General features: G+C 36.9%; 2 protein-coding genes across 2 annotated transcripts; one reads left to right on the forward strand and one right to left on the reverse strand.

Annotated features, from left to right (window-relative positions):
• Positions 1-17,914: 17,914 nt before the first annotated feature.
• itga11b (integrin, alpha 11b) lies at positions 17,915-57,191 on the forward strand. The gene is given in 31 exon segments (XM_046859963.1): positions 17,915-18,046; positions 19,661-19,772; positions 21,946-22,055; positions 22,145-22,236; positions 23,218-23,332; positions 23,454-23,581; positions 25,149-25,297; positions 25,523-25,667; positions 28,463-28,625; positions 28,800-28,870; positions 32,610-32,754; positions 34,114-34,262; positions 35,632-35,775; positions 35,892-36,095; positions 36,211-36,341; positions 36,733-36,899; positions 39,754-39,893; positions 40,041-40,151; positions 40,256-40,341; positions 41,551-41,755; positions 42,035-42,139; positions 43,880-43,956; positions 44,378-44,430; positions 44,433-44,460; positions 46,015-46,105; positions 47,579-47,692; positions 47,948-48,031; positions 48,191-48,301; positions 50,191-50,286; positions 55,056-55,169; positions 55,484-57,191. Coding segments are annotated over 31 exon segments (3,594 nt in total). The 5' UTR covers positions 17,915-17,955; the 3' UTR covers positions 55,547-57,191.
• Positions 57,192-57,267: 76 nt separating this feature from the next.
• Positions 57,268-60,669, reverse strand: fem1b (fem-1 homolog b). Its single transcript, XM_046859964.1, has 2 exons — positions 59,860-60,669; positions 57,268-59,782 (listed from the first exon to the last, which is right to left on the reverse strand). Exons 1-2 carry the CDS (start codon positions 60,105-60,107, stop codon positions 58,147-58,149), a joined length of 1,884 nt encoding a protein of 627 aa, XP_046715920.1. The 5' UTR covers positions 60,108-60,669; the 3' UTR covers positions 57,268-58,146.
• Positions 60,670-60,948: the final 279 nt, after the last annotated feature.

The following is a 60,948-nucleotide window of genomic DNA, read 5'->3' on the forward strand; positions in this document are numbered from 1 at the left end:
AATTCAATAAACCTTTCCATTAAATAAATGAATATACTCAAGCATCTTGCTGAATATTTTGAAGAAGTTTTCTTTCACCATTCTCTGAATATGTTATGATATCAAATTGATCATCTAACAGACGTAGCGTGGATCAGCTTAACCTAAGGCTCCAAGTAAAGACAAGTGAATTATAAAAACATTATAATAAAAGCTGTAAAAATATTTCAGGGCCCTAAAGACAGCTGTAGCTATTCAGTCTTACTGTAAATGGGTTTTAGCTAGAGTAAGTTTATCTCTCCATTCCATAGTAATATGTGGTACAGGTGAAGTCTTAAGTGGGGAAGTGGTTAAGGCTTTGGGTTACTGATTAGAAGGTCAGGATTCAAGCCTCAGTATTGCCAAGCAACTTCCCTTTGGCCCATAAACAAGGCCCTTAATCCTCTGTGCTCCAGGGGAGCAGTATCAAGCCTGACCCCAGCTGTCTTAAGCTTCCAGCAACATCAATGGGATATGCAAATAAATAAGTTTGTGTGCTGTACTGTGCTGTAATGTACATGTAACAAGTACAGTAAAAAAAAGCTTTATTTTAAAGTGTGGAACATCACTAGCTTATTATTTAATTTGGATGGAAGCTGGAAGTTAATTTGTTTTTAAATCCTGAATGAACAACAAAGTGCGAAAATGAATCAAATATGTATATTTTGATAATTATGTTTTAAGTGCTCAATTGCACTATTAAGATGCATGTGTATATTTATCTGCAACTGCAAAACACATTTTGTGGTATCAAAAGTTTTAATCACTTGTGATCAGGATCAAAAAGCAAGCTGAACCCAAAAAGCATGAAGTTGGAAAAATGACATATGCTTTGTACAAATCAAGTTGGTGACCAACAGAGGTGGGAAGTACTGTACTTAAATACATTTTTCTGGTATCAGAAATTTTTACTTTCACTCATTACATTTTTATCTGTACTTTCAACTTCTTACATTTTTAATCCAGCCTCATTATCTTTTCTCTGCTTGTGTCCAATATGGTGGATGTTCAGCCTGATTGCATTTATTAGGTAACACCATTTTCTATTTGTTTTGTAAAAGGGCTGTCAAGATTCATTGCAGATCCATTTTAACGGCATTAATTTTTATTAACGCATTTCTGTTTGACCATTTAAAAAATATATATAAATAAAGAAATCTGTATTGAAGAGGCGAAATTAAAACCTTCAACGCAATGCATTTTTTTCACAACGTCCTTTCTTTACTCAAATAAATAATACAATTAAATAACTCCACCGATATAAAAAAAAAAATCTAATTAGTAAACATTAGTTTTACTGATGCAGCAAGTCTCAATCAGCATCAAAATCCTTAATGATGCACAAAATTGACCCTCTGGGGTCGACAAACGTGCCGGCGCGGTTTTTTGGCCTTTTTTTCTCATAACGTCGAAACAAACTTAAATTACTCTGAATCTTTTGATCGTACAGATAAGAGCAATACATCATTTGAATCTGTAAAGGGTCTATTTTAATTTGTTTACACTCATAATAACAACAAAACGCGGTGCTTTCGTAAAAAAAAAATTAGAAATCAGACAGCTATCTCTGCCATCTCTGTCATCTTTCTTCACACACACATAAATAAAACCTGAATCTCAGTGAATACTTGCCTCCCAGACATAATAAATATATGAATAGAAAGCTCATTAGAATTAGATGTATAGTTTCTGTGGTATCACCTCATTAACCGCTCGTGTGGCCCGTTGTTGTCCCTAATATTTACCTAATTTAAAACACCATAATTACTATAAAACATTTACAAGAATATTTTGTCTTCATGTTCTATGTTGAGTTTGGTTTCACCTATAACAAACATGCATTTGCACAAAGCATCCATTTTGGTCCATGCCCTTGTTGATTAGAGCATCAAAAACTTGAAATGTATTAATTTAAGGTACAATAACAGTAGAAAAGATTAAAATTCTGGGTTAATTTATATTAATTTGCTATTATTCGTGAGTTAACTCACAACAATCAGGCAATTAATCACGATTAAATATTTTAATCGATTGACAGCCCTAAAAGTTGGATGTGAGGTCCAGTTTCCAGTGTGACACTAAAACAGGTAGAAGTAATGGCTACTTTTTACTTAAGTACACATCAGAGCCCAAACTTCTTTACTTTAACTTAAAAAAGTATAGTCAGTACTTTAACTTTTACCAGAGTATTGAAGGATGTGAAGGATGTGTGTACTTTTGCCACCTCTGTTTACCAAATGTAGGTGGTATCAATTTTGGGCAAAAACCAAAGACATCAACAAGTTTGGCAAAGTAAACTTATGCATAACACTGAAAGTCATGCGGTTTTCCTACTCTTTGTTGTTAAAGTTTGGCAAGCAAAAATACACAAAAATGTGAGCTTAATATGGAGGTCTTAAGAGACAAAGGTAAGATCCTATACTAAGCTCTGGGGAGAATCTTTTTCCAGAGTTAATAATCACAGATTACCATCGGTTCAGTGAACTGAAATGTGTCCCAGGCACAGCTGCAAACATAAGAAATATACAGAATCAGCTAAAGGTTTAAGCCACACCTGAACATCTGATTTGGCTCACACAGAGGACTTTGCTGCCTGAGTATGAGAAATGGCTTGCTCGTGGCATGAAGGCAAACTTTTGTACAGTGAAACCCAGCCAACCACAAGACTTTACGGCAAGAATGTAAAACACTTGAATGCAGTAGAATGTAGCGACCCATCAGTCTTTAGATGGCAGAGGATATTAAAAAAAAAGTACTAGAAAAATAAGTTACCAGAGGAAACTCAAATTCAGGTTTAGTGTTGTAATTAAACCTACATAGTAGTCTAGATTTAAGTTTAACCGTAAGTTTAACCATAGGTCCTCCCAGCTACATGACCAGGTCATGGGAAAATTGAGAAGTGATGTCATGGGTGCATCATTTTCTGACTAATGTAGAGAGTTAAGCAGCTGCAGTGGCAATATTTTGAGGGATCCCACATAATCTACATTAGCACAAAGGTCACAGACTGTGGAGACTGTGGGGACTGTGGGAATGAGGCAAAGCACTGAGGGCATCAGAAACTGTTTAACTCTGCTATCTCAGTGGCGTAAAGTGCGGTATGGTCATGAAGGACCAATCAAATAGGTCAGTAGGTTACCAGTGGAAAGTAACAGACCACAACTTAAAACACTAAGGGAAATATGTACGATTAAAGAAGTAGTCATTACATTTTTGAAGTGGAACAGCAGATAATGAGGCTTATAATCACAGGATCCGGATTGCCTATGTGTTGTTTTGCACATTGTCATGATTGTTTTTCTGTTCTAGCTATGATTGCTGTGCTGTTGTGCGTTTTATAATATTTGACCTTGATGATGTATGCGGGCAGTGCAGCCGTGGCTACAGTGAAAGGAGACTTGTTGAATTGTGTTCTTTGGTTTTCTCATGAGATACCTGTCTGTAATGCAATGCTCTGTTATACTGCGTTTTTGTAAAAAATTGATGGTTTTTTAGTTTGTTTTATTAATATGGATTTTTATAAACATTGTATCATAATAATGGTATTAAGAAGTGGATTAAAAGTGGCACTCAACCTCTGGCTGTTTTGTCACAGATTAGCCTTTTGAACTAAATTGAAGATGTTTTTAGTTATTTTCTGTTGTTTGGTCACCATAGCATTACTAATGGTCTAGTGGTGAGCTTGTGCCTATTATGGGACATAGAAGTTAATACATTCTTTCCCAGCATCCTAAAGGGAATAAGGTTTGGAATTTCAGCAGTTTTTATAATTTTCTATTTCCTTTCTTTTTTTTTTTTTTCACTCAATTCAATTGCAAAATGTTTATTATATATTTATATTTAACTTTTACCAACAGATGGATTAATTGATTTATTGTTCTGCAGACTGGAATTATTTTATGTAAGTTAATATTCTAGTTATTTTAGAGAAGTTACACAGAACTCCTGGGCAGCAGAGAGTTCTGCTTTTTACTGAATAGGGTGAGCAGAATTGTCTGGTTTGCAAGTACTGTTGTAGTCAGTACATAGTGTGATTCTTAGGGATTGGAATTTGATATTGGCATTCTTATTACAAAAATATTGAACAGGTAGTAAATTGTCCTCCCAGCACATTGGTTGTCAGAAAATAAACTCCTGTATCGCTGGAAACTACTTTGATAACTTATGATGTGGTAAATTAAAGTAAACAAGACTTTTTTTTTCTTTTCTTGTCTTTTGGAATTTTAATTTTGTCAGTCTAGTAGTTCCTTTGGTTTCCTCTGGGTGGTGCAGTCAGCTAATTCAAGATACTGTAGCTAGAGCTCTAAAGCATGAAATATAATGCCAGCAATCATGAGGACATGAATAAAACAAGATGTGTAATAAGTCTAATATTAGTATTACTGTTGCTTATGACCTTTTATTAAAGGGAATAAAGGGAAGATGATGGGGAGAATTTATAGCTTACACACATTTCTGTGACCATATAGAATCCTTTGCTCACCAGATGCTGCTGGAACCTGCAAGCAATCAGGTTAGATGTCTATGCACTACATGAGATCTAGTGAATCCAGAACTTGGGCTGTTTTAGTTTATGTGGAAGAGTACATTATTTAATAGATGTTATTATTTAACATCTAGTTCTCTTTTTAATTTGGAAATTAGAAAGATATGTGATTATACATACATACATACACAAACAAAACACAAATAATTTTTTTTCTCTTTTGGCCATATACCACATTCTTCTGAGTAAACAAAATACCAATTTTAATTGACACAGAGGGCATGCTATATATAATAATAATAATAATAATAATAATAATAATAATAATAATAATAATAATAATAATAATAATAATATCAATAATAATAATAATAATAACACTAATAATAATTATGATATTAATGATGATAATAATGATAATAATAATAATAATAATAATAATGATAATAATGATTATAATAATAATAATAATAATAATAATAAATAATAATGAATAATAATAATAATAATAATAATTATTATTATTATTATTATTCAAAATTATTATTATTATTATTATTATTATTATTATTATTATTATTATTGTTCACAAAATCATTCTATTCATTTCATTCTATCTGTGAACTGAAACTCAAAGTGGCATTTTACTGACAGATTTGCACTGCGCATGAACTGGTTAATAAGTTAATTTGTGCAGAGACAACATTACTTTTTGGTTTACTTCATTTATTTTTATATAACTTCTCCTTAGTGAGGACAGTCCGGCCAGGTGAAATTACCCGTGTCTACTTTTACAGGTTTGTATTTGCTCCTTGACATCCATGCAATGCTAATCTGTGTGATGTCCACTGGACTGTCAAAATGTACACAAGCACAGATCTCAGCCATCTGTGCAGTAAAAACTGGTGAAGCCAATCAACAACAAAAGCAACAAAGAGCACATTATATCAAACCTGCACTAATTCCATACACATTTTTAATAGTATTTTTCCACTTTTTTTATAGTACACAGGCAGTTTAAGCTACACAGGAAGATCAATCAGCCATACCATTAAACTACTGAAAAGAGAATCGCATAGATTATCTTGTTACAGTGGCTGCTGTCGGGGGGCCGGGGTGGGTGGGTGGAGGGGGGTGGTGGCAAAAGTTGATGTGTTGAAAGCAGAAAAAATTTCAATTGTCAAGGAGACTTTGACAAGCACCAAAGTGTTATGGCTAAAGTACTGGGTCAGAGCATGCGCTGGTATGTACCTACCTAAAGTGGTCCAAGATAGAACAACTTTGCTAAACATTTATATGTTATATATATTTATATGGTACATATTATATATGCTTTAATACAGAGATGACATTTTTTGATATGCAGATGCAGCTGATAATTCCACAGTGCTATAGTTGTTGTTGTTGTTTTGTTTTTTGTGTTTTCTCCATTTTGCTCATCTCAGTGGCACCATTCTTAGGTTGAAATTGCTAAAGAATGAATAAAGAAACTGTGTCAACATCAAACTCCATCATAGCAGTTAATATAAATAAGTATATGTACTATATCATACCAGTCTTACAGCAATAACAGCTTTAATTGTTTAATATGGAGTAACTAGTTTAAGCTGTTCAGCAGACACACTTTAGGAGAATGCTAAGTTATATTTAATGCAATATCTGGACTTTCATTGAAAACACATACATCTGCTTGTCCTTCACATTAACAATTTATCTACTTATTGGATTGTTCCTCATAACTGTTGTAGAACAGATAAATACTTGGAACTCAAACCAGAAGATTAAGATGGGGTTGTCTGGTTTAAGGCAAGGTGTTTTTATAATAATAATAATAATAATAATAATAATAATAATAATAATAATAATAATAATAAATACTTATTAAAGTAAGAGAATTTAATGGAATGGTTTGTATCTGACCTGTGCTGCATAAGGCAAAGCTAGTGTTGTGCATGTCTTATTCATCCCACCCTCGATCAATGCAGAATATAAAAAGGAATAAATATACTGCATTCTCTTGCACAGAGGCCTTCCCTCTCAACTCGTCTATGTATCTGATGATAAACATATCATACGCCCTCTTATCTCCTGATTTATGCAAAGCTCTTGAAGAAGCAATCTCACAGAAGTCCTTTCCCATTTAAAATGACATTGTTAGGACATAATAAATCAATACAGAGTGGGAAAATTTCAGTTAAAAGGGTAATATAATGAAGAGAAGGCCCAGGGACTATCGTCGAGTAGACAATGTGTAAATAATCAGTGAACCACAATGGAATCAGCTTGCATTTTCCAGCGTGTGTAGAATTACTCAGATTTTTCAGATGAGTTAGGGGTAATGATATAGCCGTGCCTCCCTCTGGAGCATGATAGATCATTTCTCTAATTATCTGTTAAAGGCACAGTGACCCTTGAATGTCCTGTAATGTATTCAGAAAGAAATAAGTTATAAACTCAAGATTCTTGAAATGCACTGTTCTTGTAGGCATGCTGAAGACACAATAATCAGTCATTTAAAATCAATCAGTTAAAAAAGCTTTGAAGATTCGATTTAAATGCACTTCTGATAGCTATATAATATCCACTTCATACACCAGCAATTAAGACTTTGCTTACAATCATCAGTCTACACATCAAACTGTAATAATTTTAATTAAATCATAAAAATAAAATCCCTCATATAGTGCCAGACCGGGAAATTCCAGACGTGACTTCAAATTCTCTCTGAAATGTGCTCTCTTTTTGTTTTTGCCTTCTTAGGGTCAGGTTGTTGGCATAAACGAAACTAAATTGTACTGAGGCTATCACTCTCGGCAAATAGGTTCATACTGTCCTTAAAAACATATTTTTCCTGTGTAAAGTTGTTGTTTGCAAATATTCTTTCAATTTTTTACCTTTTTTGTACATATGCTTTATATTGTATGGTCATATGTCTTATGACTAAACGTCCTATGCAATTAAGAATAAATAGACAGAGTTTGAGTTTAAAAGAAGCATAGCAGACAGCATTAGCTACATTGTGTAGCATGAAATTTTCACCACCAGTGGTGAATTGACATGATTCCTAAAATGAAATACAAATGAATCCATTTGTGTCATGTAACCATTTGGCTAAAAAGATTTTTTTTTACTTTATAGTATTTTATCTAAATAAAAAAATATATAAGGAGTAAAAGTAAAGTTTTTTGTTTGTTTGTTTGTTTTTGTTAATATATTTTAATAAAAAAAATATTGCATATCTATGTTTTTTATTGCACATGCTTTTTGAACATCCTTTCCCACACGTAGTTCCCATTTGCTGTATAATAACCTCCACTCTTCTGGGAAGATGTTCCACTAGGTTTTGGAGTGTGATTGTGGAGATCTTTGCTCATTCAAACACAAGGGTTTTAGTAAAGTCAGGTATTGATGTAGGTGAGGTGAGGAGGTCTGGGGTGCCGTCAGCGTTCACATTCATCGCAAAGTTGTACCATAGGTTTGAGGTCAGAGCTCTATAGCAGGTCATTCAAGATGTTTCCCTCCAACCCATGTAAAGCATATTTTCATTATTATCATGCTGGAACAGGTTGGGGACTTCCAGTTCAAATGATATCATTATAATATACTATATAATTGTGTGCTTTCAACTTTGTGGTAACGCAAAAAAAAAGAAAATGTGAAGGCACTATTTGGGTTAAATTCTCTTTTTAAACACATAAGCTTCATAACTAAAACTGTTTTCTCCTTCTATTGCTTATTTTGGCTTTTCCGACATCCTCCGAAAGCCCCAGTGCCATCAGATGCCTCATTCCTTTTAGTTACAATAAATTGTTACTAAATTAGGTATTTATTAGGTAAACTTGAGAGGGGTCATGACCACTTTTTCCATAAAACAGAAAAGAGCGCAAAGAATCTCAGGAATTACACGTTCCATTTAAAGGCAAATGCTTTTACAGACTATTTTGAAGTAAGATCTTTATCATTCCAGTTTACAATAACCCTACAAATCTATGGTCACTGCAATCCTCCCTGTAAATTTCCCTGTGTCGGAATGTTGCACCACTTACAGTTCTTCTTAGTTGCTTTGGAGCATTTTTTAAATCATCCTTAATATTTGCAAACCATTAATTGTATTCTCAAAAAAATTCATACAAGCACACACAGTGGATTTATTGCAAAAGCCTTTATTTGTTTCAAAATCCTTAGTTCATCTCTCAAAAGATTAGTGTCAATGAACATTCATTCCTTTAAGAATGAAAAATCTCTTTGTCATTGTTTACAAACAAAATCATTAAAATGTTAGTCATGTTGTCAGTATGATGGCGCACAGCTTAAGGATTTGGTGATATAAACTATGATCTGGATCACAGTGACTGAAAATGCACAACATTTGACTTCCTTCTGTTTGGCATCTATGAATTTCAGCAGCACAAATTTCATTTATTTGGTTGCATATTTTATATATATTGATTGCAAGAGACCGGACAGGATTTACACTTTTACTGTACTGTACAAGTGTTAATTAGTTTCTTTGTTGTTTATCCATTTTCAGAATTTATAATTCTTTGTTTTTCCTCTGTCTGTATACACTCTCCAAATGAAGGTTCACAAGATTCACCTTTGACCTGTTTTAGAGAACTAGTTAATTATTAGTTGATCTGATGCCATACACTCTCCTTCATTAGTGACATTTAAGATTCATCTGCACAATTTATCATGTCAAGTCCCATTTACAAAAAAAAGTTTAATAGAAATTTTAGATGACAGATGATGACAACTGGTTTAACTATTTTGCATTCAATGACTTATGCAATGAACCGATGCTGAGATGTTTTAGGGGTTAAGACTATTTCGGTGAAACCAGTATAATATATTTTGATCAACATGAACATAAACAACTTATAATATTGGAAACAGCAGACACTTGTACACATTGATTAAATTAATGAACAAAAGCATTTGCAATTTGATCAAAGCAACAAGAAATGTTCTTCTGATGAGCGCAAATGACTAAATGATGTGGCAGTTGAACAAGTAGTTTTTAGAATAGTTGCTTTAGCACAAAGTTCACCACTTCATAAAATCACCAAATAACCATTCATTAGTTAGTAGTCATGATTCATCATTAATTTTACACATTATATAAGGCCTGCATATGGTTGTGAAGGTCCGTTGTGCACATAGTTTGGTCATACAATGTATGAATTATGTGCATTGTAGATAGATAGATAGATAGATAGATAGATAGATAGATAGATAGATAGATAGATAGATAGATAGATAGATAGATAGATAGATAGATAGATAGATAGATAGATAGATAGATAGATTTAGCATGATATTGGCCTGTGCACACAACAGTGTGTGTAAAAACATGGATTGCCAGAGTTAAACTGGAAAAAGAACCCTAACCTCAACCACACTAAACACTTTTGGGATGAACTTGAATACCAACTGCACTCCAGGCCTCCTCTTTCTTTGTCATCACTGCAATTTACTAATGCTTTTCTGGCTGAATGATCACAAATTCTCACCGCAAGAAGAGGAAAAGTACATTTGGAAGGGCATGTTAAAGAGATGTGTTGTTAGTTGACAACTAACCACAGACTTTGGGAAATAAACAGTCGGCTTTTTTTTAAACAATGCCTTTTTTGTTCATCTTCTATAATAGACTTTCTCAGAATGTCATTCGAATTTTGGTCTTACCAACACTATAGATGATTCCCGATTTGTAATGTGCTAGACACTTCAGTTGACTTTTTAGAAAATGTTATTGTCTTATGTGTTACTTAAATGTCTGTGATTAGGTTTCTCACTGTGATTCATTGGATATGCAGCTTGGTTCCATGATGCTACTGTTATTCATCTTCTGACTATAAATTGTACCAACCCATCTGGTGGCCAGATTAACTATAAAGCAAAACAGAAAGAAAAACTACCCAGACAAAGCAATGCTGATATAAATTTTCAGAAATTTATTTTATTTTTTCAAGGCTTTTATTCTTTGGCAGTGTTTTTAATCTAGTCCGAAGATGAAAGATTTGATTGATATTTTCGGCTTTGTGAAATGAGAAATTTTATTGTAAACTTGGCTATTCACTTAATCTGAACAAGCAGCAAATCAGGATCTGAAAAATACAACCCGAGCTAATTTTCAAGTGCTGTTGCAAAGGGTCTGACTACTTATGTACAGCAGGAATCAAAATGCTCTAATGGAATAGCGTTGAAATCAAGTATGTTTGGGAAATTTCGTGAATTTACTGCACCTCAAAATTAAAAAATGTAGGAAAACTTATCAATCCATTTGCTCATCCAAAACCTATGAATCATTACTGCCATCTGTTGGTGGATTATGAAATCCTTGTGCCATCATAATGTTTAACAAATTCAAGTAAAATATATAGCATTGGTTAATTCCAGGTACAGAGACATGTTTTCTCAATTTGCCTATTAACTTACTATTAAAAAAAATTACTGTTAAAGTATGAATATGGTGGCCTACATTTAGAAGATACCTACAATTTGTAAAGTATTCATACCCTGCAGTAACACACTTAGTATCCCAGCATTATTAGATTGGGTCACATGCAATATGCATACATCATGCATAGATGTTGCAATGTATAGTAATGCATGATGTACATCTACAGACAGTCTGTGTCATATTACAGTATGTAAATAAGATCTACAGGTATTCAAAAGGGCTAAAAGGCAAAGAAGGTGACAATTAAACTGCAAAATACTTTTGACTGTTTTTTTTTTTCTTTACAAAATCTATGTGTTGATTTGGATGTAGTGTATGCTTTGGGTTATTATCTTGTAAAATAATTCATTTACAAGGCATCCTCCTAACAGAGGCAAATAAAAGATATATGGTGCAAGAAAAAAAAAGAAAGAAAGAAAGAAACTACTGCCTGACTTTCACAGGTCAACAATCTTAGTTTTCCCAATTGGGTAATTAAGAAATTTAAATCACGTGCAGCCTCATACACTAGGAAAACAGGAAAAGGCAATAAAGGTCCTGGGAAGTGACAGGAAGCTTTTTACATGATTAAAAAGTACGTTTAGGCATTACTTTAATCCTTTTGCCGCCAGAAAACTCCCAAGTAGCTGCAGGAATACACATGATTAGTTAACATTAACAAAATCACATCACCACCAGTCTAAAGTTTGAACACAGTTTTTTACTTCAGTATTGTTGTTTTATATATATATATATATATATATATATATATATATAGATAGATAGATAGATAGATAGATAGATAGATAGATAGATAGATAGATAGATAGATAGATAGATAGATAGATAGATCAGTGGCGGGCGGTCAGGGCCAGCAAAGCTTTCTCTGCAGGCCTAAACACTATCAGAAGCACTGACCTACATTTACAACCTAAATTCTAATATTAGGTCCATGAAATTGTATAAATTTATTCCAACAGTTTTTTCTCTTAATTTCGTAGCGTTTCTCTTCGCTGCACTGCTTCCAGTACGTTTATGTGGATGTTAGATTTTATGTCCAATCAGATTTCAGCCTCTATGTGCTGCCATGTTAATCTAATCTGCCCAGGGCCTGCAAAGTCAGTTCTGCAGGTCTTTCTTTTACCATAGTATACTTAAGAAATAGCTCTGTTTCTTTAGCCAATCAGATTTCATATTCGCCTGACAGGGCAGCTAGCTGGCCCAGAATATCATCAGCATTTTCCCGTCCTCTGATTGGTTGATCAGAGGGAAACTGTTACAGCCAAGTTTGACTGGCAAAACGTGTGTAGCGCACTGTACACATTAATACATCTGAGTCTTTTTTTATGCATACGGAAAACATTTTTTTTTTATCAGAAATACTTTAAATTTTGAAGAAAAGCTAGACATTGTGAGGAGAGGTCACCCAAACCTGAAATTAGCTAGCTTGTCTCAGCATGAGAAAGGGTTTGTTCACCACATCCAGACCAGTGAATACGAGCGGTACTACTGGCTTACAGCCTCTGAGGAGCGGTGCAAATTATGAGTCTGCATCTCTAGTGAGTAGGTTGTTTTTGTCATGTTTTTATGAGTTTTTATGTTTTTGTGTTTTTATGTTTTTGTCATGTTTTTAGACAAATATTGATTCTGCTCCAGATGATGTAGGTGGCACAGTTGCGGTTGTAGTGTAGAGGTTTGAAATCTGGGTTTTTTGCTTTCGTAAAATGGTATTCACCCTCTATATGTGAAATTCCTCTTTCTCTGTAATGCCACGCGTTGTTCTAATGCATTTTTATATAGTATTGATGGTTTCTATAATTGCGACGTGATAGTGGTGGTATTAAGAGGTGGATTAAGTCGAGTAAGTCCCCACTGAAGGCCCAGGTACCAAATGCATGGCCCGCCACTGCTTGTAAAACAATATACATAGAGAGAGAGAGAGAGAGAGAGAGAGAGAGAGAGAGAGAGAGAGAGAGAGAGAGAGAGAGAGCAGAAAAAAATTACAACATATATTTATAACCACAAGGTGGAGACCAAAGGCTATTAATTGTTAGACATTGAGACCTTCAAATTTTAAGACATGAGAAATGCAATTCACGAATAGGCCATATTTAGGGTATTATAGTAGGTATGTGTAGAAATAAAAATAAATAATTATATATATAACTCCATCAAACACAACGATTTAAAAATAAATAAATAAATAATATACTGAACTCATTATGTTCTTTAGGAACAGCTGCACATCGAAACAACTTTAATACAGTAATCTAATCAACCAATCATGTGGCAGCAGTGCAAAACTTCAAATCATGCAGAGCAGATATAGGCCAGCAACATCAGGTCATATTTACATCAACCATTATATTAGAGCAAGAAATGGTATAGTTGTTGGTTCCATATGGGCTGTTTGAGCATTTTGTAACTGTTATTGAGATTTTTAGACAAAACAATTTCTAGAGTTTACTCAAAATGTGGCAAAAAATTAAAACATCCAGTCATCAAGAGTGAAGCAGATGGAAACGAAGTTTGAAAGCAGTTGAGAAAGGAAGGTCAATGCAGAATGGATACACTGGTTTGACAAAAAGCACACAGTAACTCAAATATCCAACGTTTACATTTCTGTTGAGCAGAAAAGCATAAAGGAATGCACAACGCTGAGGCAGTGAACTACTTCAGCAGAAGATCAGGTTCCACTTCTGGTCTGATGAATCCTTTTCTTTGCACACTTTGGACCCATTAATATCAATCAATCATCACTTGAAAGCCACTTGAAAAACTCCCTTAGATGTTATAAGGAACAAACCTTGAGAGGAACCAGAATCAAAAAGGGAACCCATCCTCATTTAGGTGACATCAAGAGTGTGATTATAGTCTTTAAACAATACAAAACACTGGAGAGTGAGAACTAACATAAGCACTGGAGTGTAAGATTATAAGTAATGTTCTTTCTACAGTCTTATACAGTCATTATGGTTATAAAACTAGGAGCTACTGAGCTCAAAATGTTCGATCATCACAGATCCAACACCAGCTTCTCCATGCCAGAGCCTTTAAACACTCCAGGAGGTCCAATGTCAAAACTCCACACACGAAGTGGGATCCAGCTGGCACTGGTACGTCTTTTGGGGGTACGTGAATTTTGCGAGTTCCGCATGTATTTCTTTAAAGGTCCATAATCTTCATGAGGTGGGACGTGACTGGAGCTGGCCAAACTTTAGGATGCCTCAGGATGGAGAGAGAAAGAGCAGCAGTGGAGAGAAATTAGCGTAGCTGCTGTTCATGATATTAAGTTGATAATGTGCATTTGATCAGATGTACTGGAGCACAAGGTTATGTGATGTGATGTTTGTTATGTGTAGACTTTGCTAAAAAGATACGTTTTTTTTATCTGCACTTAAACTGGGAGAGTGTGTCTGAGCCCTGAACACTGTCAGGAAGACTATTCTAAAGTTTAGGAGCTAAATGTGAGAATGATCTACTGCCTTTAGTGGACTTTTGGTAAGACCAAAGTTACCAAGAATCGCATAAAACACATAAGCACATAAGCACTCAGTTATGAAACCAAAGCAGAAACAAATAGGAAATAGCTCTGAGACTGTAAACCATGGTTCTAACTAGACATACTCAGAAAAACAACCCAGTTAATTTTATATATTTTTACCAAAAGAAAAGAAAATATAAGAAACCCATTAAACAATTAAAGCATTTATATGACATGACGTCATTTAGATTATATGCTGTTTATGTCGTTTCTCTTTTTGAATTAAAAGAAAAATCTCATTGTGTGTTTGTTCCTCATGAACTCATCAGTGCATGCTTCAGCGGGAACTCTCTCTCTCTCTCTCTCTCTCTCTCTCTCTCTCTCTCTCTCTCTCTCTCTCTCGCTTTTTCTCTTTGACTCTCTCTGTGTGTGTGTGTGTGCCAATGTAAGTTTGCCCAGATGGCCTGTGTGTGAGCTGTCTGTCTATTTTTGCTGTCTGATTTCCCACAGCTTTTTACTATTACACGATCATCAAGAATTTTTGCTGTGTTGGCTTTATAATGAGATGGATTCAAATTGATGCAGTACTAGTTAATGGTGACTGCAGTTTTAAAGTTGTCAAAATGGAAGAATACACTATATAACAGCCAATAAACCAAACGGCTGTAACACTGCATTGAAAAGCCTTTTAATGATCTTTCCAGAAAGAATACAAATAAAACTAATTCCAACTTAGTGCTAAAAATATGTTTATGATTGCATTATGTCACCAAATTTCATATGCACATGTGATCTGGTTCTGAAGTACTTCAGTGAGGTCAGTTGACAAATTCGGTTTTCATGAAGAGAGCACTGACATGTGCTGGCAATCACTCGTGACTCTAAATCTGCTAGCATCAAAAAACTTTCAGATTTGGCATGGAGAGTCTAACTGCAGGCCAGACCAGCTGGACATCTGATTGGCTTTAGTGGTTTTTTTTTTTTTATTCTCAGGGAGCAACTGGTGTCTGGCTTATTGATACCACTGTGGTGTGCCTTATTTATTGTAATTTTCATGTTGGGTTATGGACATTTGTATCATAAATTTCACCCAATGCAACTTATCTACACCACCAACATACACACACCCATATGTGAATACATAAAATCTGTTACTTTGTATAAATCTACTATTTGGGCAAATGTATTCACCTGACTTATCCGGCCATTCTACAAAATTGGAGGTATACAATTTCATAGGATGTCTTTAAATGTAATAGCATAACAATTTCCCTTTACTTGATCTAGGAGACTCAAACCTGTTCCAGCATAACAATGTCCCTGTGCACAAAGCCAGATCCATGAAGATATGATTTAAGAAGATTGAGTGACCTGCTATCAAGCTCTTATTCAAACCCTATTGGACAGCTTTGGGATGAGTTGGAATGTTGACTGCACCCCAGGCCTCCTCACCCTACATCAGTAGCTGTTTTTACTAACACCCTTGTGGCAGGATGAGCATAAATCTTCACAAGCACTCTCCAAAATCTAGTAGAATATCTTCCAATAAGAGTGGAGGTTATTTTAACAACAACAAATGGGGACTTAATGTGGAATTGTATGTTTAAAAAGCACATACCTATTTCAGTTTTCCATAAACTTTTGTTCATATAGTTTATATGCAGTATATCTATTTATATTGTGACCACAATTTTGTAGTACAAACTCGATTCCAAAAAAAGTTGGGACACTGTACAAATTGAGTATAAAAACAGAATGCAATAATGGGGAAGTTTCAAATTTCAATATTTTATTTAGAATACATCATAGATGACGTATTAAATGTTTAAACTGAGAAAATTGATTATTTTAAGGGAAAAATTAGTTGATTTCAAATTTCATGGCATCAACACATCTCGGAAAAAGTTGGGACAAGGTCATGTTTACCACTGTGTGGCATCCCCTCTTCTTTTTATAACAGTCTGCAAATGTCTGGAGACTGAGGCGACAAGTTGCTTAAGTTTAGGAATAGAAATGTTGTCCCATTCTTGTCTAATACAAGCTTCTAGTTGCTCAACTGTCTTAGGTCTTCTTTGTTGCATTCCTCTTTATGATGCACCAAATGTTTTCTATGGGTGAAAGATCTGGACTGCAGGCTGGCCATTTCAGTACCCGGATAATTCTTCTACGCAGCCATTATGTTGTAATTGGCATTGTCTTGTTAGAAAATGAAAGGTCTTCCCTGAAAGAGACGATTTGTCTATATTTGATTCATATCTAAGCTGTAGGTTACAAAATAATATCATTTAAATGCTGTACTTTGTCTAAGATGCTTCCTACACATGGTCTTATAGACTTCTTTAGCTCCAGTGCCAGTTAAGTGGCCTTTCTTTGATATTAAGTCAACCCTCCTGTGATAGCCAAGGTAAGTCTGGAAGCACTTTTCAAAATTCTGAGTCACAGCTGTGAAATATACCAATAAGGTCAGTGTGTTTGGTGTGGTTACAGCTACTGACTTGCCTCCTGCTTCCAGGACATTCCTTTGTTTTCCAGTATAATTTTCAGCAGGCATTCTCAGTCTAATGGGCTGTTTTGATGAATCACCGCAGTTGAGAATTAAGTTCATTTGCACAGATAAAAAAAAACAACAACATAAAAATAATAACTTCTGAACTATAATGCTAAGTTTTATCAAATGCAATATTAGTCCCTATAAGTTAGTCTCTAATTAGTAAACCAGAGTTGACAATGGCTCAGAAAACTCCCTAAGATGGAATGAGGAAGAACCTTTTGTAAGGATCCAGAGTTAAAAGGAAACTCCTCAACATCTGGTTGACACCGAATGTCCATTCATTATAGTTCTATCATTGTTGATGCTATTATCTGTTTACTGATGGATACATTTAGTAGCAATTGCAGCCCTAATTTGCAGCATTGTAGCAGAATGTTTCTATTAATTACAGTCCAAATTCATTTTCATGGTTCTTGAGTTTAACCCTCCACAGTAACCTCATGGATCTTTTGGCTGTTCATGTAGAACCACCCTTAGCAGCACCAAGTGGATGTGTAAAGCGTTCCTGGATTGTAGCCAGTGCGTTTACTGTAACCTACCTGCAAAGCCTAGGGCAGTAGACTGGTTAGCATAAAGTGCTTGAGCAGCAAAGGTTTCCTTGTTTGTCACTGAAAAATGGATTTTTGTCTGCAGCAATTTTTAAACAGTGGAAAAAAAACAATGTTTCATAGATATCTCTTAAATTAACATGGCATGTGTCCATGTCCTCATCCTACACTTCAAGGAGAAACTTTAAATGACTCTCTCTCTCTCTCTCTCTCTCTCTCTCTCTCTCTCTCTCTCTTTGTCTGTCTTTCTCACATTGATGGCATGTGTATTGTAATGTGTGTGTGCCTCGTTGTCATTCTAGAGTGTGCAGTTTCAGTGCACCTCCTTGCTGATGTCAGCCACTCCTCCTCACATTTAGTCCTGCTGCAGCAGAGTAGTTGTGTCTAGCAAACCAATCACAGAAAGTTTTGTGAACCAGCACACACATGCGTGCACGTACTCACACTCACCTTTGCACGACTGCACTTATGGAGCATTATTCCATCATACTTCTGTCCATCTGCTTCCTGCTCCCAGGTAAGACAGAGTACATATGTAGCTGTAGGAAGGGAAAATGTGTTATGATGTAGATTTAATCAAACCAATATGCATGTGAGATGGGGATGATGTGGTCATATGGTAATATGAAATGCAGTATGGGGATTTTAAATATGGGATCTATTGAAGTAAACCGCTTGTAGGAAGAAATCTGTCTAGTGCTGTCAAGAGGTTAAATGACAACTTTGCTACTGGGTGACAGTTTTAACTCCTTCCTTGTCACTTAGTGGCATGTTTACACTGCACCTCAAAAGATAATGAACACCTACATTTCTTATTTTGCAATTTATTTAGTATTACCAAAATTTAACCAAAACCTAACTATGCATCTTTGTTTTATACATCTTATACATACCTAACTGATACCTAACTGCACTAACTGATGGGATACATAGTAAAGAACAGGTGCACTGGGTGGGTAAACAATTCTAGAGTTTTAATAATCAGACATTGCATGTATGAGTTCATCATACTCAACAAGTGCCTAAGAACAATTCCCAAGATTGGTTTAAGATCGAAGCACACTGGTTTAATACTCCTTAAAAGAGACATATGGAGACCCAGAGAACATTTGAAGCTAATGAAGACAAAAGAAGAAAGAAATGGAAACAGAGAGTGAAAGAAGACAGCATGAAACCAGATGAAGAATCATCTTGACCGGTTTACCTTATGTTTGGTCAGAGAATAAGCCGGTTCCATCTATTTTCAGGTTTCACAGCTTCCTTCTGGGGAAATGAAATATATAAAGCAGATTGAAATAATTAGCGTGATATGGTATTTCAGTCTCACTTGGCACTAGTAAAGAAGTCTTCCTGTATTCATTTCACTGATTCACTGACCTCTGCAGATAAACTGATGCCTTTAAATCACTGAATCAGATACTGGGTAAGAGGACAAGGGATATTTGGATATGAAAGACCAAATCTATTTGTAGTTTATTTTTATACTTGCTTTTGTTTAGCCTATATATTATATCTTAACCTGTCAGGTATATACCCCGATCAGGCATAAAATACACATTATGACCACCTGCATAATATTTTGTTGGTCCCACTTTTGCTTCCAAAACAATAATGACCCGTCGAGCATTACAAGAATTGACTTCTTCTATCAGACCACATGGGCCAGCATTTGCTCCTCACGTGCATCAGTGAGCCTTGGCGCCCATGACCCTGTCTTTGGTTCACCACTGTTCCTTCATTGGACTACTTTTGATAGATACTGACCACTGCAGACCAGTAACACCCCACAAGAGCTGCAGTTTTGGAGATGCTCTGACCCGGTCGTCAAACAATCAGAATTTGGCCCTTGTCAAACTCACTCAAATCCTTACGCATGCAAATATTTCCTGCTTCTAACACATGAACTTTGAGGACAAAATGTTTACTTGTTGCCTAATTTATCCCACCCACTAACAGGTGCCATAATGAACAGATATTCAGTGTTATTCACTTCATTCACTGTATACAGCTGTGTATATATGCCTGACTTCTAGTTCAAGGATGAAAATTGAAGGAAATGTTTCTTATCTGAGTCATTATACTGAGGAAGTGTGAATGTGTGCCTTTTTATTATATTTTTTTATTTTTTAAGGGAGGAAAAACTGTTTCAGTATTGACACAAAGAATGCCCAGATCATCCAAGGACCCAAAGATACACAGTTTGGCTACACAGTGCAGCAACACGAGGCACTTGGTCAGAAATGGTATGACATTTTTTCACCGAGTAATATGTCTAGCAAAATTATGTGGTACTTCCCAGAAAATCTTTTAAGTTTTGAGAACGTTTTTGTTTGTGCTAGACAAAATATTTGTGAAGATTCCTAATAGATATTTCGGGTTTCTGTGAAATACGTAGAAAGTACATTTGTAGTACTAGCATGACATTTTTAAGGTAAACAAGGTAAAACTGTTTTTTGATTTGTTAAGAAAAATGAAAAGTTTCAGCATGTGACTTGTTGAGACTTTTCAGCATCAAAATGTTATTTTACGTTAAAAATAAATTTTTTTTTTATATATAATTTTCTCAGAATATTACATATTATTCGAGGATGTTTTATTTATGGCAAATTTCTTCGAAAAACTCTAGTAACGCATAATACAGTTAAGCACACATCCCTGTCATATTTTTTCAGAGCAGTTTATGTGATTTGAATTTAGTCCCAAATGCTGTCTCCTGGCAGGCAGTCTGGGTTCGGCCTTTGCCAGAGACCTCTGAGCAAACAATCACAATACATGCCTGATTTCATTCAGAGCATTTCACATCAATAAACTGAGTCACACAGTCCAGGTAAGGTGAAATAAACAATAAAAGTTCAGGACACTTATATTACACAAATATTTATTGCCAGAATAGGAGAATCAGCTCAATCAGTCTCAGGTGAACGAATGCAAAATTGAGTTTCCACATGGTGTTTGTTTGGAACCATCAATTTTACTTGAATCCGGATCCAAAATCAAATTGTCAAACCAAGTCTCACAAATGATTCATGTTTTAAAACGCTAATAATTTGATGATGCTAAAAATCATGGCTTCGTTGAGCCCATCTTTGTGACAAACACTAAATATGAATTGAATGTATGTAATTTATCTGCATAATGATTCCACAAAAGGTATAAGTTAATATTTGGGCACATGGTATTGAATTGTATGTGTGTTTGTTTGTTTGTTTTCATCCTTTGCAAGCCAATTTTTCAGGTTTTTCTGCAAAATCTCATTTGTTTTAATAGTTTCCTTCAAATAAAGTGCTTAAAGTGCTCTTAGTTGTCCATTGTGTTGTTGCCACTGATTATCGTTTAAAACTATTATCTTTGAGTCAGCTCCACATGTGTATCATAAAACTCTGCAGACAACACTTAATGTGTAACTCAATTAAGGTAACACCAGTTCAACTCCAGCTGGCAACCTTCTTCCTGTTTTCGTGCTTGAGGTTTCTCAGTCCTGATGGTTAACTTGCATTCCTTCAGGAATACAAAATGTTTTGTCCTTTGATGTTTGCAGGTAAATAAGTGGAAAGTATTTGCACTTGTCTACCAACCTGCCTGCTCAGTTCATGTAGCAATAGTGGCTTCTGGAAAGTATGTGTTGTGGTTTGTATTTTTCCCTCAAGAGTCCCACTGTGCATCTCATCATAGTTTAACTTAACACAGTGGCAGAACGCAAACCTCCTGGCATGTGATGCTTCAGGAATGCGCGTGAATCCATAGCAGCACGCCAGATTCAGGAATTCTGTAGTATGTCCTGGTCTAGAAAAAAATCTGTGTAGTTCAGTAATCCACATTCTATGACCACATATGGTATTGTGATTGTGACGTTTTTGGTTTCCTATGATTCAGGGATAAAGAAGTTATGAGCAGGGATACATTTTCCACGAAATGAGGCTCTGCTGATTGGTGCCAAGAAATTCAGTTTTTAATATTGTTTTTGTCTACCATGTGTTATTATTTGGCACAAGGCTACTGGAAATCATTAGTTTCATAAGACTTATTCTTAAAATGCAAGTACTGAAGTTGCTCCTATACAATGAGGCAGTACTCATCACTCTGTCTCATACGATCTGCAGCTATTCAAATGACCTAAACTGTATGACTTTTTAATTTCAGGAAATGTAGTAAAGATAAGTAAAGAGCAAAGTTAAGAGAATTCAGGCAAGGTTTATTATAATTTGCCAATAAATTAACAATATCAAGAGTGAATAAAACTTTGCATCTACTTTATATAAACTATTGCATTTTGCACAATGTCTGAATCACAGATTACATCCTCGGGATAAATTCTTCTGTAATATGATTATAAACTGAGTAATGTTTTTTATTGTAAAGAAAGCTAGTGAGTAAGTCTTAGTCATGGCATATGTGTTTTGTCTTGTCTTCTTATAGGCTCCTTGTGGGAGCACCATTTGAGAAGAATGGTGAAAATGAGACCGGTGATGTGTACAAGTGCCCACTGGGTAGCTCGAGTGAGACAAGTTGTTCACGCCTCAACTTAGGTATTCTCTGGATTCCTGGTGAAATACTTTTCTGCAAAATAAAACTTTCCTGAGATTAATATTATCATTTTTTTTTTTTATCCTTAAAGGAGGAACAACCCTAAAAAATGTATTTGAACACAAGGATAAAATGAGACTTGGGATGTCCCTAACCTCTAATCCAAAGGATAACAGTTTTGTGGTAGGTATTATAATAATGCTATTTATAAGCTCTGGTTAAACGATTATAATGCAAGCATAAAAGCTGGTAGCAAAATTACAGGAATGGAGCCTGTAAGTGTAGCAGATTAGACATGTATGCTTGTTATTTTTGTGACCACCAGTACTGGCAGCTTTGTACAAAAAATCTACATAGTTGTAAAATGGGTTGTAATAAAATACAGTAAAACTTTACAATAACACTACATAAATAAGCATCAACTAATATGTAAACTAAATGTTACTTTATTATGAACTAATGATGAGTTAAGGCATATACTAATCATAAACTAACCTTAACTACACCATGAGTCACATGAATTCATGTGTGACCAATGGCTACCTTAATTACATGTTAGTACCTGTTTGTTAATTAATGCATTAAGTAACATTTTAGGTTAAGCTAAATGTAACTTGCTTTATGAGAAAGAATTAAGAGTGCACTATTCGAAATACATTACAAAAAGCATTGAATGGTGCTGAATGATCCTCCTAATGGAATGCACAAAGGCACAATAAAATACACCTGTTTATTATCTGTATTGTAAAGTATAACCTAAAATACATTGCTGTGATGTTTGTGTGTGCTATCCAGTAATAATCGACTCCATTCTTTTAAAAAGCTAGGTGACATGCTTAAATGCAAGGTGTGCCCTTGTTTATGTACCAAATATATTAATAAATTGTATTACGTTACTGTTTGCTAAAAGAAAGGAAAGCTGAAACAAATTTGTTGGAAAATCCCACTGTGCTGACAAAGTTGGGATGTCACACCCAATGTTTTGCCACTTTGTTCACATCAGTATGGCAAGTTCATTTCTGGTCACAAAAATAGCAGCTAGCCACAAATTGGAAAAATGTAAACCAGTATAACACAATAAAGTTACACTTCCACCTGCATGTAGCTCTGAATCTTATAACAATTTGGACTGGGAATAATGTTATAAGATGTTTTGTACTCCAGGCTTGCGGTCCGTTATGGTCATACGAATGCGGTTCATCCTTATACAGTACAGGAATCTGCTCCAGTGTTGACAGCAATTTTAACTTCTCACACAGCATTGCACCTGCCTTTCAAAGTAAGATTGTGTTCATTCCTCATTTCCTTTAGAATGTTGTATGACCATTAGTTTAGATTAGAAATTTTGTTAAAAATTAAATTGACCAAATGCACTTAACAATATGCATTTTTTCTATCAGGATGTGAAACATATATGGATATAGTCATAGTGCTGGATGGCTCAAACTCCATATACCCCTGGTTTGAGGTGCAGGACTTCCTAATCAATGTCCTCAAAAAGTTCTCTATTGGTCCAGGACAGATTCAGGTATGTTAGTCATAGTCATGTTTTAAACTGAATATAACCTGAATTGGTACAGGTTGGAATTTGGATATCTGGAATGAAAATGCACTGTATGGCATATATTATGTGTATAATGCATGCAATATTATTTGTATTATATATGCCTAAACTATGATGGGACTATAATCAAACTTGATTGAGGGCTATAGACTGAAAATAAATGTTGCGTTATACCAAGCAAACCAAATAAAAGTTGCCATAGTTCCTTGAATTTATGATTCAATATTTAAAGATACATCAATAACCATGACTCTGTAATCTGCTTAACTAATGCAGTTTTATTTTTAAAGTTCTAAATCAGTGAAACTTATAGTGCATTGAGAAGCAATCTAATTTATTTTACAGTAGAGTTTATTGCCTAATAAAAATATTCAGTGACCTATAATGAGAGACATGATGCTAGTCCTTATTTAAATTCTCCAAAAAGGTTTTTTTGTTTAAATTTTTCCTCTTTTTGTAAGCGGCATGGCGGCCCAAATCAAAGGTCACCCATGGGCCCTAGCTTGGTCATCTTTGGTATAATGTGTTCTTTAATCCAGCATATGTATATTGTTGTTCTTATTGTTATTGACTGCTACGATATCATATATCACACTACATCATGTATTTATGATTTAGAATTAAGTATTGATAAGTATTGAGTATGAGCATGATTAAGTATTGATATGCTGCACCATACCATTTAAAACATTGCATATGCCTAAAACATTTGAGAACTTTTGAAGTCCAGTTACATTGCTACAATTAACACAATATTTTTTTTAAAGAAAATGGATTTTACAAAGGACTACTAAAAAACACAGCAGACAGACAAACATTCCACAGACCTTCTCAGGATATTTATTGTATGAAAGTAATCCAACATTTTTGAAATGTTAGGCTCATTATTTAAACATATACAATAACATTTTGGATATTCATGGCAACCTTAGTGATTTTATTTTTAATCCTCGCACTCACAAAAGACTTTCTATTAAAATTGTCATTTATCTTGGGCAGGCCTGTTATAAAGAATTTTGAACTAGTATTTGATAAGCTTAAATCATTCGCAGTCCAGAGCTTTGGGTTTTTGTCATTACTCTTCTACAACTGTGTACTGTGATTTATTATCAAACTGTCGGGTGTCACCCGAAGATGGGTTCCCTTTTGAGTCTGCTTCCTCTCAAGGTTTTGTGTGGTCTCCAGGAGTCTTTCCTTGCCACTGTGGAACTTGGCTTGCTCATTTGGGATCTAAATCTACATCCAGATTTCTGCTTTGCAACAGTGTCTATTGTTGAAATGCACTAGAAAAATGAACTTTGTTAAATAATTGCTTTTGATTAACCGATTTACAAATATACCAATTTAATTTAAATTACCAGTCAAGCTGATCATTACTTAAGATTAGGTATATAATATGAAATTTAACTTTTTCTTTAAATGGGTCATGATTTAACCCATTAACATGGATTTCTTAATCATGTACTTTTCATTGACACTCAGAAGTCCATGGCTCTTGATATTTTATATTCTGCTTTTCTGCTTTCCACAGGTTGGAGTGGTGCAGTATGGAGAGAGAGTGGTTCATGAGTTCTATCTGAATGACTTCCAAACAGTTGAGGAAGTGGTGAGTGCAGCCCAGAATATTATCCAACGTGGAGGAGAGGAGACTCGTACAGCACTCGGGATCAGTACTGCACGGTATACCAAATGCAGGCCATGTTGTTTTGTTTTGGGGACTTTTATGTCTCCTTTCATATTGAAACTATTAGACATGTTTTGTATACAGTCATGTTGCCATGGTCTGTTTTAGCTATGATTTCACTATTCAGAGTCTGGTTTAAAAAAATTTACAAATTACAATTAATATTAATTGTATTTTTGTTAATTACTGTGGAATAAATTATTTTCTAATGTCAATTGAAGTTCCCAAGCATTTAAGCGAGGGGGACGTCCAGATGCCAGGAAAGTGATGATTGTGATAACTGATGGAGAATCGCATGATAGCCCAGACCTGACAAAAGCAGTTGAAGAGAGTGAGAAAGACAACATCACGCTGTATGGAATCGCTGTGAGTCTGTTTTCCTTAACCATGTATTTGCTACTCAATGAATATAAATTTCACATCAGGTGTCCTTGTTTACAAGCTAAGATTACATGATCAATGTGCAAACAAGGGGAGTTCACAATAATGTTTTGCTAGCTGATCGAAACCATCTTTTTTGTTAATTCCTTGATATTTCAAATTTAATATTTTAAATTCTCTTCAAAAAGAATTTTGTATTTTATCGTAGTTTGCCTGTAGACTATTTATTGCAATGCATAACTTGCTAAAGCCATGGGATTAATGTAGGTACAAACACTTTGGCAACGTTTTATTTACTCAATAATGCTTAAAACCTACAGCATAGAAAGAGGTTTTTTTATTATTTATTTTGTGGTACTGTCATGTTGTCCCAGCTCTTGTAAAGGTGATCTGAGTAAAAATGTAATAGTGACATGTAATTGTTCTTTATATGAGTGGCTCTGTTTGGCCTTAACAGAAAGGAGAAAGGCAAGTGCTACTACCTTGAACATTTTTTGCCACTGATCACAGCAAACTGGTGAAAACGTGTAAAGTATCATGCTATGAGTGTTACAAAAGAACGCCCACTGTGAGCTCGACAAGGAAATGTCATTTTGATCACATCTTACCTACACCGGAAAAAAACCTTTACAGTACTTCATCGAATTTCATGGTCTGTGTCTGCCTAAATCTACCTAGGACTTATGTTTACCTTCTTGAGTACTCATCAGCATTTGGAATTCTACTTTTTTGAGCATTTAATGCAGTCTACCCCCAAATTTCATTGGTTCTGTGCAGCCCTAAAAGACCTGCACCCAGATCCAACTCCAGCTCCTAGTGCTGTTTCCTTACACAAGTGTTTCCTTACACAAATACCAGGTGATCAAATTAACAGAATGCCAGATCCTTCTTATAGGACTGGCTAGTATTTTCACTGTCAAGACAACATTGTGCCTGTTCCCCAATGTCAGCTTATTTGGATGTGTGTTCCCAAGCAAACTGGATAGCCTCAAACTCATAGGACAGACTCTGAAGTGTCCACTGGAATTTTGGCTTCCACATGCTCTGGCATCGTTTATTTGGTTATATTTTCTGGGTCCCAGAAATGCTATCAGAATACTTCAGTGAATTTAAGCCTGTTGTTGCTTTTTCTGCATTGTGGTCAAGGACTGGATGATTTGAACAAAGGGCTGTGATGCATGTCTACATTACATTGTTTTAAAGTAGCTCCCATGTTCAGGCACCAGTGTGGCAGTGTGCCTCTCAGATAACATTTCAAGCAATTCATTCTTTTTTAACTAGGCTTCAGCATTGCATTGTTAATGTCTACATAGACACACATGGTCAGCTTACTCTTCTGGAAAAAATCTCTTCTAGTGATCTTGTGAATATAAATGGGAGCAAAGCTTATACAGAACTTCTCAAACATATGATTTCAGTACATATTCCACACCGGCTTACAGTGGGAAATTCATTGTAAATGTGGTACACCAGCTAACATACATCCCCACACCCAGTGCTCGAATTGAGGGTGGCTGGGGAATCCGGAACCCCCCATAAGGCATTGCGGACCCCCCCCATGACAAGTAAAAAATAGACTTAGGGGGTCCCCAAGATTATTTTAATAAAAACTATATGAATTACACAACAACTGGTGACTCCCATAAGACTCAATTCGAGCACTGCCCACACCTCAACTTTATTAAAGAAGCCTGTGGTGACAGGCAGTTAATCAAAAAAAGAACGTGTATCAGCAAGAGATTGTAAGTTCATTTACCCGATAAGGAATGTTGATTGTATTGGAGGTTTCTTTCTTGCTGAAGAAGAAAGGCATTTCTCTGCTTTTGTGAGAAAATAGTGAGCATTGGTTTCTCATTGCAAACGTATTTTAGCTAAAGAGGTAACAGTATCCGAATAAATAGCTACTTGCCAATGCACAGAGAAGGCTAATGTTTCAGCAAGTGCTATCTGATTGATAATAGCTATACAACCCGCTATTGCTGAACATAAGGGGGTTTGCTCTTTTACACATACTCAGTAAATGTGATATGGTAACTATAGGTTATTCTGTTATTACAATTGTAGCAGACAGTTTTGTTATCCTCAGAGTTATGAGTATTTGTACTGCCTCCCAAAACATACAAGTATCTTACTTAGTGCTATGAATTCTTGTTAAAGGGGCACTCATGGCTGTAAGATTCATCTACACGAGGACAAAAGACAGAGCCAAGCCACATTTTAAAATGTTCTTCTGTTAGTAGCTTGCAGTAATTCTTTTCTATTGTAAATAGGCCAAAATTCCTAAATCTTACATCCCAAAGCTTAACCACAATTGGCACTTGGATCTCTGGCTTTTGAAGCAGTAGTCACTAGATTTAGAGGCTTCAGAATTTCTTAATATTATGTCTTGTCTGTCTGCAGAAAGTTCTCTGAACTTAGCTTCACAGAAACACAAGAAGAAGAATCACCACCTTTATTATTAATTCACGTGTCTTCAGTTACCTCACCTTTAGCACTGGTCCAGTGCATGTCTTCTTTGCCTGAAATATTCTCTTCGGTAGTTTTATCAGAATCATTGGATTTCAATGATCTGTGCTCAAATTATATTCTTTAAGGCTAATGATGGTGATCACAGACTGTTTAGATACAGTCTGCACAGTATAATCACTCCTACAGCATAAAGGTAATCTTGCAGAACTAAATTTACTCTGTAGTTAACGGGTTTTATCTGATATATCTTGGTTACAATGGTATTTCCTGAGGCTGTGGATGAGGATCAAGTTCCATGATGGTGTCCTCAGGTGCTTGGCTACTACAACCGCCGTGGGATCAACCCCGAAGCGTTCTTGAAAGAGATCAAATTCATTGCCACTGACCCCGAAGAACATTTCTTCAGTGTGACAGATGAATCTGCTCTGAAGGACATTGTGGATGCCTTGGGGGAGAAGATCTTCAGCCTGGAGGGTAACGTTTAGTTCAATCACTATCAAAAATTTTGTGATGTTTATATAAATACTTTGTCTGATATGAAGGCGTAGAATGTTTACAATGAATACTTTTGTGCTATGTATTTCTACTGTATGTATCGGCAGTTTATGAATTAGACTAGCATCATAAAAATCTACCATGACTCCATAGGCACAAGTCAAAATGGAACTACCTTTGGACTACAGATGTCCCAGGCAGGTTTTTCCTCACACATCGTGGAGGTAAGTTTGTTCCTGGATCATCAGCTCTGCTTTAAAGGAAATCATATATGACTGACTAATTAATAACATAGATTGTTTTCACTCTGATAGTTTTGAATTGTCACAAATAATATTTCTGAATCAGGGACACAACAGTGTATGTAAATGAAGTGCAAAATTAACTTAGGGGAAAGATTTGTCGCCTGAGCTGAAAGCAAGAAAAGTGCCATAATAAATAGGGTCTAGCTTAATTTAATGTTATAACTTACGATCATATGTAATTAGTATATGGCAGTGGGAGGCTAAGTGGCAAAGTCATTGGGATACTAGCTGTATGTGTGTAGAAGGTTATAGCTAAGTTATAGCTATAGTTAAGGCATTGGACTTTGGATCCATAGGTCATGAATCTGAAACCCAACCACAACAAGCTGCCATTTCAGGGACCTGAAAAAGGTCCTTTTACCATAGCTGCTCAATTTCATGAATGAGATAAATTGTAAGTCGCTCTGGATAAGGGCACCTGCCGAATTCTGTAAATGTACTAGTTGAATTCAGTTTTTTTGCTTCCAAGTTATTTATTTATATATTGATTTTCAATATATGAGCATGTTAATTTTATTGTATTGTACATACACAACATTGTATAAGTATAATGACAATAAAAAATATTCTAGAGTGCAAATAATAGAATATATTAAATTAGTATAAAGTACTGTATATAGTATCACTGCTTTTTTTTTCAAATAAGACAAAATACCTTTTTTAATGTATATTTAACATGTCGATATTAATTTGAAATTGAAAAGGCTGCATGAAGAAACTTTCTGTCCAATTCTTGGTCTAATTTGAAGTTGCTTTATGGAGACTCTCCTCAGTGCAGACAAAAGCACTTTCCTGGGAAAAATAACACAAGGTCATACAATACCTCACACTGTTGGATTTCTGTTGCTACTCTGAACAGTGGCAGTTTAAGAGTGAAGATAATGTAATGGAAAGATTTTTTTCCCCTCTCACTCTCACTTTTAAAGGAAAAGCAGTCCACATATGGTTTTGTTGAAGTCAGGCTCCTTCAATAAGGGACATGAAAACAAAACACATTGTTGTTGGCTTTTCTGCTCGTAATTATACATTTGAATCTAAAAGAATAAATGGGTTTTGTTTTATTGGCTTGTGACCTACTGTATGAAATGTTACATAACAATGTAGCCTTCATATATTTTATTATAAATATTGGCATTCTCAATCAAAATTTAGTACAAATAAAAGATCATTGTAATTTGAGATTTTGGTTTACTAGCCTGGCTTAATGGCACAAACGTGGAATATTAAATCTCTCCTGTTTACCTTTAATGCCAAACACTCCAGTCTGTGAGACACTAAACGATCACATTTGCAGACCTAGTCCCCTCTGAATAAAAGTAATTTTCCACTTCACATATCATTTTTCACTTTTTCAGAAACCATTTTTCAGGGATATTTTCCTTTCGTTTGCTGTTTGGCTGAGGGTGGTCTTTGGTTCAGACTTATTCACTGGAAAAAAGACATGGTCCTCCTGAGGTGCAGAAGATCATGGAATTTCATGAATCTGTACAAGTATTTTGAGGATGGAATTAAAAGCTTAAGATCAAACATAGAATCAGGTTTAAAGGTTTTCCTATTTTGAAAACGAGTAATAGAGAGACTTTTGATTTTGTTTTCAGGTCTTATTGGGACCGTTTAGTGACAGACTGTGATTACAGACTGGTTTCTTCCTCATAACATCTAAGGGAGTTTTTCCTTGCCACAGTCGCCACGGCTTGCTCATCAGGGACAAATTCACACCATTCGCCATCACTGTTGATATGTGTAAAGCTGCTTTGAGACAATGTCTGTTGTGAAAAGCGCTATACAAATAAACTTGACTTGACTTGCCTTGACTATGATTATGTCTGATTAAATATTGTTTGCCTGTCCCCGGTCAGGGAACCAACCCCAGCCATTAGGGTTGCACAAACCGTAGTGCCGGTTCCAAGCCCGGATAAATGGGGAGGGTTGCGTTAGGAAGGGCATCCGGCGTAAAAACATGCGCCAAATCAAACATGCGGATGGTCCGCTGTGGAGACCCCTAACGGGAGAAGCCAAAAAAAAGTTTAAATATTCTTTGCCTATGACCTTTTCATCAACAGTTCTTATTTTATTCTGAGAGAATCAGTCTTAAATACATTACCTTTTGCTTATAAAATATACTGTGCTGTTTCTGTTTTAAAAATCCATATAAACCTTTTCTTTCCCCAGTTGTATCCCAGATACAAAATAGAAACGAATAAATCATTATAGAAACATAACAGGTTCTGAGATCATAGAATCTGAGCCCGTATCATAGAACTAATATTGCTGAGGGAGTTTACTGTGCAAATGTGCCGTGGCAGTCAGTCAAACTGTCCACGTCGACGATCTATGAAAGAATAGTTGGCTGCTGTGTGAGCTGGGAGCTTTTGCACGGTTCTCCTTTATTTCTTGACAGCTGCAGCACTGACTCTAGTGTCAGTGCAGTTTTTAATTTACCTGTGAACTTGAGCCAAAATTATTTCATTAAGGAATTCATCTAGCAGTGGAAAAACCATTTTGTAACAGAGTTAAGTTCGGGTTAAGCGCTAGGCTACTGAGGGTAATACGGTGATGACTTTCTGGCAAGAGCACAAACACACATGGCCCCAAATATGATACAATAGGTTGGCTGTGTTATTCTTCTCTATAATATACTTACTTGAAAGAGTACTCTCTGTTTTTTATTGCCTTCTATTTCTATTTCTAATATTTCCTTATATTTAAGAAAAAACCTGTGTATTCGTTTATGTGTGCTGATATTGACTCACTGTGGCAAGAAAAATTGCATGCACATTTTTCTTGCCACAGTGAGTCAATATCAGCACACCTGCTCCATTTTCTAAAATCTGTATAACTTCTTTCACATGCAGAATACCAGTTAGATAACTGTTAAAGCCATTACAGAATTGAAAGAAGTTGTATATTACTCTAAACTACAGAAGATTGTACTCTGACTGTGACGGCCTTTCCTGCTTCATGCTGATTTATAATTTTTATTTTCTGCTCTAAACTGATGGCTTTTCTCTTCTTTTTTTTTTTCACCACACCACCTGTTTGAAACTGTTTGAAACAATACACACCGAGACAATTTTACTCCGTCGACCGCTAGCGAGAGTGGGGCATCTCACAGGGCAGGAGATTCGCTCATCCCAGCTTCGCATCCATGTATCGTACATTGTACGCTGCTGTCTGTTGCACAAAATGTTAATATTTTTCTGATTTTGTCGTATCGCTATCGTCATCGTAAGATCGAAAAATCGCAAGTCGAACCATCGTAACTCTGGGACCATCTGTATTTTCTTTTTGATGGGTATCTGCTTTTTCTTTTATAAGGGCAAAATATTTTGCCATTACAAATAGGTTATGTAAGAGAGAACAGCCAGAGGATTTTATTCCAGTCTAGACTCAGTACTACACTTTTTTTTGAGTATGGTAGTATGTATTAAGTATGTACAGTATTAGCTTTCACATTCTCATTAGTTTATACAAAAATTGCATATAGATCATTAAATCAAAATCCTGCTGCAGGAAGAATTTATTAAAGATTTCTGTTTTATAGATGCATGTTTGCTGTTTATGCTGAAAAATATTGATAATAGAAAAATGGTCACTGAATAAACTGCTTAAGTCGGCAATTCTACAAATACCTAAAGTTGTGTGTTCATGTGTCTAGGATGGTGTTCTGGTAGGTGCTGTAGGGGCTTATGAGTGGAATGGCGCAGTCCTCAAACAGACACAGAATGGTAACGTGATCCCTCCTAAGTCCTCATACCTTAAAGAGTTTCCTGAGGAGCTGAAGAACCACGGAGCTTACCTGGGTGAGAGACAGAAACTGTCAGTGGTGGATAAAGTATATAAACCATGTACTTGAGTGAAAGTAGAGATACACTCTGTAAAATATTACTACAGTAAAAGTGTTCCTTTTAAACTTTCACTTGAGTAAAAGTACAAAAGTATTTACCTTTAAATGTACAAAAGTATCCAGAGTACTATGGTTTGTTGGCTATGTATTATGTACTATAGTACTATGGCTATAATGTTCCTATTATCATTTTGGTCACAAGACTCTTTGTTTAATCAACTCAGTTTATGTGAAAAGACTCTTAGCACACCAATCTATGAATAGAATGATATTGATGATTCAAACACTGATTGATATCCAATAAAGTTATGAGCCCAAAACCGTCTTTTTAATTACTTCAAAAACGGAGTGCTCTCTTCCCTAATTGGTGGATTGCTGTGTGCTTGACCAGTAACATTTTTATCCACTCATAAATAAAAATGAATGACTGATTTAGCAAAATTTATTTGAATAAAAAGTGCGATATTTAACTTTGAAATGTAGTGAAGTTAAAGTAAAAGTCTCCCCAAATGGAAATACTTCATTTTCTACATGAAAAATCTACTTACTGTATATACAGTAAAAAAATATGTTTACTTTGTTTCTGTCCACCACTGGAAACTGTGCATGTGGTATGATGCAGTACATTATGTTTGTGAATAAAACTATATTGAATTAAACATTTAGATATAAGGTTTTCTTCATTTAAATGCAACTAAAACAATATTAATAGAAAAGTAATTGAAAAGATTCAGATTGATGCATTGGTTTAAAAGACACTAACTAAAATGAATTGAGGCAACGATCATAAATCAAAATTATTACTCTTTAGAAATCATTACTGACCATAGATGATAAGAAAAAATAAATGCAAATTAAAATAAAAGTACAAATAAAATATTGAATTTTAAATGAGCAATATTTAAAAACTACCCTGCGCCTAACTCTGGAATCACATTCTACCATAATGGAGACAACTTTGAATTGTTGCTTTAAATATCGAAATTTGATTGGGTGGAAACCTGAGATCAACAACCCTTCCTTAAATGAATGTCATGCAATGCAACACTGACTGCACCTCAGATCACCCTTGTGTCTGAATGATCACAAATATCCACAAGCCCACTCCAAGATCTAGTGAAAAATGTCCCAGAAGAGTGAATGGTATTTTAAAAGCAAATGGGAAATAGGATGTTCAAAAAAGCACATACCAAATTTATGATCAGGTGTCTACAAACTTTTGTCCAAATAGTGTATGGTTCCGCCATTAGAGAACTAGCCTTCTGAAAATGAGGCAGTTTTGGTAAATGTTTTGTGTGTATTTCTTCTACTCTAGGTTATGTGGTGTCCTCAATAGTGTCAGCACATTATGGCCAGCTGTATGTGGCAGGAGCTCCTCGTTATAACCACACAGGCAAAGTGATCATCTTTACTCTTACCAACACGGGCAACCTTACCATACTACACTCTCTAACAGGACAGCAGGTAAATATGCTCACAGCTTTACTTACTCTTTCAATATACCTTTTATGATTCTATATTGATGAATTTACTGTATTTGTAAATGTATACCAATCAGGCATAACATTATGATAATATAAAATTATGACTGGTAAAGTGAATAACGCTGATTATCTCTTCATCATGGCACCTGTTAGTGGGTGGGATTAATCAGGGAGCAAGTGAACATTTTTGTCCTCAAATTTGATGTGTCAGAAGCAGGAAAAATGGACAATCTCACAAGTTCCAAATTGTGATGTTTAGATGACTTTGTCAGAGCATCTCCAAAACTGCAGCTCTTTTGGGGTTTCCCAGTCTGCAGTGGTCAGTATCTATCAAAAGTGGTCCAATCAAGGAACAGTGGTGAACCGGCCACAGGGTCATTGGCGGCCAAGGCTCAGTGATGCACTTGGGGAGTGAAGTGTGGCCTGTGTGTTCCGATCCAACAGACGAGCTCCTGTAGCTTAAATTGCTGAAGAAGTTACTGCTGTTAATGCTCGATAGGTCAGGACTGTTTTAAAAAAGGGACCAACACAATATTAGGCAGGTGGTCATAATGTTATGCCAGATCGTGGAAAAAATATTGATCATGTCACCAAATAGATTAAAACTAAAGTAATGACCCTTTTGGAAATGTAAGATACAGATTTTTGAGTAAAAAAAAAAATTAAAGAAAGTAAAAAGTTGTCTGAAAAATAAATAATGAAGTAAAGTAGTGACACCAGAAAAATCTACTTAAGTACAGTAACAAAGTTTTTGTACTTCGTTACTTATTACCTCTGGTATAGTGGAGTGTCTCGGAATATTTATTGCACTGGGATAACCAAGCAGGCCTGTTTCTTTCTTATTTGGAATAGTTCCTAAACTGAGCAAGCTGAAAGTTATCAGTGCACAGAAAAAATTTAGCCAGTCCAAAACCAGAGGCTTTAAGGCCTGACACTGGCAAGAACTGTGTATCGGAACAATTATGTTCTCGCTCATTCTTCATTTACTGCAGATGGACATTGATCTCGGTATCCAAGGTTACTGTGGTATCATGACATTTGATTGGTAATAGCGTTGTTGTTTGGAGGCGTTTTTGAGGTTTTTAACGAAGAACACATTTAGAAGTGAAAGACATCGTGTGAAAGTCTAGACTCAGCCCCTTAGTCCAGATGGGAGCTGACGCTATAGAACATGTGCAGCTCGTGTGTGTGTGTGTGTGTGTGTGTGTGTGTATAAGAAGGTGAATTGCTGTCAGACTGTGTGTCTTGTGTGTCTCTGAACATCTTACAAAGGGGACTTGATGTGTGATGAAATGATCAAGAAAAGTTTATTGTTTTAATATTTGTTGACTGTTTCTGTGTTTGTGTAGATTGGCTCATATTATGGTAGTGAGGTAACTCCACTGGATCAGGATGAGGATGGATTGACTGATCTGCTTCTGGTGGCTGCTCCTATGTACTTCAGCAGAGGCTGGGAAACAGGCAGAGTCTACATTTACAGATTAGACCATCAGGTTAGCAGTAAAAAAGCATTTCTTTTTTCTAAAACTGAGTTACCTGGATGCCCCAAACACTGCAAAACATATTCTATATTCTTCCTCTAATTGCTTTCATTTTCCCGTCTTTGCAGGGACCTGTTGACCTGGAAGGTTTTCTTGAGCCATCAGATAGGGCTCATAACTCTCGTTTCGGCTCAGCCATGTCCTCAATGCCTGATGTAAACGGAGATGGTTATGGTGAGCTGGTGGTAGGTGCCCCTCTAGAGGATGATCACGGTGGTGCAATCTATCTCTTCTACAGCCGGCACAATGGGATTCAGCCAAAGTATAAGCAGGTAGAATACAAAGTTGTTATAGATTGACATCACTTTAATCCACACTGCCATGGATTTCTTATTCTCTAAATGCTTTTTTTTTTCTCTCTCTCCTTTGTAATATATTTTATGTCAGAGAATCGCTGCTGTAGACATTTCCCCAGGCCTGCAGTACTTCGGTCGCAGTGTACATTGTGTGATGGATATGAATGGAGATGGACTGACTGATTTGTCTGTAGGTGCTCTCGGTGCTGCCGTCTTACTCTGGTGAGTCCATGGCTCATAGAAACTCATAAGATGAATCTTCTAATACCACTGCATAGGGGCTCTGTTCGGTAGCGTGTGTGTGTGTGTGTGTGTGTGTGTGTGTGTGTGTGTGTGTGTGTGTGCATGTGTGTGTGTGTGTGTGTGAGAGTGATTGGTTCAAGCCTTGGTATCACAAAGCTGCCACTCTTCGGGCCCTTGAGCAAGGCCCTTAGCCCTCTCTGCTTCAGGGGCACTATATAATGGCTGATCCTGTGCTCTGACCCCAGCTTCCTAACATTGCTGTGATATGTGGAGAAATAATTTCACTGTGCTATAAAGCACATGTGACAAGCATAAAGCCTTTCTAAAGACAACAAACTATTTACTCCTCGCTTCTGATTTAATTGAGCAGGTCTCGCAGCGTGGTTCGTGTTCACCTCGATGCTCACTTTGAGCCATCAAAGATAAACTTGTTCAACAAAGACTGTTTACGAGGTGGAAAAGAGGTGACCTGCATGGCAGCCCGGGTCTGTATCACGGTAAAGGCTCGAACTCCGATGCCAGACATGCAAAGAGTGGGTACGTAGTTACAGTTACTCAACTTTGTAAAAATATCTTAGAGACATGATGACAATTTATATTACTTTTGTCTGCTTTAGCCATTAAGTAGAACTAACCAGTTGTCTGTCTATAGACACAGGAGCACAGGCAAGAAATATTGTGTAGTATTTTCCACTAAACTGAAGCTGTGTGAAATCTTCATCAGATGTGTTTATGAAGGATCACATTTTTATAATGGAATTTTTTTCCTAATGTAGTATTAGGCCACAGCAAACACAACCATAGAAACCAGCGTAAAACAGTGTCTGCTTTTTTTTTCTTTCTCAGTCCCCATCTGGATCTAATTTATGAAAATCTCTGTCTCTCACTCTCTCTCTCTCTCTCTCTCTCTCTCTCTCTCTCTCTCTCTCTCTCACAACACACACACACACACACACACACACACCTCTTTCATATCAGGCTTCAGGCTTAACACTTGGCTGGCATTTTCTCAGTCTGGATCAGTAGATGATTTAACCTGATCTTGGAGAAATTTAACCTGATCTTGGAGAAATTTTGTCAGAAGTGTTTCCTTTAGTAGAGGATCAATTATTAACCCCCCAGAATTATTTATTTAGTGGTAGACAAGGGATGATATATATCTGTTTATTTTTCATTTTTTATTTTTTGATGAATGATGTAAAAACAGGAAAAAATGATGAAAAATGTTTTTCTGCCAAAAATATCCTTTGAAATTTCTACTTTTCAAGAAAGCATAAGTGATGTTGAAATGTTTTTATTCAGAATTCATTCAAAACATTCTGTTGGCAAAGATTTAATGGGTTTTTTAACATGCTAATAAAAACTGTCATTCTGCTTAAATGGCTTAAACCTTGCTAGCAAATTTTCATTTTCTCAAGTGATCAAATTCTGTGCATCAGTGAAGCAAAATGGACCTAAGTCGGATATAAAGTTAGTTAATTAGACAATAAATCCAGCAGAGAAGAGAGCTTTTAAACCCAGATAATGCCAATGCCAGTGTCAGTTTATTACTACACACAATTTAAAACAGCTGGAAGTTGACCAAAGTGCTGTACAGTAATAAAGGTATAACATCATTTAATAAACAGTGCAGGAGATTATGTTTATGCCAAAAACAAATGTGTATTTAGCTTAGATTTAAAATCAATGAAGGTGGTTGACACAGTTTCAGTGTAACTACTTTAGCAAATACTTTAGTCTTGCCTTTGGAACTATCAACAATCTCTGATCTGAAGACCTACTGGATTTTAAAGAAGTGTGCATAGACAGAAGGTCTGTATGTATGTAGGTAGCAGTTTAAACCAGAGATCCAGCAAAGTTGACACTTGGTGACCTTTTATTTGGCCATTTATAAGTAGAGAAAAAAGTGTTAAAAAATCTTAAGTGGCCTGCTATAGAGCTCTGACCTCAATCTTATTGAACACCTTTTAAATAATTATGCATTTGCCAAAAGCATCAAATGCAGTGTTAAAACAGTCTCTTATTAGCACTGTCACAGGAAAGAAAGACCAATAGCTACCTCTACTCCAAAGGAAAAGCTTATTTGATTTACCAACCTCAAAAATTGATTTACAATGCCTCAAATTAGAGCCCACATAAATTCCTCCCGGAGTTGAAGTGACAGACATATTTGGGCAAGAAACACAAGTAATGGACATCAGATCGGTGGAAAACTGTCCTTAGGTCTGATTAGTCTAAATCTGAGATTTTGTAACTGCCATGTCATTGTTAAACGTACAGAGGGTGAACAATCGGTTCCTAAATCTGTGTTTCCCACTATGAAGCATGAAGCAGGGTGCTTTGCTGGTGACACGTTGGTGACTTGGTCAAACTTGAGGCCACACTTAACCAGCATGGCTTTCACAGCATTTTGCACCAACATGCTATCCCATTTGCACTTAGTAGGACCATCATCTGGGTTCCAGCATTACAATGACCCCAAACATACCTCTTGGTTATGTAAGAGCTATTTGTGCAATAAGGAGAGTGATAGAGGGCTGCATCAGATGACCTAACCTCCATAATCACCCGATCTGAATCCAATTGAGATTTTATGAAAGTGAAGGAAAGCAGCCAACAAATACTCAACACTTTTGGAAAATGCTTTGGAAAACCATTCCAGGTGACTACTTTGTGAATCTGATGACATAATGTCAAGTGTGTGCAAAGCTGTCATCAAAGGTAAATGTAAAAAAAAAAAAAAAATCTTTTTAAAAATAAAGGGCTGTTTAACACTCTTTTGTTTACTATATAATTCTATTCATGTCCTTTCATGGTGTGAATGTCTTCAGTATTTATGTACAATTTTGAAAATAATACAAATTAAAACTTTTTTAAATAATTAAATTTTTATAATAAAAAATACTGAATTAAGACAAATATCCACCAGCACACTCCAAAATATAGTTGAATATCTTCCCAGTAAAGTGGAGGTTATTATAACAGAAAATAGGGACAAAATGTGGAATTAGATTTTCAAACTTTTGTTCATATAGCGGATGTACATGTAGGTGGAGGATCTGAAATGCTTTTTAATTAGATTTTTTTTAAATAAAAATATATTGAAATACTCTAACTTTACTCGTCAATACATTTACATTTACGCAGATGCCCTTATCCGGAGCGATGTACAAAAGTGCTTAAAGTCGCTATCAATTAATAAATCAACACTGATTCACACAATAAAAATATTAAACCATCAGCCTAAACTGTGTTGAAAGGAATAATAGCATGCTTCTTTTAAAAAAAAAGAAAAAAACAAAGACACAAATGCTAGTAATGAAGTTATTAAGCATTCGTCTTATTATTTTTGATTATATCTCAGTTTGATTTCTTCCTCTTTTCGTTGCAGCTCTGAAACAGAGCTGGGCTTTTGAGGAAAGACGCTACAGCCCCCGAGCAGTGCTAGATAACACTGAAGTCCAGCCTTCTGCAAATATCACTGTCCTACCAGACATACCATACTGCGAGCACATCTACTTCCATGTGCACGTGAGTCTGACATCTGACATCTTTTAAGTTATAGGATATTAAATCCATATATCCATCTTGTGAATTTTTGCAATGTATTATTCCATGTTTGAATAGATTGAACAGCTGAGTATTAAAGTCTGTGTGTGTATGTGTGTGTGGTTATAGGAAACTGCTGATTACACTCGTCCAGTAGTGTTTAATTTTGATGTGGGTCTGCAGAACATTGATGAAGGCCCTGTAATGGATGATGGTTGGTCCACCTCGCTACGCTTAGAGGTGACTCACATAAAAAAAAGTACACTAAGATAAAGTGTCTTAAACATTGTTTACTGCTGGAATGCTATTTCCTAATGTGTGTTTAAATGTGTTTTATTTCTTAGCTGCCTTTCTGGAATGGGTGTGAGGAAGATAATCAATGTGCACCTAACTTGTTTCTACAGAGCAGCACTGACCTTCTGGATCGTAGGTATGTAGTTGTGGAATTGCATTCTTAAACGCAACTGTAGCAATGGATTTTGTGCGTTCTTAGACACATTGAACATAGAGTTTTTCTCAATTTGTACAAACAGCAACACACATTGGATTTCTTGCAAATGCAAAAACCTGTATATTTATTTGCTAGAGACCAGACAGGATTCACACTTTTACTGTACTACACTACTGTTAATTTATTTTTCTGATTGTTCATTCATTGTCAGAAATTGTAATTCTGTCTTTTGCTCTGTATATATACACCGATCGAGCATAAAATTATGACATTATAACATTATGACCGGTAAGTAAATAACAATTATGTCTTCATCGTGGCACCTGTTAGTGGGTGGGATATTATTAGGCAGTAAGTGAACATTTGGTCCTCAAAGTTGATGTGTCAGAAGCAGGAAAAATAAGCAAGCGTAAAGATTTGAGTGAGTTTGACAAGCGCCAAATTGTAATGTCTAGACAACTGGGTTTTTTGGACCAAAAGTGGTCCAAGAAAGGAACAGTAGTGAACCAGAGATGGCTCGCCCGTGTTGTCCGATACGACAGACGAGCTCCTGTAGCTCAAATTGCTGAAGAAGTTGCTGTTAAAGTTATTGTTCAGGAGTGTTTTGTCAGCAAAAGGTGGACCAACACAATATAAGTCAGGTGGACATAACGTTATGCCTGATCGGTGTATACTTGCCAAATAAAGGTTCACAATATTCATATTTTATCTATTTTTATTAATGAAGATTCATCTGTACAGTTCAACAATACAAGACACATTTACAATCAATTTTTCAATTCAATGTGAAGAAGATAAGCTTGATAGATTGATAGATCAGGTTTTTACTATTTTGTATTCATTGACTTACTGTATGCAATAAACTGATGCCATGATGTTTTCAGGGTTAATACTATTCAGATAAGAACCAGTATAATATATTTTGATCAACAATTGATAATGTAGGAAACAGCAGACAATTGTACACAATTAATTAAACAAATGTACCAAAGCATTCAGAATTTGTCCAAAGCAACGAGAAATGCTTTAATGATATGCACAAGTGACTGCATGATGTGGAGCTTGAACAAGTAGTTTTGATTTAATTTCCGATCTGAGAAACACTCCATATCAACTTCAAAAAATTTTAACAATTCTGCTATGTATTGCTCTCTGGCAGCCTTATATTGTTTCATTTCTTGTTTTCAGACAGTTTTGTGCTTTGAGAAAGTGTGCTACGTGCCCAATGTGTGGCCCGACAGGGGAGAGGGTGGACAATGAACGCGTAGTAGAAACCAGCAGGAGAAGAGTGCTGGTGGAGGGTAGACTGGAGAACAGAGGAGAAAACGCTTACATCACACAGCTTCATATTTCTTACTCAGCAAACCTTCACTTCTCCAGCTTGATCGTGAAGGTAAGGACATACAAACACAGTGCGAGACATTTTGGACGTTCACGCTGGCCAGGGATGTTCTAGAAAATAAAATCGAAAATATTTTTATAGATAGAGTTAACTTATATATTGATATTATGGTTGGAGAGACATTGTGTTTATCTGTAAGCCAGTCCAATCGTATCACTTGCACAGCTACTACCTTAGACTGATAGACTGATAGAGGGATGATGAGTTAGGAATATGGAGTGGCATAAAGTAGAATGTAATTTAAGGGTTATTAATTCTCTTGCATTCCAGACGCCTCCTGATGTAGAAATCAAGTGTGAAGCAGGAGAACATGTCTTCAGCAGTCTACAGAGGAATTGCAATGTCAGTGCTCCACTGCTGAGGTCTCTTGCTCAGGTAAGACAAATGCTGTCTTTGACCTACCTCAGAAGTTCAATTAAATACTTTTTAGACCTTGCATTCAGCTACAGAGTGGCAAGCTAACTGAAATAAATAAAATATGTCAGACATTAAATGGTATATATTATGGATTTCCAACAAGCAAGCATGCCTATATGTTGATTTCATTTAAGAAAACTCCTGATACATGGAACATATACTTCTTTGTTTACTGTTCATACTGTGAGCAGCCATGTTCATTTGATGTCACATGCTGAAGGAATTATGAATAGGAATTCTTAGTTGAGAAGGCATTTTCCTCCATTTTTCCATCTTTCCTTGGAATTTTCCAAGATGTTACATCCATTAGTGTAGCATAAACATGCTAAAGAATGAAAGGTCAGGGCTCCGCTAACAATGCAAAAATCAGCAGCGAAATTGTAGAAAATCAGCAGAGACTTAAATTAATTCTAACTTACTTTATACAATTACAATCCAGATACAATAGTTGTTCATCTATTAGATGGTTATGCGTGGATTCCTATAAAGTTTGTAATTCTTAGAAATGTTAATACTAATTCTTAGACAAATTTTAAGTAGACAAGACATTCATCTTTCAAATATCCTATTTACAATAAAGATTCATCCAGAGTCTACTTAGATCAGTTTTCCTTATTGCTACTTCTAATTGAAAGCTTTTTGCACTTTCTTTTGCAGAATTCTTAATCTTTTCAGTCCTGCGAGTTCAATACATGGTGGGCAAAAAGTAACTAGGCAATATTTAATGGCTATAGAACTTGGCGAAATTATTAGCATGCAGGATACCCCCATTTTGCTCTTACTGTGTGTGCATGGTTAGACCAGCATTTTCCAGGAGGTTGGCTGGTGTAGAGGACAAAGCATCGCACACTAGAGGATTTAGAGGCACAGAGCAGATTCAGGAGGTTCTAAGGGATATCCCAAACAACTTTCTTCAGAAGACAAGGAGATTGGTTGAAGCGACCGGTGCCTACAATGAAATTTTAAGATTGGCTTTTATTTTCCTATGTAGTAAAGTACATGTATAATTTGTTTCAATAATTTTTTATTAGAAATATTGACTTTATTACCAATTTTTAATGCCTAGTTACTTTTCACCCACCCTGTATAATGAATTTATCATTAGTATGAAAATTATTATTTCTATCCTGAAGGTAAATTGTGCACTCTCCCAGCTGCCCTGGTCTGTTGGTAGCTAAAGAAGTGCCAAACTCTCGATCTCCAGGTGATCCTAAGGGTCCTGTTTATGAAACATTATTAAGCTGTTTGTCAGGCGAAAGAACGTGCCGGAAACCGAAGTAGAATCCACAAAGGGTTTTTTATGAAAACACAACTGGGCAACGCAGAAAACGGCAAACCGCCAAGAAACGCCAGGTAAACTAATCCTGGTGAAAGCTGTGATTAGACTGAAGCACACAAACACACAGAGTCTCGTGAACAAATAGAAACCAAACGGAGAATGCTTGGGTAGTCCGACAGTGTTTCTTAGCCTAAGCTGTAGAACGGACAATGAGCTGGTGGAGGAACGGGGGTTAAGTAGCATGGGAACTGATGAGGGCCAGGTGTAGCTGATTAGTTAGTGGGAGAGCTGCTTGTAGTGATAGGTGAAGGTGTGGCTGGTGGATCCCTGACACTGTTTGACGGCGTTGCGTTATGTGTTATTTTAGATCTGATTTAATAATGTAGACTGCTGTGTAAATACTGTGTGTTTTATTCTAGGTGACCTTCCGGTTGGAATTCGAGTTGAGCAGATCACTCTTTATGGATTACATACATGTTTTGCTGAATGCCTCCAGGTAAAATATATTAGTGTTATAAAAGTGCATTCAGACATTACATAGAAAAGGCACATTCATATTCACTGTGTGTAATGTGGTGCAACACATATTGTTTAAATCTTGACAATGCCACATCCAGGAGCCAAGAGGGCAACTCTCTTTTCCTTGTCAATAACTATGACATTGTGAGGTTATGTGTGGAGAAAAGGGCAGATCTCCATGTCTCCAATTACTTTTGTAATGCATGAGCATTACTTTTGAAAAGATGCATTTGGCCATTTTAACATATTTCCCAGGAAACATGCATAACCCTTTAGTCCTTAGTAAGGGAATGCCAGCTGATGGGTGATAATAGGCAGGTGAATGAATTGGTGAAAAAAACAGGATTTGTGGATTTTATTCATGTTTAGCTCCCTAACAATGATTTTATTTTTTGTAGTGATGGGGAAGAGGTGACTCCCGAAGACAACAGCAATAATATTTATCATCCTTTAGGCATGAGGCTGATATTCTTTTCACAAGGTAATAAACCATACATAAAACCATGCATAAAACATGCACAATACAGCTGTTTATTTTTATTAATATTTCTGTCAGTGTTTGTATAGGAAATAAGACAACATATGAATTTTCTTTCTGTCTCTCTTTTTTTAAATCCTGTTATGCATCAGTAAGCAAACAATGGACTATTATTTGCGTTCTTATCTTGTGTCTGGAGCAGCTTATGCTAAATAACCACCACACATTCATCCTGCACACTAAATACCACAGCACTGTTGAATGCTTAATTATGAAGGTCTTGTACCATTTTTAATTACAGCATGGCTAGGACTATAGTTAGATGAAAGCAGTAGTGGGCTGTCAGGAGGTGTTCTCTGCTCTCTGTTCAAAATTAATATGCATTAAATTATTAAATAGTTTATTCTCTTCATTACATTGAGTTTCTCTTGGGTGTGCTGCTTCTAGCGAGTGTAAGTGAAGGTTAGTGTTTCTATTCAATCAGATTTTAGCCGTCACATCGCGTGTTGGCGGGGTCCTGTGTAAAGTTGCTTGAAGGCTGTTGCTTCAACCAATCAGATTTCACCTTGGCACTCCGAGGCCATCTAGCAGGCATACAGTAACTTCTGCATTTTCACCTCCTTGGAAAGAATGTCAGACTAGTCAGATCTTGCAAAATGCACAAGCTCAAATATATTTGTGTGGATTTAGAAGCTGTTTTTTGTTCCACAATGGCTGACAGAAGAGGAGAAATTAATTTGGTTGCAAATACACTTACAAAGACATTAACAAAATGGACTTTTCAAGAAAAGTGGGACATTGTGAGCGAGGTTCAGGCAAAACAGTTCAAGCAGTTGTTAAGCTTTTTCATGAACCATTTTTACTTTCGTGTTTTCTTTCCCTTATAATTTGCACAAAAAGACACACAATTTGCCTTCATTTAAATAAAAAACTAGAATGCACAGGAAAAAAAATGCATAATTTATGAGGTCAAAATTGATGCTTCTGCTAGAGATGATGTATGCGGGCGAGACGAGTTAAAGCAGACTTGTTGACTTGTGCTTATTGGGTTTCTTGCTTTAGTAATGGCGTTCATTCTTGCTGCATGAGATACCTGTCAGTGGTACAGTGCTCTGTTATACTGGTGTTCTGTATACTACTGATAGTTTCTACAGCTGTGGTGTCATAATGATGGTATTAATAGGTGAATTGATTCAGGTAGGTCACCTAGGCCTAGGTGTGAAATGCACAGTATGCCACTGGATTAAAGGGTATATAAAATGTTTCTTCCGATGTGTTTATATTTTGTTAGTACACTTTAGGAATGTAACTGTAAGATCATTTTGGTCTGAGCCACATTACACCATCCAATCAATGATCATTGTCCTGTTATTGCATGACTTATAAAGCATGTTTTATTCCTCACTTATCAGTAAATAAAACACATCTGAGTGGCATTTAAAGAGAAGGTTCAATATGCACACAGCTGCTTATTTATTTGTTTGTTTGTTTACTTATTTACTTACTTAATTAATTATCTATCTATCCATCCATCCATCCATCCATCCATCCGTTCAGGGATTCCAGCCCTGTTCGCTATGAAATTAAATCCACATCTAATCTGGGCTATGCAGGAGCTACTGGACCAACTTTCAACCTGTCATACCAAGTACGAATCACATTTTCTCCTTTTGTGCTTAAAACTTTAGTATTAGTTTTTCTCAGTTGCTTTGCAGCATTTCTCAAATCATCCTTAACATTTGCAAACCAGTAAGTGCATTCTCAAAAAAAAATTCATACAAGCAGGACAACACATTGGATTTCTTGCAAAAGCCTGTTTTTTTTCTCTCTATCCCTAGTTCATCTCTCAAAAATAAGTATTTGTGTCAATGAACAGATCATTGCCATCAGGATAAATAAAGTCCTTTTGTCATTGTTCACAAACAAGGTCATAAAATTGATTAATGTTGTCAGTTTGACGGTGCACAGTTTCAGTATTCTCTGATATAAACTACAGTTTGGGTTACAATGATTGAAAATGCAAAGGCTGAATTTCATCTGTTTGGCATGTATGAATTTCAGCAGCACAAATGTATTTATTTAATATGAAGATGTTAAGGTTTTCGTTGGGAGTGACGAGGATGGACAAGATTAGAAATGAATTTATTAGAGGAACAGCCCATGTAGGGTGTTTTGGTGACAAGGTGCGGGAGGCGAGATTGAGATGGTTTGGACATGTGCAAAGGAGGGACATGAGTTATATTGGTAGAAGAATGCTGAGGATGGAGCCACCAGGTAGGAGGAAAAGAGGAAGGCCAAGGAGGAGGTTATGGATGTGCTGAGGGAAGACATGCAGGTAGTTGGTGTGAAAGAGGCAGATGTAGAGGACAGTGGGGTATGGAGACGGATGATCCGCTGTGGCGCCCCTAATGGGAGCAGCCGAAAGAAGAAGAAGAAGTAATGTATTTATTTAATTGCATATTTGGTTTATGCTGATTGCATGAGACCGGACAGGATTCACACTTTGAGTGTACTGTACCAGTGTATGTTTATTTTTTGGTTGTTTATCCATTTTCAGATTTTGTAATTCTAAGTTTTGCTCTGTTTGTATACGCTCGCCAATTGAAGGTTCACAGAATCCACTTTCAACCTGTTTTTGAGGAACTAGTTAATTATTGCTTGATTTGATTCTGTACACTCTCCTTTATTAGTGACATTTAAGATTCATCTGCACAATTCAACTCAAGAAACACTTACCAAAAAAAAGTTAACCAGAAATTTAAGCTTGACAGATGATAACCCTTTTGCATTCAACGGCTTATGTCAACTGATGTCAAGACTATTTAGGTGAAACTAGTATAATATATTTTGATCACATGACATAAACAAATGATAATGTACGAAACAGCAGACACTTGTACACAATCATTTGATTTAACGTACTAAAGCATTCGCAATTTGATCAAAGCAAAGAGACATTTTTTTATGATGTGCACAGATGACTAAAAAATGTCGAGGTTGAACAAGTAGTTTGAAAAATTGCATTTCTGATCTGAGAAACGTTTCAAAGCAACTGATAAATACTGTAAACATATTTATTCCAAGAAGTCAGAAATACTTTTGTTTCATTGTTACACTGCAGCTTCAGAACCTCGGACTGTTCCCTCTTAATGACCTGCTGCTCACAGTAGATGTTTTTTCTGTGACAAATAATGGCAATCATCTTTTGCACATGTCAGACCTCAATGTTGATCAGGTAAGGGATAAAAAATATCGTTTTATATTTATTTTCTTACACTTTTTAACAATCACTGTTGGTTTTGTGATTATGCAGAGGTGGGTTCTTGACTTGCCATAAATTGTATATTGACAGTAGAGCAATTTTACTAGCTGATTTGAACTAGCTTGCCCATTTGGTCTGTTCTACTCTCCTGTAATAAAGTAAAAGTGCTTTGCTGCTCAGTAATGTTTTACAGCATGGTCAGAATCAATGTATTTGTTCTTTCTCAAGATTTCTGTCTCTAAGTGTACAGTCCCACATGTCACTGTGACAGATGTGCCCTCACATGAAGACCTCTCGCTCACACCACAGCTGGTAATTATCTGCTTATTATATTTAATAAAAGAGCGGGAGTCCTGTCCACCTGATTTGTTTATGTCCTGCTTTATCAGGTTTCAGTACAATCCCTGTCATTTACAAGTCGGTACCTTTTCAGTGTACTTCTCACCCCTAATTAAAGTTTTACTGGAACAGAACTCTTCGACTGCTGTCGCTGTTTCTGCACAGTGCAGGCTCATACTCCAACCTCAGCAAGACATCCGTGTGACTGTGGCAGGATGGCTGAACCTTCATGCACTACAGAAAGTAAGCAAATGGGCTTTAATGCACTGTGGCTCCTTTTCAGAAATTCAGTTTCCTTACTGCCCACAGTGGTTTTAATGTGTTCCATATGGCAGCATCAAGCCCTAACCCTAACATAATGTGTTCATTAAGACAGGACTCATTTCTCACAGTGTCTTCTCTCTGTTTCATGAAGATGGTGCCAACTCTTCATGTTCCTAATGTCATATAAAAAAACAACTTTTTTGGCCATTTTGGGGATTTATCTTAGGACACCTAATACAATGTAATCAAATATCAGAAAGATATCTGTCACATTTTACAGTTTTTCTCAGTTGCTTTAGAGCTTTTCTCAGATCAGAAATTACATTTTCTGATCTGAGAAGGAATTCAAATTTTGTGCATTTTCAGTTACTGTGTCTGTGACCATAGTTTATATCAAGAAATTCCTAAACTGTGACAACATGATTAAACATTTTGATTATTTTGTTTGTGAACAATGACAAAGGGACTTTTCATTCTGATGGGAACGAGATGTTCATTGAAACAAATACTTACTTTTAAGAGACGAGCTAAAGAATTTCAAAAAAGTACAGGCTTTTGCAAGAAATCCACTGTATTGTGCTGTTTTTACAAATTGTTTTGAGAATGCTTTCACTGGTTTGCAAATATTTAGGATGATTAGAGAAATGCTCCAAAGCAGCTGAAACTGTCATATTTGCAAATCGAAGTGCATTTCTCAGAATAATTAGTAAAAAACAGCACCACACATTAGATCACTTGCAGAAGCCTGTACTTTTCTCAAAATCCTTAGTTTCTCTTTTAAAAGTAGGGATTTGTGTTAATAAACATTTTTCAAAAACAAAGTAGTCAAAATGTTTAGTCATGTTGTAAGTAAACTATGGTTTGGAATACAGTGACTGAAAATGCACATGGCTGAATTGTAGAACATGTGCCAAATCGAACATGCGGATCACGAATACGGATGATCCGCTGTGGCGACGCCTAATGGGAGAAGAAATATTGTATATATGAATTTCAACAGCTCAAATGTACACAATACTGTATGTGGGATATTGATTGTAAGAGACCGGACAGGATTTACACTGTTACTGTACTATACTAGTGTTTGTTTGTTTTCTTGGTTGTTCATCCATTTTCAGAAATTGTATCTCTGTGTTTTGTTGTGTCTGTATCTGCTCACCAATTGAAGGTTCACGAGATTCACCTTTGACCAATTTTATAGAACTGGTTGATCGTTGGTTGATCTTGATGCTGTACACCCCTCTTTATTAGTGACATTCAAGATTCCTCTGTACAATTAATTAATTCAAGACAAAAATAGAAATGTGAAGAATATAAGCAAACAATTCATGTACTGAAGCATTTGCAGTTTGTTCAAAGCAATGAGAAATTGCTTTTATGATGTGCACAAGTGACTGGAGGTTGAACAAATAGTTCAGAATTTCATTTCTGATCTAAGAAACTACCCAAAACAACTGAGAAAAAACTGTAAAGGAGCCATTTATGTTTTTTTTGCTTGAATTTGTTGTAATTTGCTTGTCACATATTGGCTTAAAACCATTAGCCAATATACCAACAAAACCATATATAACCTTGACTACTTTTTGGATGACACATTTTGTTGCCTTGTTTAGTTCTGTGTATGTGCCAGAATGAGAAAAACAGCTGGTTTGACCCCAACTATCAAAATGAAACTAATAGGAAAGCATGCAGAACACATTTTACCATCTGGTCTTGGGAGTGTTTGATGAGGATTCTCCAATCAGAAATCTTAATTATTTTTGCTCTGACTCGTGTAAAATTTCAAATATTTTGAATGCAGCCAATAGTTGGGAAAGCAATCACCCGTACAAACAAACAACACAATGCACTTTTTGTATTTTGCCCAGATAAACTTCAAGGCTTTGGAGATGGTGATAGCGGCAGCCATCGAGTTGAGCCCAAACAGCACAGTGTTCCTGCATGAGGAAAGACCTACAAGACACGTGAGCACTACAAAAAAATGCAAACAAATAAACACTGCCAAAGCATTTTTAAAAAAGCGAAGTAGTAAAAATATAAGAGAATAAAAGTTAATATGCTAAATCATACATACATTAAAAAACATACATAAAATAGGGCCACATTTATCAAAGATACACAATATTGCCAAAAGTATTGGGACACTTGACCTTTCCTGCTATATGTGGTTCTTCTCCATACTGTTACCACAAAGCTGGAGGCACTCAATTGTATAGGATGTCTTTGGATGGGGTATAATAACATTTTGCATACCCTTAAACTTGGAAACCCAAACCTGTTCAAGCATGGCAATGTACTTGTGCACAAAGCGAGCTCCATGAAGATATAATTGACATGGTTTGGAGAGGAAGATCTTGAGTGGTCTGCTATAAAGCTCTGATCTCAAACCCTACTGAACATTTTTGGGATGAAATGGAATGCTGACTGCGCCGCAGGCCTCCTCACCCTCACCTACATCAGTTTATAACAGCCTTGAACACAAACACAAGCAGACTTTAAAATCATGGGAAACATCTTCACAAAAAAGTGGAGGTTATTATAACAGCAAATGGGAAATAAATGTGGGATGAGATGTTCAAAAAAACATGAATCTGATGGTCATATCTCCACAAACTTTTGTCGATAAACTGTATACAGTACCTACAGAGGTGGGAAGTAACAGAGTACAAATACTTAGTTACAGTACTTAAGTAGATTTTTTCAGTATCAGTACTTTACTCCACTATTTATTTTTCAGACAACTTTTTACTTTTACTCATTACATTTTTACACAAATATCTGTACTTTTTACTTCTTACATTTTCAAAACAGACTCGTTACTTTAGTTTTAATCCATTGATTTGGTGAAATATTCTTTTTTTATTTTCACTGCGTGCCGATTTCAGCCGAACAACCGATTTCCTGTTACTGCGCGTCTTTTTCAATCCACTGGTGTATAAAGTCCTGACTCTCACTCACCACAGAAGGCAGTAAGAAGTTTGGGGTTAATGTGGATGAGACAGAGGGAGTCAGTGATGTAAACATGACTGAGAACAGACACATTCCTGATCATCATCATCTTTTCTCTGCTTGTGTTCTATATGTGGATCTTCAACGTGGACACATTCATTAGGTAACAACATTTTTAATTAGTTTTGTATTAATATATATATATAGATATATTTGGCTGTCAAAATTTAAATTATTTTAAACAGCACGAAATTATTTCCTTTCTTTACTTAGATTTAAAATAAATAAATTAACTCCAGATAAAAATATTTTTAATCCGTAAACTTTTGTTTTATTTCTGAGTCTCAAATCAAACACCAAAATCCGCCATGATTCTCACAATTTACCCTCTGGGTGGCGTTTTGTGGGGTTTTCCCTCATAATGGCGACAAAAACTTAAATTACTGTCTTTATTGATCGTACAGATAAAAACAATACATCATTTAAATCTGTAAAATGTCTATAATTTTATATATATATATATAAGCTTCCTGACTTGACCTGAAGAGATGCATTTTCTCCGGTATCACCTCATTAACTGTCCGTGTGGAAACATAGCAAAGGCTCTAAATGATGTCCACACGTCTCTGCACTGATATAGCCTTTATATTTAATCACTGTACATATGCTTACATATATATCACATGCTGTAAATATGATACATGTTTAACACCTCCAAGCTGCCAGTTTTGGGCACCTGAGCAAGCCCTTAACTCACTACTGCTCATTTAGTAAATGAGATCATTAAGAGTCGCTCGGGATAAACACTTCCAAGTGGCTATATCTCGCTATCTTTGTCTCTTTATTTTCTCTATCTAATTGTCTCTGTCTCTGTCTCTGTGTCTCTTTTAGTAAATGTCTCTGTCTCACTGTTTATGTCTTTCTCTTGCTGTCTCTCTATTTGTTTCTCACTCTTTCTAAAGCTGTGTCTGTGTCTCTTTGTCTTTGTCTCTGTCTTTCCTGTTTATTTACATGTCTAACAAAGTTTTGAGTTTTGAAGTAATGCCATTAGTGATCTATGATGAAAGACTTCCCTGGTTCGATTCTTACCTCTAGTTTCATATTGAACATTATAAGAAGTTTTTAAAAACAGAACAATAAAAGATCATTAAAATTAGTTGCTGGCAAATCATGGTATATCAGTGGTGCAGGTGTTGGAGATGTGGTTCTTGTACCTGAGTCACTTCTCATAGACTTCGAGTTACTGAGAGAATGTACAGGAAGGAGAAGTTTTGACCCTCTACCATCATGATCTAAGAGAAAACACTGGTCTCCTAACTATAGAAAAGCCAAGAGTCCAATAAGCAAAGGCTTGTTTGCCTCTCCTGTGTTGGTGTAATGGTCAGTGAAGTGGTTGCTGCTATCTGACTCACCCGGTTCGATTCCTACCCCTTAGCTTTCCTTTAAATTGTTTTAAAAGGTTTTAAAAGTTTTTAAAAAGAACCAAAAAAGGTCCTAAAAATCAGGTTCTTGCATGAGATCCTGTGGCTCAATTGGAAGAGCTTTACCTCTGGGTTGAGAGGTTGCCGGTTCAAACCCTGGCCAGGGCTCAAAGTTAAGAGTGTGGAAGGTTCCGGTGGCCGTAGTAAGGAAGGTGTCAGAAATGGCTGCGTGGAAGGTTGGATGTGGTTTCGGCGGGCGTATCCTGAAGCAGGGGGGCAATATCCGGGCATCTGCCCCCCCGGTGTCTGAGAAGCTGAAAACAGGGGGTTATGAAGCAAAAACTTTCAAAAAAGTATCGACTTAGTTTTGCATATATAGGGAAAAATTCTGCCAAAAACCTATCACCCTCAATTTTTCTGAGGCTGTGAAGCAGCAGGTCTTCACAGTCAACCACTCCATTGCTCACCACACAGCTTACCCAGTGTGGGGACAAGCCAGATTCGAACCAGCAACCTCTGAGCTCAGAGGTAAGGCTTTTATCACAAAGCCATCAAGTCCCACAACACACCTTCTTTTTTTGGGGGGTTTAACCTTTTTTTTCCTGCTTCAAAGCAAGAAATTCAGACCAGACAGAAACACAGAAAGCAGGATTCGAACCCTGAACCCCACCAACAGCGAAATACCAGTCTTAACCCACTGAACCATCGGGAAGGACCGGCTGCGACGATTGTTTAGAGCAGGTCTATCTTTTCTTTCAAACCATCAACACAAGAATATAATGTTAATGACAGACATAGGAAGCAAACCCATATCGTGACTAGCAGGGACAAAGCAGGATTCGAACACTGATTCACACCACTAGCAAGGCAACAGCATTAACCAACTGATCTATCAGGAAGGACAAACTGGGAAGCTTGTTTAGAGCAGGTCTATCTTTCTTTTTAACCCATCAAAACAAGAATATGAAGATGCAGGAATCAGGAATTTAACCTACCTCATGACTAGCAGACAGAAAGCCAGGTTTGAACCCTGACCAACAGCAAAGTATCAGCCTTAACCCACTAAGCCATCAGAAAAAAAGGATGGGAAGTTTGATTAGAGCAGGTCTATCATTCTTTTCAAACCATCAACACAATAATTTAACGGTAAAGAAAGATGTAGGAAGCGAATACAGATGTAAGTAGCACAAGTTACTCCTACATTGTAAATAACAGGAAGAAAGCAGGATTCGAACCATGATCCCCACGAGCAGCGAGATACCAACCTTAACCCTTTGAACCATCGGTGAGGACAGGCTAGGAAGCTTATTTAGAGCAGGTCTATCTTTCTTTTCAACCCAATAAAAACAAAAATATATCGCTAAAGAAAGATGTAGGAAGTGAATCCTGATCGTGACTGGCAGACAGAAAGCAGGATTCGAACCCTGAACCCCACCAAAAGCAAAAAACCTGATTTAACCCACTGAACCATCAGGGAAGACAGGCCAGGAAGGTTGTTAAGAGCAGGTCTATCTACCTTTAAACCATCAACACAAGAATATAAAGATAAAGAAAGATTTAGGAAGCAGGAAGATAACCTACATCGCAACTAGCAGGCAGAAAGCAGGATTCAAACCCTGATCCTCACCATCAGCGAGGAACCAGCCTTAACCCACTGAACCATGGAAGAGACCAGACTGGGAAACATGTTTAGATGAGGCACAAGCCTTAAACCACTGAGTGACCACTGCTGAAAAGCATGTGTGCTTTTTGGAGGGTTCATACTTTGTTCATGCCAGCGCAGTAAGAAAGAAGGCATGTAGGACTGGCTTTGAAACCTTATCACCAGCGTGGACTATATTAAGGACCATGTTCAGGCACAAGCCTTAACCCACTGAGCTACCACAGAAGTGCCTTTTTTTTTTGCTGGAGTTATCTTTCATTAAAGACCAGGAAATCAAGAAATTAATCCAACACAAAAAGGACAGAATTGAAATGTTTTCAGAGTGGACAAGGTCCAGAAGTTTTATTTACCAACACAGCAACCAGCTCGACCAGGAATCAAACTCTCAAACTCATCCTCGTGTGGACCCTGACATTAACCCACTAGGCTATCACATCTATCTATCTATCTATCTAATATGATGTGAGGTCCAATTAACAGCTAAGACAGGTAGCAGTAATAACTACTTTTTACTTAAGTACGTCAGAGACAAAACTTCTTTACTTTCACTTATGTAAAAAAGTTGAATCAGTACTTCAACTTTTACCCGAGTATTTTAAAACATGAGGATCTGTACTTCTACTTAAGTAAAGGATGTGTGTACGTTTGCCACCTCTGAGTACCTACACAGACCTTTATTTTTGTTTTGTTATGCTTGCAGATCGTTCTGGAGATTCGAAAGGATGAGGATTATAAAATTCCCATCTGGATTATAATCGGAAGCACTTTGGGGGGCCTACAGCTTTTGGCTCTGCTGGTTTTGGCTCTATGGAAGGCATGTTCTGATTCATTAATATTATTATGTCAATATATATTTATATACACATATATAATACATATATATACACACACACACGATAGCTGCAGCCATACTCCATGCTCTTCTACAACAATAATGTACTTTAGGGGATAGAGACATTTAGCTTTAGCTTGGTGCCACTTCACACACATACAGATTGCAGAGTTTTTGTTTAAGGGTACAGCATAGTGTTTTTATTTATTTATTTTTTCTTACATCTAATTCATCATGACTGACTCTTAAGACTATGAACACAATAATGGAAAAACTCGTTCTCTGTTTGTCTCTAGCTGGGATTCTTTCACAGGGAGCGACAACGTGAAGAAGATGAGAAGACCACCGAGCAGCGGTAAAGCCACAGCGTCCTTATTCCTGCGCGAGGCTGTTACTCAGGGATGCTCCAGGAGCATGGGTCCGACTTTGCAGCACTCTAGCTATTTGACACTTTGTCATGCACTGCTGAGCCCCTCCCACTTTCTCACAAAACCCAAACGCTCTAATGCAGTAAAGACGCGGATCTCTGACAAGTCGTAACTTATGACCGAACAATGCAAGGCCTTGACTAAACAAGACGCTTTTGTAGGATTTAAATAATGATAGTTGAAAATAAAGTGGGATTTGTAAATGTAAATGTACAGTCAAGGATGTAAGTACAAAGAAATGCTTAAATAGGGCATACTAGAACGCATTTTGCATCATAATGATTGCAATAGACGCTTAATAGTCGCTAGAGTATTAATTCATGTGAATGCACTTGAACTAGTAAGTAATCATTGACAATAAACAGTTCCTTTTGAAATGGAGTATAGCGACTTTTATATAAAATACACATTTTAAATCCACTTTAATGGAGATGTTAAATGAACTTCGATGGACACATCGTATGTACTATAAGCTGGTGTCTACCATCTTACCCCTGAAACCGAAAGTTATTATACTTCAAGCTTTTTAAATTTTTTTACATTTATCAGTGGCTTTTTTTTTTTGATACAGCACAAGAAGATAGATCAATGTTTAACATGCAAGAGCTACTGTTAGGCAAAATAAAGGCCAACTCTGGGGATGACTTCCGTTTGCATTTGTTTGCATTATTTCCTTTAGTTATTATGAAATTGTTTCTTCCCAAATTGATATTCACTAAATGGACAAATGTTTATAGACACCTGACTATAATTCAGGACCCATTCCACTTATAAAAAACATTTACAATTATATATTTTACTCATCTGGGAAGATTTTTTTACACTCATTCAGCCACAATAGTCTTAGTAAAGTCAGGTAGTGATGTAGGTGAGGTGAGGAGGCCTGGCGTACAGTCAGCGTTCCAATTCATCCCAAATGTGTTTTATAGGGTTGAAGTCAGTGCACTATAGCGGACCACTCAAAATCATCCACTTCAACCCATATCTTTGTTTTGTGCACGGGGTCATTGTCATGCTGGAACAGGTTTAGGTTCAAGTGAAGGAAAAATGTAATGCGACCACATGCAAATAAATTCTATACAACTGGGTGCTTCCAACTTTGTGTGAGGGGAGAACATATAGATGAAAAAGTCCGGTGCTCCAATTCTTTTGCCCTTATAAAGAAGATGCCAAAGCTGAAATAGAATATATTTAACATATTTGATCACATGTAGGTTGCATTTAGTGTTTGCCATACTGTAAGGTGCAGGTATTGTGATTTTAAGGGAAACATTTACATACTTTTTGAAAGAGATGGTATAGATCTTATAGCTAGTAATGTGTATTTTAGAGGAAATCTGTAATAAATCTTGCCATAAATAACCGAACTGCTTGTATTTTGGCTCTGCATGGAAATACACCAATTTAAAGAAGAAGAAAAAGGAATCCATTAATAAGCTGGTTACATTTATAAACACAACTTGATCTTAACCACTTGTGGAAAGAAAAGCCACCTGAGATACCAAATTAAGATGAGTTGCAAAATGCATTCTCTATTAATATAGTTTGTATAAACATTTCTACATGACTGAATTGACGACACCACACACACACACACACACACACAGCACCTACTGAACTCATGAATGAATTAGGTGTAAAATCAGACCATGTAAAGCAGAGATGACAAAACATTTAATGTCGAATTGTTATCGATTCAACGGATTAAATAATAAAAAAAAAATCGTTACAATCACCGGTTCTCAAAGACCAGAAAACAAATGCTCTCAAGTCAAAGCTGCTGACTTTGCCTTTTCCTGACACAGACAGCCACATGCAACATTCTCAGCAAAAAGATTCAAGCACTATCCAGAATAAGGCCACACAAGGCACACGGTCACGCAAATATCAAATGTCTTTACTATGGCACGATTAGGAGGAACAAATAAAAAAAAATTGACAGAACTTCTCACAGGCACAGCTTAGTGTATTTATAAAAGGAATCTGGGTAGAACCTGGCAAAAAAAGGGGTTAGAATTTAGTAGTACACTCTTCCTCTGCTAAAGATTCCTTAGAAAATAGACCTTTTTAATAAAATACATTAATAAAACAACGATCCTACGCAAAGTGCAGTCAGTAAAAAGCAGAGGATTTTTTTTTTTTTTTTGGTAATTCACGTAAAATTAATCATGACCGTTTCAGTTCAGTTACTTATGGCCCCAAAAAACAACTGATGAGTTTCAATAGTGTAGATCACATCACATTCTTCTGTATGGAGTGAGTGTAAACAATAGCCAACCTAAAAAAAAAAAAAAAAAAGATCATCACACCAGTACATCATGCCTTTGTTTTTGTTTTGTTTTTTAAATGGAAAAAAAGATTTGTCTTTGAAAATCTTCGATCAGTTCGGACAAATTTGTACATCAAAGGGTAAAATTGATTTGCACATGTGACTAGCACTTTGAACAAAATTGGGAAAGAGTTTTAAAAATGTAATCATGAATTCCCAGCACCATCAGATCGGATAAAAAAAAAAAAAAATTAAATATCGGTTAGTGAAACTCAACAAACTCCTCCAGGCTTTTAGGAATCTGATCTCGGTAGAGGATGCGATGCTGTCGGACGGCCCGAGCAGCCAGGCACTTTAGACTCATTTTCATTTGCGTTTTTAGGAGGATCTCCGAGACCCCCGTGGTGCTCTTCTCCAGTGGTGTCTTCTTCTGCTTGTTGGTCATGTCTGTGTGAGCGCCAGCCTCCACCAGGCTGATGATGATGGCATGCAGAGTGAGGAAGTCGCTGATGGGCCGATTGTACTGCACTATGAGATGCAGGGGGCTGTTTCCTTCATTGTCCACGCAGTTCACCTGCGCCCCGCAGTCCAGCAGTATCTTGGTGACTTGTGCGTTGGGGAAGCTGCACACGTCGTTCGTGTGGAAATCGTCCACGGGAGTGCTGGAGCTGGCGGCCAGGTGGAGCAGCGTCGAGCCTTCTCGGGTGCGCGGGTCGAGTCGAATCACGTCGTAAATCTGCTTGTTAATGCGCGCGCGGTCCTCGCCGTCGCACTGCGTCTTGGTGGAGATGCACACCAGGTACAAAAAAGTAAAAATGTTGGACTCGTAGTTGTCCGTGCAAGCCGGACGCTCGGCCTCGGAGGCGGGTTCCAAGCGCGCCATGCTGCGACGGATCTCCAAGACGCTGCAGCACAACACCTGCTCAACGTCAACTGCCAGAACTGGCTCCTTCAGGTGCACCATCTGTGAAAAAACTTGTGCAAAACGCAAAAGGTCCTTGTGTGTGTTGCGGTTGCTTCGCTGGCGCAGGTGCAGAGCATGTAGCCACAGCTTAATGCATTGCTCGAACTCCATGTTGTCAGCATAGACGGCACCGCGGTATATGATGGGATGCGAAACATCGACGTTGTCCGATCCCAAGATGCGCTCACGGACCATCAGACCTTCCATGTGCATCGCGTCGCGGTCCTGCCTGATGGCTTCCAGATCCTGAGGGGTCCTACACTCCATGCGACCGCCGTAAGCTTCTATGGGTGGCGGGAGCTGTTTGGCAATAATCCTCTCAGGGTCGCGGTAGCGCTCCAGCATGGCCAGATACAAGTAATGGTACGTTTTAAGGATGTCATAATTCTCGCGGTCATTAGCGAACGAAGCTCCGAGCAGTTCTAAAGCTTCGATCCGGCTGAGAGGGTCGCAATCGGCATGCGAGAGAAGCAGTTCCACGACGTCCGCCTTGCAGCTTTCCGCCGCCACTTTGAGCGGTGTCATTCCGTGTCCGTTCACCACCATGGCTGCCTGACAGCGCACCAGCTCCTTCACGATCTCCAGATGGCCCGCCTCAGCGGCGAAGTGCAGCGCCGTGGCGCCGCAATGGGCCTTTGCGTTCGGGTCGGTGCTCCGCTCTAGCAAAAATCGCACCACGTCTACGTGTCCCTTGTAAGCAGCTATCATCAGGCAGGTGTTGTCGTATTTGTTGGCAATGCTGATGTCGGCGTCATGCTCCACCAGGTAGCGCACGATGTCCAGCCGCCCGTCGAAGCAAGCCGCCCTGAGAGGGGTGGAATTGGTCAGGGTGGTGTGGTTGACGTTGGCATTGTGAGACACGAGGAGACGCACGACCTCGAAGTGGCCGGCGCCTGCCGCGCACCAGAGCGCCGTAGCTCCGTCGATCACGTACCTGGAAGAGCACGAGAATAGAGGATTTGAGATTCAAGATAAGAAATTGGTAGAAGACGTATTCAAGATGAGTCTTACCCGTCAAACCTGACCGTCCCGGTCTGTTCGGTGTCCACTCGGTAGTGATCCAGAAGAAGGCGGACCACTTTGTCGTGGCCATTCCGTGCTGCTATGATCAGAGGGGTCGAGCGTTGGCCAGCCAACTGTGTGATGTAGTTTAACAGGTACCGAGTCTCAGCAGCAGTATGGTTGAGTAATAGGGCAGCGAGGGTCAGGACTCTGCCTTCACTGGCCGCTTTATAAACGTAACCTGCCAACGACTCCATTCAGGCCGCCGGTTCTTCTTCCGTCTGCGAGAGTATCGCCCACAGCTCTGGCAAAAACGCCACCAGGCGGCTCCCATTAAAAAAATCAATAAATAAGAAGAAGAAATCAAACCCCCAGAGCTCACAAGCTCATCCGGAACATCCTCAGGTGCGCCACTGGATCCATGGCTGCCTCCCAATGAACCGAAATAACACCAGCCGAGATGCACACTTGCTAACTAATTCACCAAGACTGACTCTTACTGCAGCTTAGCTAGAGAAAGAAATATAATAAAATACAATAAAACTCCATTTAGGTATTTTTTCCTTTCATCTGTGAGAAGTTTGCTAGCTAACATACAGATCATACCACAACTAGTTGTTGTTAGCCGGTTATCTAGAATAGACTCAAGACACACCGGAAGACGCGACAGTCCTGCGTATTGATAACTGATTTCGAGCACCGAGGGATTTTCGTTATAACCCGTAAATACACCCGGTGTAAACGTTTAACCTTTATGTTATTTAGCCATAAAGCTGTTCCGGAAGTCGGCAGGAAAAAAAATCATAAACTAGCACCAACGTTTACTTCCGGTTTCCGTTCAGCATCTTTCAAAATAAAAGTGCGCATTCAACGGTCCACAGGTCAACAGTCCCTGATGTCCTCATAGGCATAAATTTGACTAAATACCAAATACATTATCGCTTTTTTTTTTTTGCTTATAAATCGTGCTTAAAAAATTTTCAAACCCAATTACATGGCATGTCCCATCAGGCATCAGGATGAAGGTGAAATGGGCCTTCAGTGATTTTTCAGCATGACCTGATTGCTTTATGGTGTTTCACATCTTATCTTGTAATC

The sequence above is a fragment of the Silurus meridionalis genome, chromosome 10, assembly GCF_014805685.1.
Source record: "Silurus meridionalis isolate SWU-2019-XX chromosome 10, ASM1480568v1, whole genome shotgun sequence".
In the NCBI taxonomy this organism is placed as follows: domain Eukaryota; kingdom Metazoa; phylum Chordata; class Actinopteri; order Siluriformes; family Siluridae; genus Silurus; species Silurus meridionalis.

Excerpts from the sequence above, each read along its gene's own strand:
- fem1b (XM_046859964.1), bottom strand. The coding sequence starts at position 60,107 with ATGGAGTCGTTGGCAGGTTACGTTTATAAAGCGGCCAGTGAAGGCAGA. Across the intron at positions 59,783-59,859 it reads GGGACGGTCAGGTTTGACGG|GTACGTGATCGACGGAGCTA; the intron begins GTAAGACTCATC and ends GTGCTCTTCCAG.